General features: G+C 33.0%; 1 protein-coding gene and 1 pseudogene across 1 annotated transcript; one reads left to right on the forward strand and one right to left on the reverse strand.

The window, feature by feature from the left end:
- The first annotated feature begins 21,478 nt into the window (after positions 1-21,478).
- Positions 21,479-27,823, forward strand: LOC139867473 (uncharacterized). Its single transcript, XM_071855838.1, is given in 14 exon segments — positions 21,479-22,035; positions 22,965-23,184; positions 23,309-23,509; positions 23,678-23,748; positions 23,953-24,115; positions 24,537-25,127; positions 25,747-25,992; positions 25,994-26,105; positions 26,108-26,124; positions 26,424-26,499; positions 26,800-26,863; positions 26,977-27,112; positions 27,215-27,328; positions 27,535-27,823. Coding segments are annotated over 14 exon segments (2,322 nt in total). The 5' UTR covers positions 21,479-21,790; the 3' UTR covers positions 27,601-27,823.
- Positions 27,824-29,366: 1,543 nt separating this feature from the next.
- LOC139868926 (L-ascorbate oxidase homolog) lies at positions 29,367-52,389 on the reverse strand (annotated as a pseudogene).
- Between the last annotated feature and the right edge of the window lie 19,700 nt (positions 52,390-72,089).

Genomic DNA, 72,089 nt, shown 5'->3' on the forward strand with positions numbered 1-72,089 from the left:
GTATGGGATGTTTATTGAAATATGAAATCTTGTGGTCTATTGTTACAATTTGATATATATAGGTTAAACCTATAACTCACCAACATTTTTGTTGACGTTTAAAGCATGTTTATTCTCAGGTGAATACTAAGAGCTTCCGCTGTTGCATACTAAAATAAGGACAAGATTTGGAGTCCATGTTTGTATGATATTGTGTAAAAACTGCATTCAAGAAACATATGTCGATGTAATATATTTCTATTGTAAACCATTATGTAATGGTCGTGTGTAAACAGTATATTTTAGATTATCATTATTTGATAATCTACGTAATGCTTTTGAAATCTTTATTGATAAAATAAAGGTTATGGTTGTTTTAAAAATGAATGCAGTCTTTGAAAAACGTCTCATATAGAGGTCAAAACCTCGCAACGAAATCAATTAATATGGAACGTTTATAATCAATATGAACGGGACATTTTAGAACGAGGCTTCCACTTCGGGTGATTATAAGCTTAAAGATAACATTGATGACTTAGATTTCGGGGACGCAATTTCAGAACTTATTTATGGGTCCTCAAGACGGAAGAGAAGGCGGCTTATCGACAATCGGGAGAGGTAATTGATGTTTTAGCAGAGTAGTATATAAAATAGCTTATATTTTTACAGGAAATACTATTAAATACGATACAATTTTACACAAGATATTTATTTATTTAGAGAATGGATATACTTAAACCTTGCTACAACACTTATAGGCAGTGTACCTAATCGTACAGTAGTGTAGTTTTTAGTAAGTCCGGTTCGTTCCACAGGATATCTTTTTAAACAAAGCTTAACGCTATATTAGTTTACTTTTATAAAAATACAAATATATATATAAGTAATATTATTATTATAAAGGGGGGTTTTTACCGTTTAATGACCGGTTTGTCGATTTTAAAACTTTAGTCGCAGTTAAAACCAAATGTAAAATAATAAATATAAATACAAGACTTAAATTAAAGCGTAAAGTAAATAACAATAATGAAATTGCGAATAATAAAAGTGCGATAAAATAAACTTGCGATAATTAAAAAGTACGATAATTAAAAGTGCAATTAAATACAATAACAATAAAAAATGCGATAATTAGAAGTGCAATTAAATATAAAATAAAGGAAATTAAATATGAAATAAAAGAATTATGCTTATTTAAACTTCTGTAATCATGATGTTTGACGTGTTGATTTTAGTTTTATACCCATGGGTTAATTGTCCTTTGTCCTGGATTATTTAATATGTCCATACGGATTTGTCCATAATAGTCCATCAGTCATAAATATAAAGAGCGAAAGCCTTCGTCAAATTATTCTTATTCCCGAAGTCAAATATTCCAACTAATTGGGGATTCGAATTGTAACAAGGTTTTAATACTTTGTTTAATGAATACACTAGGTTATCGACTGCGTGTAAACCAAGGTTTTACTACTTTGTTAACAATTACACCAATTACCCTTGAATGTAATTCACCCCTGTTTCAACAAGTCTATTAACTATTAATCCAGTTCCGTGTCCGGTAAAAAGAATAATTATTGGTATTTATAGATATCCCGCCCACCGTACCCAGTCAAGCGTATGTGGTTATATATAAATACGTCAAATTATAAGTTTGTATATTAAATTAACAAGGTATTGTTTAGTTAATATAAAACCCATTAATAGCCCATAGTCTAATTTCCACAAGTGTCGTTCTTTTATCCAAACCCCAATTATGGTACAAAGCCCAATTACCCAATTTTAGTAATTAGCCCAACATCATGATTACTTCGGATTAAATAAGCATAATAATAACTTAGCTACGAGACATTAAATTAAAAAGGTTGAACATAACTTATAATGATTAAAAATAGCGTAGCGTTACACGGACAGAATTTTGACTTACATCCTTACAACATTTGCTAACATACCCTTATTATTAGGATTTAAAATTAAAATTAAAATTAAAATATAAATTATATATATATTTTTACGTATATATTGAAAGAGAGATAGATTAAGAGTGTGAAAAATGATCAGAATTCGGTTGGCTTTATAGGGACTTTCAGAATTTGGACCTCCGCGACTCGCGGCATTTTTTGCCTTCAAACTCCGCGAGTCGCGGAGTTTGTAAATACAGCTCACCAGCTTTTGGAGTCTTTCTTGCCGACGATTTATTTTATATATATAATATATATATAATTAATATAATTAATTATATATTATATTATATTTATATACATAGTTAACTTGTAATTTTTAGTCCGTTGCGTCGAGCGTTGAGAGTTGACTCTGGTCCCGGTTCCGGATTTTCGAACGTCCTTGCGTACAATTTAATATCTTGTACTTTGCGTTTTGAATCTTGTACTCTTGTAATTTCGAGACGTTTCTTATCAATAATTGGAACCTCTTTGATTGTATTTTGTACTTTTGAGCTTTTTGGTCGTTTGCGTCTTCAATTTGTCGAATCTGTCTTTTGTCTTCACCTTTTATTATTTAAACGAATATCACTTGTAAATAGAACAATTGCAACTAAAAGCTTGTCTTTCTTGAGGAATAATGCTATGAAATATATGTTCGTTTTTAGCATTATCAAATATTCCCACACTTGAGCGTTGCTTGTCCTCAAGCAATATCGTCTTGAAATACTAGAATCACTTCTTTATTCTTCACACTTTGTACATCAGTGATTTCTATACGGCGGTATAAACAATGGTAGTAACGATATGGTTTACAGTCCCACGTGACTATAAAAATTTAGATCCATTAAGGAAATTGGATCTTTATGAAAACATTTGATCTTTTGAAAAATAAATCTAGTTTTTACCCTAGATAAGTTTTTCGGAATAACCCTTTACCGGTGTTTGCAAAATATTTTTGTGGTTTTGGTGGGTTTCAGATTTGAAAATTTTAGCTCAAAACTTATGGTTTTGTGTCACCCACTTGCTAACCTTGTATTTGGAAAGCAACACGTCCAGTTTACTTGTCCCGTATATTACCTTTCGGTAAACTACCGTCCGGTTGTAAAGGAAAGCGTTGAACAAGCAACTGTTAAGGCAATGTCCCCTGACATGCTTTTAATTATAGTCTATAACGTGTCGGACGCAATTACTATCCTTGGTAGGAGCAATAGTAAAGCTCACCCTTATAATTTTTCGGTCTGGCACAAGGTCCTGTCTTTGACCATTATGCAACCACCGTTCTTACGGTTGACACCCGATTTAGTTCAGGTGACCTAATGAATTCCAGGTGAATTCCTAGGATTTTACGTTCAATGGTAATGAACGCATTGAAAATGGGTTTTTAGAAAACAAATCGGTTTGTAATTTTGATCAAAATATTTTCTCGTTCAAGCTCGAGTTTAGATATCATTGAATTCCATGAGTTTGTAATTCTCAATCTTTAAGGTCAATCTCTAGGATTGAGTAATATCAGGCTTAAAAGCTGATTTTTGATCTTTTAAGGAGATTATCCTTTCTGGGGATCTGATTCATTAGTCTTATCCAGCTAATTTGCATGGTGCCCCCCCATTTTACGAGATAAATCCTTCTCATGGTTAGGATAAATCTGACCACTTGGCGACCCTGTTTAATGCTGAGGTCCGTGGATTTCCTGCTGATTTTAGTGATGACTTTTCTAGATTTTTCGTCAACCTACAGCTGGTCTGGACGACAACTTCTTGACCTAAATCAAGAAGCGCGTTTCTTTTTCGGAAGACTTTACTTCCTTTTAATGATGGAATTGATTCATCGTGTAGATCCATCTTTCTTACAGTAAATCAGGTAAAACAGTTAATTTAGTCCAAAGCAAAAGTATTTTCAGTTTATTTGTATAAAAATATGTGACATATGTTTTGAATAACTTGGAGAATTTTCCCACACTTGGCTTTTATTTTCCTTTTTATCGTCCTCTATTCCATTTTAAATGAATTTTAACATTTTGGTTTGTTTCTCAATTTATGTCCTTTCTGAGGTAACAATAATTTCGGTGTTAAAACCTAGTTTTATCGTTCATAAATATGTATAAACATGAATTTGAGTTCATTTAATTGAAAATTTTTAAAATTTTTACTAGAATTGGGTAGTCAGTATATAAGACTAGGGCTGTTCTTTATTATCAGAGAGCACTAGATTCTAATACAACTACTGCTTTACTAGTATTTTTAATGGTAACCAAGTGTATAAAGTAAAAAATTTTAAAATCCGAAAGAATTTAACCCCTTCCCACACTTAAGATCTTGCAATGCCCTCATTTGCAAGAAATCAGTAACAATTTAAATTATTGAGGGTGATTTGTGTGAAATTGATTAAATTTTACCAAAGTTTCCAAACATATTGGCGTTTGTTTGCTGAATGATAAATGGTGCACATCATTTGTTCATTCCGTCTTGTTGTTCTACCTATATGTTGGCAATGAGCTATGATTTGGTTTTGATGAACTTGCCAATCTTCAAATGCTCTCTGTCTAGCATTTTCGTATTCCTGTGAAGCTATAAACCTTTGCATTTCTTGCATTTCATTTCCCCCTCCTACATTACCTTGCTGTTGGTTTCTCTCAACCTGTGGATGTCTACCATGGTATTGTACTGCGGCGTTATTTCGCCTCTTCAAAACTTTCGCACCATGGTATACATTTAAACCTATAGTATCGCGGGGTTCTGGTTCTTCGACTAATAATCCCCCCCGACTTATATCCACACCGAGATATTCAGCAATCAAAGTAATAAAAATACCACCTCCTATTATGCTATGCGGTCTCATCCCCCTAACCATAGCTGATAAATAATAACCCACATAATAAGGTATACTTACAGCGCTTTGTGGGTCTCGAATACACATATGGTAAAACAAATCCTGTTCATTTACCTTTTCCTTGTTCTTACCTCTTTGTGTAATCGAATTAGCTAAAAACCTATGAATCACTCTTAATTCAGCTCTATCTATATCCAAATAAGAGTAATTTCCCCCTTTGAATCGGTGATGGCTTGTCATTTGACTCCATACACCGTGTGTATCAAAATTTTCATCTATCTTTCTACCATTTAGTATCAACCCTCTACAATCGGCAGATGCTAACTCCTCAGGCGTATATATACGTAAAGCCTGAGCCATGTCTAGTAAAGACATGTGGCGCATCGAACCTCCTAACAAAAATCTAATAAAAGATCGATCGGTTAAACTAGCTACCCGATCATTTAATTCTATACTACACAACAATTCTTCACACCATACTTTATATACAGGTCTACGCATGGTGAATAAACGTACCCAGTCATTAAAAGTAGAATTACCATATCTCTGTGCAAGTAATTCCCTAATTGGCCCGGCCAATTCTACAGCTTCTAAGGGTCCCCATTCTATGACCCTAGGTACCTCAACAACTTTAGAATGAAGAGTATGCAAACCCCTTTGGTATTTTGGATAATCTATCCAAAATCTGTCAAATCTCAGGTTCGGGTGCAAATCTTCCAAGTGCATATCAGAAAATGTCATGACTGGATGAGGTATATCTTGCTTGTAGTAGTTATCCACCTCCTGTTGTTCCGCATTCTCAGCAGGAGCATTGCGAGCTTGGGATGAAGATTCACCCCTTTCAGTCTGCAAAACACATCAAACACAATTTTTGTGCATCCAAATATGCATTAGTGTCAGCAAAATCATCAATCAAAATAATTACAATGACATGATCAATTTATATCAAACTTAAGCTTATTTTCACATTTTTATCAAATCTACACTTTTTCAAATAAGCATATACGAAAATGTTCGCCAAGTTCATAAGCATTTAACTCAAATAACATGTCAAAATAATCATTACTAGCAATTAAAAAAGTTTTAAATGGCATTATCTCTCAAAAATCAAGTTCATGAATTTTAGACTTGAAAAAGTCCACTTTAATTCTAAAAATCATGTTTAGGCTCAAAGTTTGGATCATTTAACTACCTAAACATGTTACACTACTTAATTTAGCAACAATTCATGACAAAAATCAGCCATAACCCTTTTATATCAAAAAGCCCCAAATTTGCTCAAGAACACAAACCCTAGATTACTCAAAATTTGAAGTTTAAGGCTTCTAATTATGTTAAATAGCATCAATCTAGGTTATACAAGCATAATACATAAACAATTTAAGCATAATTACACTAAAAAGCATCAAAATCAAATTGGGGAAAAAAATTGCTCAAGAACACTAATTTTCGGATTAAATGGTGTTTAGGTGTAGAAATTTACCATTTTTCTTGAGTAATTCCTTGATAGCATCCTTCTCAATATGATTTTAGTAAAAGATTTGATGATTAACGGTTAAAAATTGTGATTTTAGGGGTGTTTTTGCGTGTTTTTTCGAGGGTTTTCGCAGTGTTTTTTTTTTTTGTTGTGGTGTGTGGTTTGAAACTGATCAGTTCGTCCAGCCTTTATTTTTTTTTCTGGATTTTGCAAGCTCCGCGAGTCGCGGGGTTTTTACTCTTCAAACTCCGCGAGTCGCGGAGTTTGTATTTTTTTTTTTTTTATATATCTGATACTAATTAAAACAATTAAGTAATTAATTTTAAAATTTTGTTTCCCTTGTTATTTAGGACGAGGTCGTTTCGGATCGATGTCCTAGTCCGTCCTTCGACAAAATTTTAAAATTTGTCTTTTTGTAGCGATTGTTTTAAAAGCTAAGATTTTTGAGTTTTTTTTAATGTTTTTGGCATACTTTAATTCAATAAGATTAAAAATAATGATAATAAAAGTTCTCGTCCCTCCCTCGGGTAAAGCAATTTCGGTTCAAAGACCTAGTCTTCAACTTACGATGAATTTTAAAAATCATATTTTTAACTTAATGAGATAAAGTAAATTTTTGTTTTTAAATTCACACAATTTAAATATAAAATTCAAAATTAATATTAAAAATTCACACCAAACTTACAATTTAAAATGCATAAAATTAAAAATTCATATTTTAAAAATTAAAAATTCTCACCAAACTTAATTTAAAAATTCATATTATAAATTCACACCAAACTTACAATTTAAAATGCATAACATTAAAAATTCACACCAAACTTATATTAATTTTTTCAAATATTTACAATTTTAAAAATATTGTTTTTACAAAGTTTACAATATTAATTTAAGATTTAAATATTAATTTTAAAAACATGGTAAAAATAAAATTAAAAATCTTTTTGGCTTTTTATCCCACTTTAATCAATCAAATATTATCAAAAATATGCGCCCCTCTTTTCGGTAAAGTAATTTCGGTTCCAAAACCTAATTTTAACTCATGACGAATTTTTGAAATATTTTGGGTTGATTGATTAAAGATATTTATACCTTAAGAATAAACGTTAAATTTCGCAGTGATGTAATAATTTTTTTTATGATATCAACAATTTCGGTCGCCAAACCTAATTTTATTAAATACCAATTTAATACTTTATAGCGAACAAATTAGCGTTTATTATCAAAAGGTTAAAAATAAAAAAAATAATAAAATAAAAACTGTACAAACTTACCTGTGAGATAGTATTCTTAGTTATATGATCTATCTCATTCATAAGATAGTCGGTTTAATTGGTTTTCCATAGCTACATAGGCGTAATCTCGAGCATTCAGTGTCTTTTCTTCTAAACATATGAACGGTCCGTCTCTGCATAAAGTAACAAATTCGGTATTTGAATAGGTTTGATTATTTGAACATTTACTTCCATGTGACCATTTTCCGCATTTGTGACATCTTTCTAGGTGTCGTGCTCTTCTTTTCGCTGCGGATTTTGATTTTCCTTTACCAAATTGTAACTTATTATCTTCGCATCTGGATTCTTTTCTAACTCCGTCCATTCTTTCTCTGATTACTGATACTATTTCACTCGAAAGTGTGTCATTATTACGTTTAGTGATCAAAGCGTGTAGCATTAGACCATGGTTTAGTTCATAGGCAGTCTTCATTTTGTAAAAACCTAAAAAAATAAAAATTCAGAATGGGGGGAGAAGACTAGTTCTTTAGGGTCTGCTAGGGAAAGACCATTCGGATTCCATTTTCGAGAACTACACGAAAATAGATAATCTAACTCTAACAGAAATACATATTATCCTTTAAAGACTTGATTCTCCCCACACTTAGTTAGCTGTGGTGTCGAAATTATGATTAACTTCGTTGTCGACTTCCATCGGACTATCTATGTAGTGTTTAACTCTGTGACCATTAACTTTAAATTCAATCCCATTTGAATTTATTAATTCTATCGTTCCGTATGGAAAAACTCTTTTAACTATGAATGGTCCAGACCATCTTGATTTCAATTTTCCAGGAAATAGCTTGAATCGTGAATTGAAAAGAAGAACTCTGTCTCCTTCTTTAAATTCTTTTGAACTTCTGATTCTTTTATCATGCCATTTCTTCGTTCTTTCTTTATAGATTAACGAATTTTCGTATGCTTCATGTCTTAATTCTTCTAATTCGTTTAGTTGACTTAATCGTAGACGTCCGGCTTCATGTAAATCAAGATTACATGTCTTCAAAGCCCAAAACACTTTGTGTTCAATTTCTACTGGAAGATGACATGCTTTTCCATAAACAAGTCTAAAAGGTGTGGTTCCAATTGGAGTTTTGTAGGCTGTTCTAAAAGCCCAGAGTGCATCCTCCAATTTAATGGACCATTCCTTCGGATTTGATCCTACGGTTTTCTCTAGAATACGTTTTAAAGCTCGGTTTGTATTTTCAACTTGTCCACTTGTTTGTGGATGATATGCGGTGGAGATTTTATGAGTTACTCCATATCTTTTAAGAACTTTCTCAAGTTGATTATTACAGAAATGAGTACCCCGATCACTTATTAAAGCTTTCGGTGTTCCAAACCTTGCAAAAAGACGTTTTAAAAAGTTGACTACAACTCATGCATCGTTAGTTGGGAGAGCTTGTGCTTCCGCCCATTTAGATACATAATCAATGGCTACGAGGATATATAGATTATTATGAGATTTTGGAAATGGACCCATAAAGTCAATACCCCAAATGTCAAATACTTCACATACTTGGATGACATTTTGTGGCATTTCATCACGTTGACTTATTTTTCCGGCCCTTTGACAAGCATCACAGGATTTGCAAAGAAGGTGTGCGTCTTTGTAAATTGTAGGCCAATAGAATCCAGCATCATAAACTTTTCTTGCTGTTAGTTGAGGCCCATAATGCCCTCCTGTTGGTCCTGTGTGACAATGGTTTAAAATTTTACTAGCTTCATCTCCAAATACACATCGGCGTATTATTCCATCGGGACAACTTTTAAACAGATGTGGATCTTCCCAAAAATAGTGTTTTATATCACTGAAGAATTTCTTTCGTCTTTGGTACGATAATCCTTTTTCAAGGAATCCACAAACTAAGTAGTTTGCATAGTCTGCAAACCATGGAATTTCTTTATAATCTATCTTCAATAGATATTCATCAGGAAAGTTGTCTTGTATGGCCGATTCATTTAGAACTTCTAATTCGGGATTTTCAATACGAGAAAGATGATCAGCGGCGAGATTTTCTGCTCCTCTTTTATCTCGGGTTTCAATATCAAACTCTTGTAAGAGTAAGATCCAACGGATTAATCTTGGTTTAGCATCTTGTTTTGAAAATAGGTATCTAAGAGCAGAATGGTCGGTATAGACCACCGTTTTTGCTAGAACGAGATATGATCGAAATTTGTCAAAAGCAAAGACAATAGCAAGGAGTTCTTTTTCAGTAGTTGTATAGTTCGTTTGTGCTCCTTGTAACGTCTTACTAGCATAATATATAGGTTGAAATCGTTTTTCAATCCTTTGTCCTAAAACGGCTCCCATTGCAAAATCACTTGCATCGCACATTAGTTCAAATGGTAGATTCCAATTTGGTGTTATCATGATCGGCGCATTAGTTAGTTTCTCTTTAAGAATATTAAAAGATTTGATACACTCATCTGAAAAGATGAATGGAGCATCCTTTTCTAGGAGTTTATTCATAGGAGTGGCAATTTTAGAAAAATCTTTTATGAAACGTCGGTAAAAACTGGCATGCCCTAGAAAACTCCTAACTCCTCTAACATTGGTGGGATGTGGAAGTTTAGAAATTACATCTACTTTAGCTCTATCCACTTCAATTCCTTCTTTTGAAATTTTATGTCCAAGAACGATGCCTTCTTTAACCATGAAATGACATTTCTCCCAATTAAGTACTAGATTTGATTGTTCGCATCTAATAAGCATTCGTTCAAGATTAGCTAGACATGATTCAAATGTATCACCGAAGACTGAAAAGTCATCCATGAAAACTTCCATGCATTCTTCTATCATGTCGTGAAAAATCGCCATCATACACCTTTGAAAGGTTGCAGGGGCGTTGCAAAGTCCAAATGGCATGCGTTTGTAAGCAAAAGTACCATAAGGGCACGTGAATGTGGTTTTATCTTGATCTTCGGGTGCTATTGGAATTTGAAAATATCCGGAAAATCCATCTAGAAAACAGTAGTAACTGTTTCCGGCTAATCTTTCCAACATTTGATCTATGAAAGGTAAGGGAAAGTGATCTTTTCTGGTGGCGTCATTTAATTTTCTATAATCAATACACACACGCCATCCTGTTACAGTCCTAGTAGGAATAAGCTCATTTTTCTCATTTGTAATGACAGTCATGCCACCCTTCTTAGGCACGCATTGAACTGGGCTTACCCATGGACTATCAGAAATTGAATAAATTAGACCTGCATCTAGCAGTTTAATAATCTCTTTTTTAACTACATCTTGCATATTAGGATTTAGTCTTCGTTGGCGTTGCACATACGTTTTATGACCTTCTTCCATAAGGATTTTATGTGTGCAATACGAATGACTTATTCCTTTAATATCATGAATCTTCCATGCAATGGCTGGTTTATGAGCTTTCAACACAGAAATGAGTTGTGATTTCTCATTTTCAGTAAGAGAAGACGATATTATTACAGGTAATTCAGATTCACCATGTAAATAAGCGTATTCCAAATGGTTTGGAAGTGGCTTTAACTCTAATTTCGGAGGTTCTTCTATCGATGATTTATATCGATATCTGTCTTCTTCTTTAGCATTTGAATTTCTTCTGTTGTTGGTTCATATCCATTAGCTATAAGTTTAGCTAACATTTCAGCTTCATTAATTGGTTCATTACCTTCTCCTAAAGAACATTCTCCTGTTCCTTGCAATTCTGGAAATTCTTCTAATAATTCTGCATGTGCATCTATAGTTTGAATATAATAACATGTATCATCTGCAGATTGTGGTTGTTGCATTGCTCTATCAACTGAAAAGGTAACACTCTCATCCTCTATACTTAGGGTCAATTTCTTACCGAACACGTCTATCATTGCTTTAGCCGTGTTTAAGAATGGTCTTCCTAATATGAGAGGAACTTGAGAATCTTCTTCCATGTCCAGAACAACAAAATCTACTGGAAATACTAAAGTACCAACTTTAACTAGCATGTTCTCCATTATCCCTCTAGGATATTTTATTGATCTATCGGCTAGTTGTATACTTATTCTGGTTGGTTTCAATTCTCCAAGGTCTAGTTTAGCGTATAGTGAATACGGCATTAAATTTATACTAGCACCTAAGTCTGCCAATGCTTCTATTGAACTAAGACTACCCAGAAAATATGGAATTGTGAAACTTCCTGGATCAGATAGTTTTTCTGGTATCTTATTCAACAGCACTGCTGAACAATTAGCATTCATGGTAACAGCCGAGAGTTCTTCCATTTTCTTTCTATTTAAGATTAGATCTTTCAAGAATTTAGCATATCTAGGCATTCCTGAAATCACATCAATGAAAGGAAGATTTACATTTATCTGTTTAAACATATTCAAGAATTTGGATTGCTCGGCTTCAAGTTTCTCTTTCTTCATTTTACTCGGGTAAGGAAGTGGTGGTTGGTATGGTTTAACATAAGGTTTAGCCTTAACTGTATTATCTTCATTAACCTTTTCAACTACCGGTTCTTTTTCCTTATCTTGATCAGGTTGTGGTTCTTGTGGAGTAGGAATAGCTTCATCAGAAGTTACAGGTATTTCAGGTGGTTTAAGCGTTGTACCACTTCTTGTGGTAATGGCTTTAGCTGTTTCATTTCGGGGATTAGCATTTGTATCACTAGGTAGACTTCCCGGTTTTCTTTCACCTATTAACCTTGCTAGGTTACTTACTTCTTGTTCCAAATTTTGAATAGAAGCTTGTTGATTTCTAAATGCTTGAGCATTTTGTTCATTAGTTTGTTTCTGAGATGTGAAAAACTGCGTTTGAGTTTCAACTAGCTTCGTCATCATATCTTCTAAATTCGGCTTTTTATCATCGGTTTGTTGTGGTGGTTTGTTTTGAAAATTAGGTCTTTGCTGATTGTAAGTATTATTGGATACTTGTTGATTGCTAGGACCTTGTTGGTTGTTGTATGGAATATTTCGGTTATAGTTCTGGTTTTGATTGTAAATCGGTCTTGGCGGTTGATAATTATTCTGATAATTATTTCCAGGCCTTTGGTTTATGTATGAAATATTCTCTCTTTGTTCCATTGTTAATTCAATACTGAGACAATCTTTTGTCAAAATGTGGTCCTCCACACTGCTCACAACTAATTCGTATTGAGTGAATATCTTTAGTCATCTTTTCCATTCGTCTCTCGACAGCATCTATCTTTGCGGAAATGGAATCTAAGTCATGGCTAGAATCGGCTCTAGCTGCTTTAGATGATCTAACGATATCTTTTTCTTGGTGCCACTCATGTGAGTGGGAAGCAGTGTTATCAATAATTTTGTAAGCATCAGTTTCGGTTTTCTTCATAATAGAACCACCAGCTGCTATATCTATGTCTTTCCTTGTAGTGATGTGGCATCCTTGGTAGAATATTTGTACTATTTGACAGGTGTCTAAACCATGTTGCGGACATCCTCTTAACAACTTTCCATATCTAGTCCATGCCTCATATAGAGTTTCATTCGGCTTCTGTGTAAACGTAACAATTTCTGCTTGAAGTCTTACGGCTTTAGATGCAGGAAAGAATTGTTTAAGAAATTTTTCAACTAAAACATCCCATGTCTCAATCGCCCCTTCAGGTAACGATTCCAACCAATCTTTGGCTTCTCCCTTTAAAGTCCAGGGAAATAACTTGAGATATATCTGTTCATCCTCCACTTCTCGGATTTTAAATAGTGTGCAGATCCTATTAAAGGTACGTAGATGTTCATTTGGATCTTCCTTCGGCGCACCACTAAATTGGCATTGATTAGTCACCATGTGTAGAATTTGTCCTTTGATTTCATAATCTGGCGCATTAATGTTTGTATGAGTAATTGCGTGACCTTGGCCAGTGCGTTTAGCTCTCATTCGATCTTCCATACTTAAAGGTTCCAGATTCTCCATAATTGAATTTGTTGAATCGGAATCACTAGAGGATTCTGATTTAATGGTTCGTTCCTCAACAATCTCTGTTTGAATGATTGGTGGTTCCGGAGGAAAGTTTAATGGTTCAGGATCTACGAATCGTTCCTGAATATTCTCCGGATTCTCAATTGTGAGGTCGGGTTCAAAAAATAGATTATCGAAAATTTGAACTGAAGTACTTGGTCGACTGGATGACGATTCTAAAGAAAAATCAACGGCAGTAATATTTGCTAAATGTCTTGATCTAGTTACAGGTGGTGAACGTACAAAAGGTGGTGAACGTCTTGCTCGGTGCATTCACTGAATATCCTATTAGTTTTTAAAAGGAAAGAAAAATTATAATAAGTTATCCAATCAATAGACTTTTCTGATTTTGCCCACGTTTCGAATAGCCAAAAGATGCAGCAGAGGGGCAGGATTCGTTTGGTCTCAATATAATTGAGGACTGTTTGGCTCCAATAACCCGGTCCACGTACAAATCCAACTATTACTACGAACCAGAAAATTTTGATGTCTATCAATTTAACCACTTAAAATAAATTTTCGTAATTTTAAGAAATTTAGATAAGAAGTAGAATAAAAATCTATGTCCTAAAAACTAGAATAGCGAGAAATAAGAAAGAAAAAGAGTTCGTCGAAAAAGGTCGAAAAAGAAAAATGGTTAAAACATAAAAGGTGACGGAAAAATAAAAGAAACTTATAAAACTTAAAAACAATTGACTAACCTAACCTTATTACTACAACTAACTTAAAATTATAATCGCAAATTGAGATTACTAATTGGAATGATAATTGATACATAGGTAAAAGTTGTCTAAAAATATTAAAGCTTACAGGAAAAACTAAATCCCAAATGGAAATAACTTATAAAGGTACTAAAACTTAAAAAGGCGTCGCAAAATTCTAAAGCACCTAAATCTTAGTCTAAAGAAAAAGCACTTAAGGGATTTTACGGCAAAGCCTAAAAATCTAGAAGTAAAAATAACTATGGCAAAAACTAAGTTTTCAAACTAAATATGGGCTAAAAATACAAATATTATGCTAAAACGATTAAAAAGGGACAAAATATAAAAATATACAAAAAGTTGTAAAAAGTACAATTTTTATAAAAATATTATTTTTATATTATTTATTTTATAAAACTATTAATTTTACAATTTAATTAAACTAATTAAACTAAAATATAAATTAAATAAAAAGTAAAACTTTAAAATAAAACTAATTATAATAATAATAATAATTAGGGTTAATAATTATAATAATTAATAATTACCCGTAATAAATGCAGAATTAGGGTTCTGTCGCGTGTCAGAGTATCTCCGCGACTTGCGGTATTTCAAGCAGTAAACCCCGCGAGTCGCGGGGTTTCAAAATTCAACCCTGGAACAGTTTAAAACTGACGCGTTTTTTTTTTTTTTTTTTTTTTTTTTTATATTTTCTGTTTTATATTTTATGTTTATATCAAAATATTTGTATAATAAAAAAAAACTTATATTTAAAAACTTAAATAAAAATAGAACTTCTTTATAAATTTAAAAATATCTTAAAAATAGATTTATATATATAAAAATATTTTTTTTTTCGGTTTTTTATTTATAAAATATATTTATAAAATAAATTAAATAAAACTTATATTTTTACAAAATAAAAATAAAGAAACTTTATAAAACTTAAATATTTAACAAAATCTTAAAAATATATAAATTTTTGTTTTTCTTTTTATATTTTCGAATATTTAAAACGTATTTTTATAAAAACGAATTTTAATAAAAGTAAACTAAAAATCTTTTTTTTTTATATTAGCGTTGCGCTTCCGGCTTTTAAGAGATTCCCCGGCAGCGGCGCCAAAAATACTTGATGTTTTAGCAGAGTAGTATATAAAATAGCTTATATTTTTACAGGAAATACTATTAAATACGATAAAATTTTACACAAGATATTTATTTATTTAGAGAATGGATATACTTAAACCTTGCTACAACACTTATAGGCAGTGTACCTAATCGTACAGTAGTGTAGTTTTTAGTAAGTCCGGTTCGTTCCACAGGGAATCTTTTTAAACAAAGCTTAACGCTATATTAGTTTACTTTTATAAAAATACAAATATATATATATAAGTAATATTATTATTATAAAGGGGGGTTTTTACCGTTTAATGACCGGTTTGTCGATTTTAAAACTTTAGTCGCAGTTAAAACCAAATGTAAAATAATAAATATAAATACAAGACTTAAATTAAAGCGTAAAGTAAATAACAATAATGAAATTGCGAATAATAAAAGTGCGATAAAATAAACTTGCGATAATTAAAAAGTACGATAATTAAAAGTGCAATTAAATACAATAACAATAAAAAATGCGATAATTAGAAGTGCAATTAAATATAAAATAAAGGAAATTAAATATGAAATAAAAGAATTATGCTTATTTAAACTTCTGTAATCATGATGTTTGACGTGTTGATTTTAGTTTTATACCCATGGGTTAATTGTCCTTTGTCCTGGATTATTTAATATGTCCATACGGATTTGTCCATAATAGTCCATCAGTCATAAATATAAAGAGCGAAAGCCTTCGTCAAATTATTCTTATTCCCGAAGTCAAATATTCCAACTAATTGGGGATTCGAATTGTAACAAGGTTTTAATACTTTGTTTAATGAATACACCAGGTTATCGACTGCGTGTAAACCAAGGTTTTACTACTTTGTTAACAATTACACCAATTACCCTTGAATGTAATTCACCCCTGTTTCAACAAGTCTATTAACTATTAATCCAGTTCCGTGTCCGGTAAAAAGAATAATTATTGGTATTTATAGATATCCCGCCCACCGTACCCAGTCAAGCGTATGTGGTTATATATAAATACGTCAAATTATAAGTTTGTATATTAAATTAACAAGGTATTGTTTAGTTAATATAAAACCCATTAATAGCCCATAGTCTAATTTCCACAAGTGTCGTTCTTTTATCCAAACCCCAATTATGGTACAAAGCCCAATTACCCAATTTTAGTAATTAGCCCAACATCATGATTACTTCGGATTAAATAAGCATAATAATAACTTAGCTACGAGACATTAAATTAAAAAAGGTTGAACATAACTTACAATGATTAAAAATAGCGTAGCGTTACACGGACAGAATTTCGACTTACATCCTTACAACATTTGCTAACATACCCTTATTATTAGGATTTAAAATTAAAATTAAAATTAAAATATAAATTATATATATATTTTTACGTATATATTGAAAGAGAGATAGATTAAGAGTGTGAAAAATGATCAGAATTCGGTTGGCTTTATAGGGACTTTCAGAATTTGGGCCTCCGCGACTCGCGGCATTTTTTGCCTTCAAACTCCGCGAGTCGCGGAGTTTGTAAATACAGCTCACCAGCTTTTGGAGTCTTTCTTGCCGACGATTTATTTTATATATATAATATATATATATAATTAATATAATTAATTATATATTATATTTATATACATAGTTAACTTGTAATTTTTAGTCCATTGCGTCGAGCGTTGAGAGTTGACTCTGGTCCCGGTTCCGGATTTTCGAACGTCCTTGCGTACAATTTAATATCTTGTACTTTGCGTTTTGAATCTTGTACTCTTGTAATTTCGAGACGTTTCTTATCAATAATTGGAACCTCTTTGATTGTATTTTGTACTTTTGAGCTTTTTGGTCGTTTGCGTCTTCAATTCGTCGAATCTGTCTTTTGTCTTCACCTTTTATTATTTAAACGAATATCACTTGTAAATAGAACAATTGCAACTAAAAGCTTGTCTTTCTTGAGGAATAATGCTATGAAATATATGTTCGTTTTTAGCATTATCAGTAATATGTCCTTGAAGGCTTTCGCGACATTCGATGAGATGATGACACGTTTGGCCGGGGAGAGTGCGCCAGGTGATAGATCCGCTAATGTGTTATCTTACAAGATCGAGAATCGGTCCGGGAAGAATGCTTTGAAAGAGACGGTTAACGGAAAATTGAAAAGGGCGGGTTCTCGAGGTTGATTGTTGTGGTCCGTCTTATGTTCTTCGCTTGGTTTCATTCTGTGTATATTCATGGTATTCTCGGGTTTTGTTTGATTAGTTTGTTTGTAGTTTTTTCGGGATATTAGAGAGGCTCGTTTATAGATAGTTATTATTTAGATGGTTACATTCTAGGTGCGAGTTTCCCCTTTTTCCCCGTGTCCTTTTGTATTTTCTGTTGAGGGCGTTTTCATTTGAAAACGACCTCGTTTCTATATGAGTATTCGTTATTTTCGCCAAAAAAAAAAAAAAAATACTTAAAACCTGTACTAAAAACTTCTGGATTGTCTCGGTTGATGTTGGGATCGCAAACCAGTTGAGGCCTAATGTTATAGTTCTAGTTGGTACTCAAAATAAGCTTAAATGATATTATGAGTGGAGCTCAAGCTTGCAAGGGTTCTAACTTGAATTCTTATCAAGCTTTTCAAACATGAAACACCTAATGTGAAATCTACGGGCTAACTTTATTTGAACAGACGATTATATCTGCAAATTTGTCAAATGTTAGTCGGTTTATTTTCTTCATATGTGATGTGTGTACATCATAATTGAAGTTTTTTAGCTTACTTATTCACGCATTCGTTCATACTAAAAATCTTCAGCCTATTTGATCCTTTTAATCAGGTTTCTGAATGTTAGAACCCCATTACGAGTGTGTACCGAATCAAAATTTTAATAGTCAAACTTTTTCTGCTTGTAGCTTCTGTAAACCATATAATGGTAACTTCTGTGGATTAGAGGATTAGGTATGCAATGTCATAACAACAATACCAATTAATTATAATTCATTACGAGCCCAAAAGATGGATTCAATAAGTTATTGTCTATTTGATAGCTACTTGTTTTATCATACAGTCTAATCTCCTGATTTTTTTTCTTTTTAATGAAAAAAGTCTGAATATGAGAGTTACGATGCAGATAGCGATACACTTATACCTCTATCTGAAGTTATGACTATCTAATTTGTTCAGTTTTTTTATGATGTCAATTTGACTATACAGAGTACTAGTTCCATATTTATATTGCACAAATAGTTGTCAAATCAAAAATAGAAGGCCAAGTATGAAACACAACTCATAAGCTCTTGTAACCATTTTGTTTATTACAATACAAAATACAATACATTATGTATAATCAGATGGGGAGGTGATTCCCATACACCACTTTTTAATCCATCTACACTTTTGTCTCATAAATTCACAGTTATACTCCTAAATTAATCTAAGAAGTTGAACTTATATTATTATTCTAAGTATAATTAAGGGTATTATAGTAAATTAGGTATAGATGGATCAAAAAGTAGTGTGTGAGTATCACCTCCCAGTTGAAAAAAGTACACTCATATACAAATATTATATTATTATATTAAATATAATTTTTTTTTTGAAAGGCACAACCTCCAATGTGTACCAGGTGCGGATTTAAATATAAATATATAAATAATAAAGAAAGAATTGTGACCTTGAGATGAGGTCATAATTAAGTTCTAGCGATACTAGTTATTCAAGCAGTACTTATATAACACCACAAGAATCAATAACATAAACCAAAATGAATGTAATTATACCAAGTGGAAACAAGTGTCTAAACTCAACCTTCAAGTCTCCATTTTGGAGACTCTAACCTTCTTGACTGAAAAAGGTCGTGTGTGGCGGCCCGCTGCCTTACCACATAACCGTGCATTCTTTGGGATCGGGAACTCATCTCTGATTGACCCGGAGTTTGTGTAAACTCGTAGGTAAAATTGTTCACCGAGGTATTGGCGGGCCCAGTATCCCGTCCTCACGTTCCACATCCCAACGTTGTCAAGTGCAACGTATATTGCAGACCATGATTTTGGGTAAACCTATTGTTGAGTCCCCAAAATAATTAAGGATTTAATTATGACAAAACAGCTATTATGTACACTAAAATGTTATGTGCAACCAGCATAGGTTTATTTATGTATAGACAGCATTTGTTGTTGTGTCAAGTGTTTTGGTATGCTGCCTAGTCTACCAGTACAAGGTAGACAGTATTCTTCATTAAGCACAAGATGAGTGCCCAGCAAATCATGAAGATCAAGTGAACCATTATAGAAGAGCCAGCATAGCTGGTAGCAGCATAGAACACGAAGACAGCTATGCTCAATTACAAGCATAGTAGTTTCCCGAGTGGTTTACATCAATGGTACTATTCAACAGAAGTCGAAGACAAAGTTGAACAGAAAAGGACACGTGTCGGCGGCTGACAAGTGACCTTACAAGACCACCTGGGAATGCAGAAGTTTAACGCATGTGCAAACATGTGCAATTCTTTGTCAACACCTAGGGAACCAACATGCTATTTGTTTATTCAAATAGTGGTGCCAAACCGAATTGGAGTGTTCTTGCAAATAGCTACCAAAGAGGAAAGAAGAGAGCACGCTCTCTGATGCTGTTGTCCCCACAAGTACAGACATCCTATGTACCAATGGACAATAGATCAATTACACGGATCAAAGGACTACTATAAATAGAAGTTTTTACTATTGTACGGAGTAATATTTAGTGGTGTGAGTTTATTTAAATAGAGTCCAAACGTGTAATAGCTTTAAGATATTCTCTATAGCTATATCTAGGTATAATCTGTAATTAACCAACTGTTATTCCGCCAAAACATTTGTGATTCTTTGTGATTCATATCAATAAAGAATAATCGTTGAAACTTACCCATATAAACAAGATTTGTTTGTCTAAACACAAACAGGAAAAACAGGTTGGCTAACAGGTCTAAATGGATATTTTTGTACCTGTTAGATTGACCCAAAACATTTTTTTAACCAGCCTACCAAATTATGTTCACAAAACACATTATTTCACCCATTAGAGTGATGATGTAAATGAACATGATTATTTTGCGCCGGTGGTCCCTCGTTTATAAAAAAATTTGACATGCCACGTCCCGGTCATTTTTAGCTTCGGTGGTCCCTTAATTTGTAAAATTAACGAAAAATAGACGGAGGAACTGCCAAGGCAACATTTGTAAAATTAAGAGACCACTAGAACTAAAAAAGTGACAGGAACGCGGCATGCAATTTGATGTATAAAACAGGAACCACCGGCGCAAAAAAGTCAACCGAAGTCAAAACTATCACAAAATAAAATTGTATAAAAAACGTTCATTTTGTTTCAAGGTACCTGGATTGTACTACGTGCAAGACCATCTCGAAAATTGTAAGGCCACTTGCTATGGTCCGCCACCCATGCTCGCCACCTGCAGCCACCGGGTCACGGCCATCGTCAGCAACTCGTTAACCAGGTCGCTAGTGAAGCCTGCAACGGCCATCGTGAGAGGTAAGTGGTCCCCACATGATTTTTTCTCATTTTCTTCTTCATTCTTTATTTATTTTTTCTTAATTTCTTCAACCCTTTTTCAAGAAGCTCAACTGCTTCCGCTACTCTCCGTGTCACTTCAGAGCTTGCGGCTCTCTCTGCATCTGTAATCGAATCGAAAATGGATGCCGAAACAGTTAAACTCCAACAACAATTCGTTGCTAAAGAAATTGGAATAGAAAGCAACAATAATTGCCTTCTTTGTATTGTTAAATGTGGTTTTTTTGATGACGATGAAGAGGAGACTATGATGATTAATGGCTTTTTATTGTTAACAGGAATTAGGGTTTTGTTGGAGTTGGGGAGAAGATGTGAAATTCGTGGGCGACAACCACCCATTTAATAATATAATGTTTTTTATTTTATTGAAAAAAGTGTTTTTATTTATTTATTTATTGTATTTAAATAATAATATAAAATGAGTTAAAGTTTGAAATAGAGTGTATAATTGTGAGTGTTTAGTGAAATAAATAAATGTAAAAAGAATTGTGCTAATGTGGCGCTGATGTAACAGTGATAATGTTAGTGCTGAACGATAACAAGTTACATAACCGTTCTTGCTTCCTTGATTCCATTGTCCTCCATCCATTCTTCCATTCTTTATATCATAAAAAAAATCCCAATAAGAAACAAATATTTGGCATAACCAAAAATATGTGCGTATTCACAACAATAAACACTTATGTGCTTACCAGACAACAAAGAACTGGTAGCCATTCATGTGATAACTTAGTACAATGTCTGACGGGTTTTCAAAGACAAACTCAACGAAACTTCTGAAATCCGCACCCATAACCGACGTATCTTGATACAGCCGCCTCCATGTGGTCTATCGGATATGCTTCCGACACGAAAAACTCCTCCATTGGTTAGTCAGCAAGTTTTAGGGGGGGTATTAGCTGGGTTAGTTGGAGTGAATGAGACACTGTTGATTCCATATCGTTGCTTGCCATTAACTTGACCCGAAGAACTTTGTAGAACGATGGTTCTGCTGGGTGTAATCATGCCATATCGTTGCTTGCCATTAACACATACGACTTCTTATTTTTGGCATAACGTCGAACACCTTACCCGCATCACTACTCCTCTTACTCTCCGTCTAAATTGTTCTTCATCAATGGGATCCATATCTCTCTCCGACGAGCCTCTTCACTATCCTTCATTCCGTCGTGATGAATCCGTTGTTGATCTCTACCATGGCGTCCCTGTTCCTGATCCTTATCGATGGTATAATTTTATGTTTGTCGTTATTATTTTTCATATTTTGTTATTGATTAGATTATTTGTAGTTATGCTTTTGTTATTGATTGATTTTAGTGGCGCGAGTGTATTATGTTTATGATTATGAAATCTTGTGATCTGTTAACATATTGAAATGATTGTTATGATAAACCTATGAACTCACCAACCTTTTGGTTGACACTTTAAAGCATGTTTATTCTCAGGTACGAATTAAGTAATATAAGGACATTACTTGGAGCCGATCATCGCAATGGGACCAAATGTTGATGACTTCGTCCAGGTGGATTAGGACGGGTCCTTTCAGTTGGTATCACAGCGGAAAAAAAAAATTAAAACCATAGCAATTTTTTGGGACAAAATATGAAGGTTTTGAGGCAAAAAATTGAAGTTTTTAGGCAAATTATGAAGGTTTTTGGGTAAAAGTTGAAGATTTTTGGGCAAAAGTTGAAAGTTTTGGGGCAAAAGTCGAAGAATTTTGGGCAAAATTTGAGAGTTTTGGGGCAAAAAAAAAAATACACCGGGGTCAAAGTCGAAAAATCCAAAATTTTTACATTGAAAAAAAATCCACTGTTTCGCCACTGATTGATTTGTACTATTAGTCTATTATCATATTAATAGTTGTCGCTTAGATTTATACTATTAGTCTATTATCATATTATACTTAACTCATAGACATTGATATCGTTATATATGTATATTTATTGATATATCATTAGATTGATGTTACTATTGACCAAATCCCAAAGGGTGGGAGACACTTGAAAGTTACATTTTATTTTTATCGTATCTACCCTTAAAAAATTGCGCACGGAGTGCAATTGCAAGTCTATGTGTGTAAAGTTGTGTATGGATTGCACTTGTATATGTCTGTGTCTGCGCGCTCGTGTTATGTTTGACAATGATTTGTTTTTCAGGCTTGAAGACCCTGAGGCGGAAGAGATAAAAGAATTTGTTAAAAAACAAGTGGATTTGACCGAATCTGTTCTTAAACAGTGCGAGAATAGGGAAAAGCTTCATGACAAGCTTACTAAGTTCTATGACTACCCCAAGTATGGGGCTCCATTTAGGGAAGCTGATAAATACTTTTACTTTCATAACTCGGGTCTTCAACCTCAGAGTGTCCTCTACATGCAGGTACGAACAAATATGGTCATACAAGGAATCCAGGCAACATGGCTTCTTTATTTTTGAATGATTATTTTGGTTGTGATTTTTTTTTGTCATGGTAACTTGGGTTGTCATTTTGTTGGTTTTGTAGGATAGTTTGGATGGAAAGGCAGAAGTTTTGCTTGATCCAAATGGATTAAGTAAAGATGGAACAGTATCATTGAGCACATATGTTGTTAGTGAGGACGCTAAGTACTTGGCTTATGCTCTTAGTTCAAGTGGAAGTGATTGGGTGACTGTCAAAGTAATGCGTATAGAAGACAAGCAAGTTGAGCCTGATACAATTTCATGGGTGAGAAATTGATTTAGTTATTTCCATTATGGAGCTCAAGTTGCAATATGTAGATGCGAATCTTCTTATGAGATGATTGCTGAGAAAAAGTGCTTAGTTTGAGATTCATTTGTAATATTTTGTACGCACAACACAGATATTTGTGCTGATGCATCTACTTTGTTACAGGTCAAGTTTTCGGGAATTAGTTGGACAAATGATAGCAAGGGTTTCTTCTACAGCCGTTATCCTGCTCCAAAGTTAGTGAAGACAACTGAAAAGTTTTTAACTTTGGCAATTAGACCAATGACATTTGCAGCAACTATGCAAATGTCATTTTAGGGTTGAGGGTTTGCTTCTCACTTTTCAAATTTTCTTGAAAGCTATAACTACAGCTGCAGCATTTGGTATAAGCTTGATGACTGATATAGTTACAATATAACATTTATATTGGTGATTTTTAGGGAAGGAGAAAATTTGGACGCGCGTACAGAAACAAATGTGAATCTTGATCATCAGCTTTATTACCATTACTTGGGAACCGCTCAATCTGAAGATATTTTATGCTGGGAAGACCCTGATAACCCACAGTACACAGTTGGAGCCTCTGTAACAGAAGATGGGAAGGTAAAAATATATATCTATAATATATAAAATAGTAGCCAGCTATCACCTAATTCTCATTATGTATAAGATTGTATTTTTTTACTAAATTCAAGAAAGCTTCTGTTTTTAAACTAAGGAGCTTAAATAATATCTGTTTTGGTAACCAGCTTTGAATTGCTTTTAAATTTAAAACAAGGTGGTTTAAGTGCCTGGCGGTAAAATATGTTGAAATGGTCATATCTGCTGCTGCTTTCAGTTTTCTACTTAGCTGTGTTGTGTTAACTATCTAGTTGAATGGATTTATCTTTCCAAAGTTTGTACCTTTTAATTATTGAGAACATATTTGAGTGAAATTTGTTACCTTTTATGGAATTCCCTTTTTATATAAGTACAGAGTATCACAGTATATCCTTTGATTAATTTATCTTAATTTCTTGTGCAGTTTGTTCTTCTTTATATTCCCGAGGGATGTGATCCCGTGAACAAATTTTATTACTGTGATGTCTCTACTCTACCAGGTGGGATTAAAGGATGTAAAAAAAAGAAAAGCCTTCCTTTTGTTAAGCTTATTGACAATTTTGAAGCAATGTACCAAGCCATTGCAAACGATGATACCGTTTTCACCTTTCTAACAAATAAAGACGCTCCAAAGTACAAACTGGTTAGAGTCGATCTAAACGACCCAAACGTGTGGACTGAAGTCATTCCACAATCTGATAATGATGTTCTTGATACAGCTGTTGCTGTCAATGGAAATCAAATTGTAGTTAGTTATATGAGTGATTGCAAACACATTTTGCAGTTAAGAGATTTACAAAGTGGGTCCCTTTTACATAATCTGCCCATCAGTATTGGTAGTGTGGATGATGTCAGCGCACGCCGTAAAGATAGCTTATTTTTTATTGCCTTTACTAGCTTTCTTACTCCAGGGACCATATACCCATGCAACTTAGAAAATGGGGTTCCAGATCTGAAAGTATTTCGTGAAATTGTGGTTCCTGGTTTCGATCAGACAGAGTTTCATGTCAGCCAGGTATGCATGATTATTCCTCAAAGATTTTATAGTTTGATATGAAATTGTGGTTCCTGGTTTGTACAGAATAAAGTGTTTCTAGATATTCTCTGCAGTAAAAATACACTTTTGATGACATCCGAAACATTTAGCCAGTTTTATCTTAGTTATTTTGCCCTTCATTTTCCATTTTATTACATTGGATATTAAACATAACCGAAGGAAATGAGTCGAAATTGCTCGGCCTTGCAATTTTAAATGTGCATAAGATATTGGAGTGTCAATATAAATTTACTTAAAGTAGGTGTTGGTATTTAGGTGTTGTTTGTTTTTCATCTCCGGATTTTGGTACGTCTTATGTCTGCTCGCCCGCATACATTCTTACTACACACTCTTCATCTGAAGACAAAAGATAAAATAATGTCTTGTTCTGTCTGCAAACTTGTAGACTTTGAAATATGCTTCTTAGTGCTGCAAATATAAAAACAAACAGTCTTCACTATTCGACATTTCAACAAACAACATACACACGTTTAGACCACATCTTCTTTAATAGACATAGTCCGCACATCTTTAGAGAAAAACATCTTAAAAAACAAACAACACCTTAGTGATCTATCCTAATGTTTTTATGTTTCAGGTGTTTGTGCCTAGTAAAGATGGTACCAAGATACCAATGTTTGTTGTGGCCAAAAAGGATATAATTCTAGATGGATCACATCCATGTTTGTTATATGGATATTATGGATTTAATATCAGTCTGACACCATATTTTAGTGTGAGGCGTGTTGTAATGATGAGGCATTTAGGTTTAGTCTTTTGTATCGCTAACATTCGTGGTGGTGGAGAATATGGTGAAGAATGGCATAAAGATGGTTCTCTTGCAAAAAAAACAAAATTGTTTTGATGACTTTATTTATAGTGCTGAATACCTTGTATCCTCGGGTTACACACAACCTAAAAAGTTAGCAATCGAAGGTGGAAGCAATGGTGGGCTCCTTGGGCTTGCATTAATCAGGTACTAATATGTCTTCCCAAAACTAACCAAATATTTGGAACTAGAAATAGGCCCAGCCCACTTCGTTGGGTCAAATAATGGGCTGGAAAAAAAATTAAAAAAAAGGTTAAAAAATATATGCAAGAGGACAAAATAGCTGACGTTATGCTGACATCAGCATGACGTCAGCACAATTACTGTGGACATTGGTCATTCTTGTCATTACACATTCATGGCTAATATTATTATTATGTATAATTATATGATCATACTACAAATTTATGATTATACAAATGAATTCAATATTATTGTAATTACAGAGGCCTGATCTGTTCGGTTGTGCGCTTGCTCATGTTGGTGTTATGGACATGCTTAGGTTTCACAAGTTCACAATCGGTAAGCCTGCTCGGTAATGGCATTTGTATCTGCTTTCTGAACTTATTTTGTATTAATAAATAGATTATGATAATTGGATAATAAGTTTGGATACTCAGTTTCATACTTACTGCAACAAAACTGATTATAAATGATATCATATATTTTTCTTTCAATACTCATCCATACGGAACTGATCAGTCTATGTAACAATTAATACATCTGACTATCACACCGTTAAAAATTAAATCATAACGCTAACACCTTGTAAACTATAGTTGCACATTCGTTAATTTTTTTTGTTATTTTGGGGATTGGTAGGTCATGCATGGACATCCGACTATGGCTGTTCAGATAAGGAAGAAGAGTTCCAATGGTTAATCAAGTTAGTATTTTTCGTCTCAATCATCAATATATACATGTAACCAAATTTTCATCATTAATCTAAAATTAAAATTAAATATCAGTACAAATTAAAAGTAAATAACTTTATGTCAGGTACTCGCCACTGCATAATGTCAGGAGACCGTGGGAGCAATCTAACGATAATACCGGTCAATATCCCCCAATGTTGTTGTTGACAGCTGATCAAGATGACAGGGTTGTGCCCTTGCACACCTTAAAGTTATTAGCGGTATATAATTCAGTAACTAACTCAACTTGTAATTTAATTTTTACTTTATTTTTTTTTATGTGGGCTTATGTTTGATAGTTGGTTCTTTATTTTTTCTGTTAGACGATGCAATATGTACTGTACACAAGCTTGGAGAATAGCCCACAGACGAACCCGATTCTTGGCAGAATAGATGTTAAGGCTGGCCATGGATCTGGACGCCCTACAAAAAAAGTGGTATGAATTTAAATTTTCGAATTTAAATTTTCATTATTAATCTTGTCTTGATCCAAATTATACTTCCTAAAATAACCCTTATGTTCATACTTTTTAGTGTTAAACCAGTTACTTTTTACTTTAAAAAGTATCCTTTTAGATGTTTGATAAATATCAGTTATATCTTTGAGTTGAATTTGTTTGACCTTAGTATATTCATTTTGCAGATTGATGAATGGGCAGATTCATACAGTTTCATGGCTAAAATGGTTGGTGCAACCAGGATTGATTAAATCACTTCAATCCTTAAATAAAGCTGGGTGAATTTAGACTCACCCTTTCTAAACACAATCAAAATTAGCATGTGGCATTAGACCAATAATGAGGCCAATGATTAGGCCCAAATATCATTTCTCTTGATTTTTATTATTTTTAATTTGAAATTGGTAAGAGAAGACATATATGCTAGTGTAATTGTTTGCCCAGAATTCCCTTATATTTGATATATCATTTATAAATGGCAAGTTCTTTTTGCTTTTGGTGTTAAAATCATGAAGTAATTCAAGCTAAGTTTTACACTTTAAAATATCCAAAGACACCAGGTCACTACTTAAAACCGGTACTAATAGTCTTCAAGACTTGTGCATTTTGTCGGTTATTGTTGGGTTTGCCAACCAGTTAACACGTAATGTTATAGTTCTAGTTGGTACACAAAATAAGCTTAAATGATACTATGAGTTGAGCTTAAGCTTGCAAGGGTTCTGACTTAAATTCTTATCAAACTTTTTTTTTTTTTTTTTATTACCATTCGCATGGCGTGTCAATTTTATTTATTTATTTATTATCATTTTTTTTATGTTCAATTTTTATTTTACTATTTATAAAAAAAAAAAGAAATTTCCTACTTTTTGGCCGGAGGTCTACTCGAAAGCAATTTGCCTTATCTGTCGAATAGAGAGAGAGAGATGACTTTCTCTACTTTTGTGAATGTTTTCACTCTGGGTGGTGAAATGACTTGTTTTTATTCTCGGATAGGGGAATGATTGTCTACATCTCACCTCCCTCATACACTACTCATGTGGTATTGAGTTTGTTGTTGTTGTTGTTGTTGTTGTTGTTGTTGTAATTATAGGTGCAAATTTGTCAAAAGTTAGTCGGTTTATTATCTTCATATGTGATGTGTGTACATCGAAATTGAAGTATTTTTAGCTTACTTAATCACGCATTTGTTCATACTGAAAATCTTCAACCTAAATGATCATTTTAATCATGTTTCTGAATGTTAGAACCGCATTACGAGTGTACTGAATCAAAATTTCAATAGTCGAACTTTTTCTGCTTGTAGCTTCTGTAAACCTTAATGGTAACTTCTGTAGATTATAGAATTATGTATGCAATGTCATAACAACAATACCCATTCATTATAACTCATTATGAGCCCGATGGATTCAATAAGTTATTGTCAATTTGGTAGCTACTTAGTTTTATCATACAGTAACTCCAATCTCCTATTTTTTTGTTTCTTTTTTAGAGAAAAAAGTCTAAATACGAGGAGAGTTAAAATGAAGATAGTCATACACTTACACCTCTATCCGAAGTTATGACTATCTAATTTGCTCTGTTTTTTTTATGATGTCAATTTGGCTATAGAGGGTATTAGTTCCATATTTATATTGCTCAAATAGTTTTCAAATCAAAAATAGAAGGCTAAGTATGAAACACAACTCATAAGCTCTTGCAACCATTTTGTTTATTACAATACAATACAGTAATGTATAATTGGAGAGGGTACACTCACATATAAATATTATATTATATTATATATTATTATATTAAATATAAAATATATGGAGCAGATAATAAAGAAAGACTTGTGACCTTGAGATGATGTCATAATCAAGTTCTAGCGATACTAGTCTTTCAGGCAGTGCTTATATAACACCACAAGAATACATAACACAAAACCAAAATGAATGTAATTATATTAAGTGGAAACAAGTGTTTAAACTCAACCTTAAGTCTCCATTTTGGAGACTCTAACCTTCTTGACTCAAAAAGGTCATGTGTGGCGGCCTGCTGCCTTTCCACATAACCGTGCATTCTTTGGGATCAGGAACTCGTCTCTGATTGACCCGGAGTTTGTGTAAACACGTAGTTAAAATTGTTCACCGAGGTATTGGCGGGCCCAGTATTCCGTCCTCACGTTCCACATCGCAACGTTGTCAAGTGCAACGTAAATTGCAGACCATGATTTTGGGTAAACCTATATAGCCGTATAAACAAGATTTTAGATTGCTGACCTTCATTAACAAAGTTAGATTTGTTTGTCTAAAAAAAGAACAGGTTGGCTAACAGGTCTAAATGGGTATTTTGGCACCTGTTAGGCTGACCCAAAACACTTTTTGACCAGCGTACCAAAATACGTTCGCAAAAGACATTATTTCAACCCGTTAGAGTAGGGCTGTCGTTAACATGCATAAAAAAACTGTACGTGGTTAATGTTGACTTTTTAATGACGGTTATCAAACTGTACAAGCATTTTCTGCACGTTAACGACAACCCTTAAGGCTGTCATTAGCGAAATCCATAAAAGTTAAATAAAAAACAAACATTTTGTTTCGCGGTATCTGGATTGTACTACGTGCAACACCATCTCGAAGATTATAACCATTCCTGCTACCTTGATTCCATTGTCCTCCATCCATTCTATATATATATATATATATATATATATATATATATATATATATATATATATATATATATATATATATATATATATATATATATATATATATATATATAAAATTCCCAATAAGAAAAAAATATTTGGCATAACCAAAAATACGTGCGTATTCACGACAACAAGCAATAATGTGCTTACCCGACAACAAAGAACTGGTAACCATTCATGTGATAACTTAGTACAATGTCGGACGGGTTTTCAAAGACAATTTCAACGAAACTCCTGAAATCGGCACCCATAACCGACGTATCTTGATATAGCCCGCCTCCACATGGTCTATCGGATATGCTTCCGACCCGGAAAACTCCCCCAATGTTGAAATAATCAGCAAGTTTTAGGGGGGGTATTAGTTGGGTCGGTTGGAGTGAATGAGACACTGTTGATTCCATATCGTTGCTTGACGTTAACTGAAGGAAATCATGTGGACTTTTAAATTTTATAAACGCAGCGGAACAATAAAAATAAAAATATTTTCATTTATTAATAAACATCTTTTATTAACATTAAAACAAACATTCAATTAAACATTCACACGATTAACAGTTCCCAGCAAGATCCAATTACACCACTAATAATTGCCAAATTAATAAATTCACAAAGAGGAGTTTAGATATACCTTTAACGAGCGATGCAAGAACGGTAGAAGCAACTATTCACGTCTAAGTTGAAACATATATTCAAAGTGTATGAATATCTCTATGGTTGATCCACACAGCACCTCAAACAACACCAGTTAGATGCTAATCCGTATATAACCAAAAATAATAATTAATCAAACCCTTTGATTAATTAATTAGATGCTCAAAAGAAAACAACTTATTTTCTTTACTTTGGTTCGGTACAATACAATAGCCAACAACTATTGTATTTAGTTTCTTTCTTGCGTCACACCACAACCAATTATGTATTTCGTATTATCATCGGAAAAAGATAAACAAAACAACAAGCCTTGTTTGTTGTTTTATATTATAAGCAAAGAACACCCCCTTTATTATTTTCTTCTTGCGTAGATGTGTTTCACCACAAAACGGCGGCCCCCTTTTCTTTATTATTGATGTGTCAGACCATAAAAAACAATTTTATGATATATCGTAATTCGTATATATCAACCTTATGGTTGTCAACCATTGATTTATTTAAATATAACTTGGACTCTTCTTTGTTTTGCTATACCGTACCCACCAAGAAACTAGGCCTAATTTCATTTATTTAATTTTGTCCAAATAATATAAGCCCATTAATATTTGATGGTTCAACAGTCCATTGAGCATTTTATATTTAATTAAATCATATATAATTAAATAATACTTTCGAACTATAGGTTATAATTATATATCAACAATATATAATGTAATGTTGTCTAAATGCTAAAGTGTGTGACCCCATAGGCCTTTATATAAGCGGTAGTATAGATTTGTGTTATGATGTGCACACTAAACCAACAAACTCCCACTTGTTCATGCCATAACATCTAGAAAACTATACAGACATATATTGGCGTCTAGCAACACTTCAATGCCCCCGAAAATATACAAGTTGATGTTTCAACGAAACGAGCTATCATTATTATTAAAAATAATTTAATGATTGATTGTCCATTGTCCCTTTATTGCCTATAGCGAGTTAACATGAGACATGGATCTAGTCATTCTCATTTGTCAACTGATTTTATTTCTCGATCTAGAAAGTTTCAATGCCAAGTTAAAATTGATCAGCAATCATAATAGCTTGGACATGGTCATGTAAATATCCATTCACTTTCATCGAGGGGCCCAGTGGTATCATACTCTCACATAGAGGAATAAATCCGATTATGGAAATTTAGAATAATCAACAATTATTCAAGGATTAAACATGCTAATATAGAACATAGTATTATAAATGAAAACGACCATACCTAGTATCTCAATTCATTTAGATAAAACTTCTTAATGTTCCAGAATATCCAAATACTAAATTACAAATGAAAAAGATGTAGCGTAACGAAGTCCAAAACTGATAGCATGATCGTCATACGGGTCGTGCATCATGGGCTTCGTGAACAGGTCAGCCACATTATCATCTGTAAGAACATTAAGAATACTAATATTATTCCTCTCAATGACTTCAAGAATGTAGTCAAATTTTTGAAGAATGTGTCGGATACATTTATGTACATGTAATTCTTTGGAAAGTTTAATAACCCTCGAACTATCACAATACATTTTCATAGAAGATTTAATGTTGATAACTACTCTGAATTCAATAGAACCTTCTTAATCCAGACAGCTTCCTGAGCAACTTCTCATATAGCAATGTATTCTGCTTTTGTTATGTGCAACAGTGCTCTACTTTGAGCTTTTCCAATTAACGGTCTCGTCTATCATGACAAAAACACACCCTGACTGGGACCGAGAATCATCTCGATCAGTTTGGAAACTAGCATATGTATTATGGGTAATACTTAACTCCTTTTCCAAACCACCGTAAACCATGAACATATCGTTAGTACTCTATAAATACTTAAGAATGTTCTTAACAACAATCCAATATTTTTCACATGGATTCCGTTAATAACGACTCGTCAAACTCGAAATCAATGAGACACCAGGTCTAGTACATAACATGGCATACACAATGGATCCTATAGCCGAAGCGTACGGGATAAATTTTATTCGTCTTATCTCATCAAGTGTGATATAACTTTGAGACTTACTCAAGGTTATGCCTTTTTGCACTTGCAATGCAATATTTATGCATGTACTCTGACTCAAACTAATAAACCATTTTGATATAATTCTATAGACCATGATTCTAAGTACATAAGTAGCTTCTTCAAAATTCTTTATGGAAAAACATTCTTCAAGCCAAGACTTGAAATCTTGCAAATTGGAATGTAATTTCCATTAAGTATTATGTCATTAACATACTTGATCAAGAAGACTACTTTGCTCCCACTAGATTTAATGTAAACACATAGCTCATCTTGGTTTTGAGAAAAACCAAACTCTTTGATATTCTCATCAAACCTAAGATTCTAGCTCCTAAATGCTTGCTTTAATCCATAAATGGATTTTAGAAGCTTTCATACTTTATTAGGATGCTTAGGATATATAAACCCTTTCGGTTGAACCATATATACGTCCTCGCTTAGGTCGACATTTATGAAAGCGGTTTTGATATCCATTTACCATACTTCATAATCATGGAAAATAGCTATGGCAATAAGTATCCTAACTTATAAAGCTAGCGATCAGTGAAAAAGTTTCATCATAACCTTTTGCTACGAATCGAGCTTTAAAAGTGCTTACATTACCGTCCATGTCAGTCTTCTCTTTGAAGACTCATTTACACCTATTGTCTTACAATTGGGTGGAAGATCAATCAAGTCACATACTTGATTATTTTTAATGGACTGCATCCTTATATTCACAGCATCTCGTCATTTGGCAGATAAATATGATATGACCTCACGGTAGCTAGAGGGTTCATCATAACCCCCTAGGTGAGGTTCATCTGAATTAATCAGATAATTAAACCTCCTATGCTGATGAGGAGTTCTAATAGATCTATGAAGTGCAAGTACAACACGTTCTGGCTCATCAACAATGCACTTAGATTCAACGTGTGGATTGCTAGTGCTTATAGAAGGTATGTTATTTTGTGGTTCTTGAATTTCTTCAAGATCTACTTTACTCCCACTAAATTCTTGTAAGAGAAGATCCCTTTCTAAGAAGTTAGTAGACCGAGGTTGTTTTTAGCATGGTAGTAAAAGTAGTAACACATTATTTTCTTTAGGTATCACAAAATTGACAATGATACGTCTGGGTTTTGTTTAGAGTGTCATGTTTCACATACACTTCACAACCCAGACTTTTAAATAAGACAACTTGGGATTCTTCTCATGACAAAGCTCATATGGTGTCTTTTCTACCTTCTTGGTTGGAATCATAGTGAGTATGCCTGCAATAGACTCAAATTCATATCCAAAAAGACTGTGATAGAGTAGTCAGAATCATCATTAATCAAAACCATATCAAGTAAAGTTCGTGAAATGTCTCGTTCTTATTGATTAAAAACGTTCCATATTAATTGATTTCGTTGCGAGGTTTTGACCTCTATATGAGACGTTTTTCAAAGACTGCATTCATTTTAAAACAAACCATAACCTTTATTTCATCAATAAAGGTTTAAAAAGCTTTACGTAGATTATCAAATAATGATAATCTAAAATATCCTGTTTACACACGACCATTACATAATGGTTTACAATACAAATATGTTACAACAAAATAAGTTTCTTGAATGCAGTTTTTACACAATATCATACAAGCATGGACTCCAAATCTCGTCCTTATTTAAGTATGCGACAGCGGAAGCTCTTAATAATCACCTGAGAATAAACATGCTTAAAACGTCAACAAAAATGTTGGTGAGTTATAGGTTTAACCTATATATATCAAATCATAATAATAGACCACAAGATTTCATATTTCAATACACATCCCATACATAGAGATAAAAATCATTCATATAGTGAACACCTGGTAACCGACATTAACAAGATGCATATATAAGAATATCCCCATCATTCTGGGACACCCTTCGGATATGATATAAATTTCAAAGTACTAAAGCATCCGGTACTTTGGATAGGGTTTGTTAGGCCCAATAGATCTATCTTTAGGATTCGCGTCAATTAGGGTGTCTGTTCCCTAATTCTTAGATTACCAGACTTAATAAAAAAGGGCATATTCGATTTCGATAATTCAACCATAGAATGTAGTTTCACGTACTTGTGTCTATTTTGTAAATCATTTATAAAACCTGCATGTATTCTCATCCCAAAAATATTAGATTTTAAAAGTGGGACTATAACTCACTTTCACAGATTTTTACTTCGTCGGGAAGTAAGACTTGGTCACTGGTTGATTCACGAACCTATAACAATATATACATATATATCAAAGTATGTTCAAAATATATTTACAACACTTTTAATATATTTTGATGTTTTAAGTTTATTAAGTCAGCTGTCCTCGTTAGTAACCTACAACTAGTTGTCCACAGTTAGATGTACAGAAATAAATCGATAAATATTATCTTGAATCCATCCACGACCCAGTGTATACGTATCTCAGTATTGATCACAACTCAAACTATATATATTTTGGAATCAACCTCAACCCTGTATAGCTAACTCCAACATTCACATATAGAGTGTCTATGGTTGTTCCGAAATATATATAGATGTGTCGACATGATAGGTCGAAACATTGTATACGTGTCTATGGTATCTCAAGATTACATAATATACAATACAAGTTGATTAAGTTATGGTTGGAATAGATTTGTTACCAATTTTCACGTAGCTAAAATGAGAAAAATTATCCAATCTTGTTTTACCCATAACTTCTTCATTTTAAATCCATTTTGAGTGAATCAAATTGCTATGGTTTCATATTGAACTCTATTTTATGAATCTAAACAGAAAAATTATAGGTTTATAGTCGGAAAAATAAGTTACAAGTCGTTTTTTTAAAGGTAGTCATTTCAGTCGAAAGAACGACGTCTAGATGACCATTTTAGAAAACATACTTCCACTTTGAGTTTAACCATAATTTTTGGATATAGTTTCATGTTCATAATAAAAATCATTTTCTCATAATAACAACTTTTAAATCAAAGTTTATCATAGTTTTTAATTAACTAACCCAAAACAGCCCGCGGTGTTACTACGACGGCGTAAATCCGGTTTTACGGTGTTTTTCGTGTTTCTAGGTTTTAAATCATTAAGTTAGCATATCATATAGATATAGAACATGTGTTTAGTTGATTTTAAAAGTCAAGTTAGAAGGATTAACTTTTGTTTGCGAACAAGTTTAGAATTAACTAAACTATGTTCTAGTAATTACAAGTTTAAACCTTCGAATAAGATAGCTTTATATTTATGAATCGAATGATGTTATGAACATCATTACTACCTTAAGTTCCTTGGATAAACCTACTGGAAAAGAGAAAAATGGATCTAGCTTCAACGGATCCTTGGATGGCTCGAAGTTCTTGAAGCAGAATCATGACACGAAAACAAGTTCAAGTAAGATCATCACTTGAAATAAGATTGTTATAGTTATAGAAATTGAATCAAAGTTTGAATATAATTATTACCTTGTATTAGAATGATAACCTACTGTAAGAAACAAAGATTTCTTGAGGTTGGATGATCACCTTACAAGATTGGAAGTGAGCTAGCAAACTTGAAAGTATTCTTGATTTTATGTAACTAGAACTTGTAGAATATATGAAGAACACCTAGAACTTGAAGATAGAACTTGAGAGAGATCAATTAGATGAAGAAAATTGAAGAATGAAAGTGTTTGTAGGTGTTTTTGGTCGTTGGTGTATGGATTAGATATAAAGGATATGTAATTTTGTTTTCATGTAAATAAGTCATGAATGATTACTCACATTTTTGTAATTTTATGAGATATTTCATGCTAGTTGCCAAATGATGGTTCCCACATGTGTTAGGTGACTCACATGGGCTGCTAAGAGCTGATCATTGGAGTGTATATACCAATAGTACATACATCTAAAAGCTGTGTATTGTACGAGTACGAATACGGGTGCATACGAGTAGAATTGTTGATGAAACTGAACGAGGATGTAATTGTAAGCATTTTTGTTAAGTAGAAGTATTTTGATAAGTGTATTGAAGTCTTTCAAAAGTGTATAAATACATATTAAAACACTACATGTATATACATTTTAACTGAGTCGTTAAGTCATCGTTAGTCGTTACATGTAAGTGTTGTTTTTAAACCTTTAGGTTAACGATCTTGTTAAATGTTGTTAACCCAATGTTTATAATATCAAATGAGATTTTAAATTATTATATTATCATGATATTATCATGTATGAATATCTCTTAATATGATATATATACATTAAATGTCTTTACAACGATAATCGTTACATATATGTCTCGTTTAAAAATCATTAAGTTAGTAGTCTTGTTTTTACATATGTAGTTTATTGTTAATATACTTAATGATATGTTTACTTATCATAGTATCATGTTAACTATATATATATATCCATATATATGTCATCATATAGTTTTTACAAGTTTTAACGTTCGTGAATCACCGGTCAACTTGGGTGGTCAATTGTCTATATGAAACATATTTCAATTAATCAAGTCTTAACAAGTTTGATTGCTTAACATGTTGGAAACATTTAATCATGTAAATATCAATCTCAATTAATATATATAAACATGAAAAAGTTCGGGTCACTACAGTACCTACCCGTTAAATAAATTTCGTCCCGAAATTTTAAGCTGTTGAAGGTGTTGACGAATCTTCTGGAAATAGATGCGGGTATTTCTTCTTCATCTGATCTTCACGCTCCCAGGTGAACTCGGGTCCTCTACGAGCATTCCATCGAACCTTAACAATTGGTATCTTGTTTTGCTTAAGTCTTTTAACCTCACGATCCATTATTTCGACGGGTTCTTCGATGAATTGAAGTTTTTCGTTGATTTAGATTTCATCTAACGGAATAGTGAGATCTTCTTTAGCAAAACATTTCTTCAAATTCGAGATGTGGAAAGTGTTATGTACAGCTGCGAGTTGTTGAGGTAACTCAAGTCGGTAAGCTACTGGTCCGACACGATCAATAATCTTGAATGGTCCAATATACCTTGGATTTAATTTCCCTCATTTACCAAATCGAACAACGCCTTTCCAAGGTGTAACTTTAAGCATGACCATCTCTCCAATTTCAAATTCTATATCTTTTCTTTTAATGTCAGCGTAGCTCTTTTGTCGACTTTGGGCGGTTTTCAACCGTTGTTGAATTTGGATGATCTTCTCGGTAGTTTCTTGTATAATCTCCGGACCCGTAATCTGTCTATCCCCCACTTCACTCCAATAAATCGGAGACCTGCACTTTCTACCATAAAGTGCTTCAAACGGCGCCATCTCAATGCTTGAATGGTAGCTGTTGTTGTAGGAAAATTCTGCTAACGGTAGATGTCGATCCCAACTGTTTCCGAAATCAATAACACATGCTCGTAGCATGTCTTCAAGCATTTGTATCGTCCTTTCACTCTGCCCATCAGTTTGTGGATGATAGGCAGTACTCATGTCTAGACGAGTTCCTAATGCTTGCTGTAATGTCTGCCAGAATCTTGAAATAAATCTGCCATCCCTATCAGAGATAATAGAGATTGGTATTCCATGTCTGGAGACGACTTCCTTCAAATACAGTCGTGCTAACTTCTCCATCTTGTCATCTTCTCTTATTGGCAGGAAGTGTGCTGATTTGGTGAGACGATCAACTATTACCCAAATAGTATCAAAACCACTTGCAGTCCTTGGCAATTTAGTGATGAAATCCATGGTAATATTTTCCCATTTCCATTCCGGGATTTCGGGTTGTTGAAGTAGACCTGATGGTTTCTGATGCTCAGCTTTGACCTTAGAACACGTCAAACATTCTCCTACGTGTTTAGCAACATCGGCTTTCATACCCGGCCACCAAAAATGTTTCTTGAGATCCTTGTACATCTTCCCCGTTCCAGGATGTATTGAGTATCTGGTTTTATGAGCTTCTCTAAGTACCATTTCTCTCATATCTCCAAATTTTGGTACCCAAATCCTTTCAGCCCTATACCGGGTTCCGTCTTCCCGAATATTAAGATGCTTCTCCGATCCTTTGGGTATTTCATCCTTTAAATTTCCCTCTTTTAAAACTCCTTGTTGCGCCTCCTTTATTTGAGTAGTAAGGTTATTATGAATCATTATATTCATAGATTTTACTCGAATGGGTTCTCTGTCCTTCCTGCTCAAGGCATCGGCTACCACATTTGCCTTCCCGGGTGGTAACGAATCTCAAAGTCGTAATCATTCAATAATTCAATCCACCTACGCTGCCTCATATTCAGTTGTTTCTGATTAAATATGTGTTGAAGACTTTTGTGGTCGGTATATATAATACTTTTGACCCCATATAAGTAGTACCTCCAAGTCTTTAATGCAAAAACAACCGCGCCTAATTCCAAATCATGCGTCGTATAATTTTGTTCGTGAATCTTCAATTGTCTAGACGCATAAGCAATCACCTTCGTTCGTTGCATTAATACACAACCGAGACCTTGCTTTGATGCGTCACAATAAATCATAAAATCATCATTCCCTTCAGGCAATGACAATATAGGTGCCGTAGTTAGCTTTTTCTTCAATAACTGAAACGCTTTCTCTTGTTCATCATTCCATTCAAATTTCTTCCCTTTATGCGTTAATGCAGTCAAGGGTTTTGCTATTCTAGAAAAGTCTTGGATGAACCTTCTGTAGTAACCAGCTAGTCCTAAAAACTGGCGTATGTGTTTTGGAGTTTTCGAGGTTTCCCACTTTTCAACAGTTTCTATCTTTGCCGGATCCACCTTAATACCTTCTTTGTTCACTATGTGACCGAGGAATTGAACTTCTTCCAACCAAAATGCACACTTTGAAAACTTAGCGTACAATTCTTCCTTCCTCAATACTTCTAACACCTTTCTCAAATGTTCACCGTGTTCTTGGTCATTCTTTGAGTAAATAAGTATATCATCAATGAAAACAATGACAAACTTGTCAAGGTATGGTCCACACACTCGGTTCATAAGGTCCATGAACACAGCTGGTGCATTAGTTAAACCAAACGGCATGACCATAAACTCGTAATGACCATAACGTGTTCTGAAAGCAGTCTTTGGAATATCATCTTCTTTCACCCGCATTTGATGATACCCGGAACGTAAGTCAATCTTTGAATAAACAGACGAGCCTTGTAGTTGATCAAATAAGTCGTCGATTCTCGGTAGTGGGTAGCGGTTCTTGATGGTAAGTTTGTTCAACTCTCGGTAGTCGATACACAACCTGAATGTACCATCTTTCTTCTTGACAAACAAAATAGGAGCTCCCCACGGTGATGTGCTTGGTCAAATGAAACCACGCTCTAAAAGTTCTTGTAATTAGCTTTGCAGTTCTTTCATCTCGCTGGGTGCGAGTCTGTAAGGAGCACGAGCTATTGGTGCAGCTCCTGGTACAAGATCTATTTGAAATTCAATGGATCGATGTGGGGGTAATCCCGGTAATTCTTTCGGAAATACATCGGGAAATTCTTTTGCAATAGGAACATCATTGATGCTCTTTTCTTCAGTTTGTACTTTCTCGACGTGTGCTAGAACAGCATAGCAACCTTTTCTTATTAGTTTTTGTGCCTTCAAATTACTAATAAGATGTAGCTTCGTGTTGCCCTTTTCTCCGTACACCATTAAGGGTTTTCCTTTTTCTCGTATAATGCGAATTGCATTTTTGTAACAAACGATCTCTGCTTTCACTTCTTTCAACCAGTCCATACCGATTATCACATCGAAACTCCCTAACTCTACTGGTATCAAATCAATCTTAAATGTTTCGCTAACCATTTTAATTTCACGATTCCGACATATATTATCTGCTGAAATTAATTTACCATTTGCTAATTCGAGTAAAAATTTACTATCCAAAGGCGTCAATGGACAACTTAATTTAGCACAAAAATCTCTACTCATATAGCTTCTATCCGCACCCGAATCAAATAAAACGTAAGCAGATTTATTGTCAATAAGAAACGTACCCATAACAAGCTCCGGGTCTTCCTGTGCTTCTGCCGCATTAATATTGAAAACTCTTCCGCGGCCTTGTCCATTCGTGTTCTCCTGGTTCGGGCAATTTCTAATAATGTGGCCCGATTTTCCACATTTATAACAAACTACATTGGCATAACTTGCTCCGACACTACTTGCTCCGCCATTACTCGTTCCGACACCATTTGTTCCTTTCGTTCTATTAACCCCTGGTCCGTAGACCTCACACTTCCCCGCGCTATGACCATTTCTTTTACACTTGTTGTAAAATTTTGTGCAGAACCCCGAGTGATACTTTTCACACCTTTGGCATAGCTGCTTCTGATTATTGTTGTTGTTGCAGTTATTATTGTTATTGGGATGATTGTTGTAGTTGTTGTTGTTATTGTTGTTGTTGTTGTTGTTGTTGTTGTTGTTGTTGTTGTTGTTGGGCCGTTTGTTGTAGTTGCGATTGATGTTGCAATTGTTGGGATAATTGTTGCGATTATTGTTGTAATTGCTGTTGTTGTTGTATTGGTGATTCTTATCACCGTTTTCCTCCCACTTTCTTTTGACTTGCTTCACATTGGCCTCTTCAGCAGTCTGTTCTTTAATTCTTTCTTCAATCTGGTTCACTAGTTTGTGAGCCATTCTACATGCCTGTTGTATGGAGGCGGGCTCGTGTGAACTTATATCTTCTTGGATTCTTTCCGGTAATCCTTTCACAAACGCGTCGATCTTCTCTTCCTCATCTTCGAATGCTCCCGGACACAATAGGCACAATTCTGTGAATCGTCTTTCATACGTGGTAATATCAAATCCTTGGGTTCGTAACCCTCTAAGTTCTGTCTTGAGCTTATTGACCTCGGTTCTGGGACGGTACTTCTCGTTCATCAAGTGCTTGAATGCTGACCACGGTAGTGCGTACGCATCGTCTTGTCCCACTTACTCTAGATAGGTATTCCACCATGTTAACGCAGAACCTGTGAAGGTATGCGTAGCGTACTTCACTTTGTCCTCTTCAGTACACTTACTTATGGAAAACACCGATTCGACCTTCTCGGTCCACCGTTTCAATCCGATCGGTCCTTCGGTTCCATCAAATTCCAAAGGTTTGTAGGCAGTGAATTCTTTGTAGGTGCATCCTACACGATTTCCTGTACTGCTAGATCCAAGGTTATTGTTGGTATGTAGCGCAGCCTGTACAGCGGCTATGTTTGAAGCTAGAAAAGTACGGAATTCCTCTTCATTCATATTCACGGTGTGTCGAGTAGTCGGTGCCATTTCCTTCAAAATAGTCAAATGGAACAAGTTAATCATACAGAATATTAAGAGTATTTAATAGTATTTCGTAGCATAATATGAACTCATTTATAAAAGCTTTTTCTTCATATTAGCGTTTTATAAGTTTAAATTCGGGTAGTACCTACCCGTTAAGTTCATACTTAGTAGCTAATATACAATTCAACTACTACAATTCTATATGAAAAACTGATTATAATAATATTTCGCGTTCAAACTTTTACACAATATTTTACAAACTTACAATACCGCTTATTTTACATATAGCATGAAATATAGCACACAATAAATTTGATACAAGATGGTTGTGAAGATAATTCTAGCTAGTACACAAGTCGTTCAGCAAAGGCAATAAAGACACGTAATTCATATGTCCAGAAACAAGTCATGCATTCTGGTTTTACTAGGATTACTTCCCATCCTTGGTCTTGTGGAACATAACCGTTATGGCCGTTGATAAGACATCGTGTTGTAACGTCGTCAAAGGGACGAGGGTTACGTAATGTCCAACAGTCCCGTAACAATCTAAAAACCTCATTTCTTACCTCAATTACCGACTCCGTCACTTGTGGGAACGTTTTGTTTAATAGTTGTAGCCCGATGTTCTTGTTCTCACTTTGGTGAGAAGCGAACATTACTAATCCGTAAGCATAACATGCTTCTTTATGTTGCATGTTAGCCGCTTTTTCTAAATCACGAAGTCCAATATTCGGATATATTGAGTCAAAATAATTTCTTAACCCATTGCGTAAAATAGCATTTGGGTTCCCCGCAATATATGCGTCAAAGTAAACACATCGTAACTTATGGATTTCCCAATGTGATATCCCCTATCTTTCGAACGAAAGCCTTTTATAAACCAAGGCATTCTTGGAACGTTCTTCGAATGTCTTACAAACTGATCTCGCCTTAAATAGTTGTGCCGAAGAATTCAGACCGACTCTAGACAAGATTTCATCAATCATGTCTCCGGGTAGGTCTCTTAAAATATTAGGTTGTCTATCCATTTTGTGTTTTTATACTGTAAAATAGACAAGAGTTAGATTCATAAAAAAATACTTATTAATACAAGCAATTTTTACATATATCATAAAGCATAAGTACACTATATTACATATATTACACCACACGAATACAACTATCTTATTCCGACTGGCTTGTTTCTTCTTCTTCGGTTTTGGTTCGTTTTGCCAAGTTTCTAGGGATATATGTTGATCCCCTAATACGAGCCGTCGTTTTCCACATTGGTTTAGAAAAACCTGGTGGTTTAGAGGTTCCCGGGTCATTGTTACAACTTAAGGACTTCGGGGGTTGACGATACATATAAAGTTCATCGGGGTTGGAATTAGATTTCTCTATTTTTATGCCCTTTCCCTTATTATTTTCTTTTGCCTTTTTAAATTCAGTTGGGGTAATTTCTATAACATCATCGGAATTCTCGTCGGAATCCGATTCATCGGAGAATTGGTAATCCTCCCAATATTTTGCTTCCTTGGCGGAAACACCATTAACCGTAATTAACCTTGGTCGGTTGGTTGAGGAGTTTCTTTTACTTAACCGTTTTATTATTTCCCCCACCGGTTCTATTTCTTCATCCGGTTCCGATTCTTCTTCCGGTTCCGATTCTTCTTCCGGTTCCGACTCTTCTTCCGGTTCCTCTTCGGTAACTTGTGAATCAGTCCACGAATCATTCTAATTTACATTTGACTCTTCATTATTATTAGGTGAGTTAATGGGATTTGTTCTAGAGGTAGACATCTATCACATAATATCAAACGCGTTAAGAGATTAATATATCACATAATATTTACATGTTAAAAATATATAGTTTCCAACAAAATTTGTTAAGCAATCATTTTTCAAGTAAACACGGTCGAAGTCCAGACTCATTAATGCATCCTAACAAACTCGATAAGACACACTAATGCAAAATTCTGGTTCTCTAAGACCAACGCTCGGATACCAACTGAAATGTCCCGTTCTTATTGATTAAAAACGTTCCATATTAATTGATTTCGTTGCGAGGTTTTGACCTCTATATGCGACGTTTTTCAAAGACTGCATTCATTTTAAAACAAACCATAATCTTTATTTCATCAATAAAGGTTTAAAAAGCTTTACGTAGATTATCAAATAATGATAATCTAAAATATCCTGTTTACACACGACCATTACATAATGGTTTACAATACAAATATGTTACAACAAAATAAGTTTCTTGAATGCAGTTTTTACACAATATCATACAAGCATGGACTCCAAATCTCGTCCTTATTTAAGTATGCGACAGCGGAAGCTCTTAATAGTCACCTGAGAATAAACATGCTTAAAACGTCAACAAAAATGTTGGTGAGTTATAGGTTTAACCTATATATATCAAATCATAATAATAGACCACAAGATTTCATATTTCAATACACATCCCATACATAGAGATAAAAATCATTCATATGGTGAACACCTGGTAACCGACATTAACAAGATGCATATATAAGAATATCCCCATCATTCCGGGACACCCTTCGGATATGATATAAATTTCGAAGTACTAAAGCATCTGGTACTTTGGATAGGGTTTGTTAGGCCCAATAGATCTATCTTTAGGATTCGCGTCAATTAGGGTGTCTGTTCCCTAATTCTTAGATTACCAGACTTAATAAAAAAGGGCATATTCGATTTCGATAATTCAACCATAGAATGTAGTTTCACGTACTTGTGTCTATTTTGTAAATCATTTATAAAACCTGCATGTATTCTCATCCCAAAAATATTAGATTTTAAAAGTGGGACTATAACTCACTTTCACAGATTTTTACTTCGTCGGGAAGTAAGACTTGGCCACTGGTTGATTCACGAACCTATAACAATATATACATATATATCAAAGTATGTTCAAAATATATTTACAACACTTTTAATATATTTTGATGTTTTAAGTTTATTAAGTCAGCTGTCCTTGTTAGTTACCTACAACTAGTTGTCCACAGTTAGATGTACAGAAATAAATTGATAAATATTATCTTGAATCAATCCACGACCCAGTGTATACGTATCTCAGTATTGATCACAACTCAAACTATATATATTTTGGAATCAACCTCAACCCTGTATAGCTAACTCCAACATTCACATATAGAGTGTCTATGGTTGTTCCGAAATATATATAGATGTGTCGACATGATAGGTCGAAACATTGTATACGTGTCTATGGTATCTCAAGATTACATAATATACAATACAAGTTGATTAAGTTATGGCTGGAATAGATTTGTTACCAATTTTCACGTAGCTAAAATGAGAAAAATTATCCAATCTTGTTTTACCCATAACTTCTTCATTTTAAATCCGTTTTGAGTGAATCAAATTGCTATGGTTTCATATTGAACTCTATTTTATGAATCTAAACAGAAAAATTATAGGTTTATAGTCGGAAAAATAAGTTACAAGTCATTTTTGTAAAGGTAGTCATTTCAGTCGAAAGAACGACGTCTAGATGACCATTTTAGAAAACATACTTCCACTTTGAGTTTAACCATAATTTTTGGATATAGTTTCATGTTCATAATAAAAATCATTTTCTCAGAATAACAACTTTTAAATCAAAGTTTATCATAGTTTTTAATTAACTAACCCAAAACAGCCCGCGGTGTTACTACGACGGCGTAAATCCGGTTTTACGGTGTTTTTCGTGTTTCCAGGTTTTAAATCATTAAGTTAGCATATCATATAGATATAGAATATGTGTTTATTTGATTTTAAAAGTCAAGTTAGAAGGATTAACTTTTGTTTGCGAACAAGTTTAGAATTAACTAAACTATGTTCTAGTGATTACAAGTTTAAACCTTCGAATAAGATAGCTTTATATATATGAATCGAATGATGTTATGAACATCATTACTACCTTAAGTTCCTTGGATAAACCTACTGGAAAAGAGAAAAATGGATCTAGCTTCAACGGATCCTTGGATGGCTCGAAGTTCTTGAAGCAGAATCATGACACGAAAACAAGTTCAAGTAAGACCATCACTTGAAATAAGATTGTTATAGTTATAGAAATTGAACCAAAGTTTGAATATGATTATTACCTTGTATTAGAATGATAACCTACTGTAAGAAACAAAGATTTCTTGAGGTTGGATGATCACCTTACAAGATTGGAAGTGAGCTAGCAAACTTGAAAGTATTCTTGATTTTATGTAACTAGAACTTGTAGAATATATGAAGAACACTTAGAACTTGAAGATAGAACTTGAGAGAGATCAATTATATGAAGAAAATTGAAGAATGAAAGTGTTTTTAGGTGTTTTTGGTCGTTGGTGTATGGATTAGATATAAAGGATATGTAATTTTGTTTTCATGTAAATAAGTCATGAATGATTACTCATATTTTTGTAATTTTATGAGATATTTCATGCTAGTTGCCAAATGATGGTTCCCACATGTGTTAGGTGACTCACATGGGCTGCTAAGAGCTGATCATTGGAGTGTATATACCAATAGTACATACATCTAAAAGCTGTGTATTGTACGAGTACGAATACGGGTGCATACGAGTAGAATTGTTGATGAAACTGAACGAGGATGTAATTGTAAGCATTTTTGTTAAGTAGAAGTATTTTGATAAGTGTATTGAAGTCTTTCAAAAGTGTATAAATATATATTAAAACACTACATGTATATACATTTTAACTGAGTCGTTAAGTCATCGTTAGTCGTTACATGTAAGTGTTGTTTTTAAACCTTTATGTTAACGATCTTGTTAAATGTTGTTAACCCAATGTTTATAATATCAAATGAGGTTTTAAATTATTATATTATCATGATATTATCATGTATGAATATCTCTTAATATGATATATATACATTAAATGTCTTTACAACGATAATCGTTACATATATGTCTCGTTTAAAAATCATTAAGTTAGTAGTCTTGTTTTTACATATGTAGTTCATTGTTAATATACTTAATGATATGTTTACTTATCATAGTATCATGTTAACTATATATATATATATATATATATATATATATATATATATATATATATATATATATCCATATATATGTCATCATATAGTTTTTACAAGTTTTAACGTTCGTGAATCACCGGTCAACTTGGGTGGTCAATTGTCTATATGAAACATATTTTAATTAATCAAGTCTTAACAAGTTTGATTGCTTAACATGTTGGAAACATTTAATCATATAAATATCAATCTCAATTAATATATATAAACATGAAAAAGTTCGGGTCACTACAGTTCGATCCCTCCACTCAAACACACCATTATGTTGTGGTGTCTAAGGTGGAGTGAATTGTGAGACAATCTCACAATTCTTCAGGTGGTCCAAAAACTCTTAACTCATAAATTCACCTCCTCTATCAGAGTGAAGTGATTTAATGGTCTTTTCAAGCTGACTCTTTACTTCATTTTGAAAGACTTTTGAACATTTCAAAAAACTTCATGTTTATGTTTCAGCAAGTAAAACATAAAAATTTATACTATAGCCATCAGTTATTGTAACGAAGTAAGACTTACAATTTCTAGATATTGTTCTAAAAGGGTCACATACATCAGTATGTATTATTTCTAAAAAAAATTTAGCTCTTTCATCTAAATCGAAGAAATGAGTTTTTGTCATCCTTTCACATAAGCATTACTCACATACATCAAATGAATCAAAGCCATGTGATTCTAAAAGTCCATAAGAATGGAGTTTTGAAATGCGTTTTTTATATGACCAAGACGACAATGTCATAGATAGGTCTTATTCAAGCGTTGCTTGAATCGCTTGACGGTACAAGTATACATAGAATTCTCATTTGAAATCGCACCATGCATATCAATTTCAAAAATACCATCACTTGGATGGGCATTAAGATAAAAAAAATATTATCCTTAGAAATTGAAATATCAAAGTGCGTAAATGCAAGTTCAAAACCAGCATCTTTCAAACTATATTTCTCCTAATACTAGGAGCATAATCAAATTGTTCCAGCAAAACAATAAAACCACTTGGAAGAGTAAGCTCATAATGACCAATGACTTCAACCGAAGCTTGATTTCCATTGCTCACTCACAAATCAAGTGTGCCTTTCTTAAGTTTATTACTTCTCATTCCCTTTATATTGTTACAGGTGTGAAGGCCACAATCGGTTAACAAAGATCCCGAAATCACTAGAAGAAGTATATAACTGTATATGAAATATACCCGAGTTTGCTAGTCTTACCAGCATTGCCTTTTCTCAGATCAGATTGGTAGATAGGACAACTTCCTTCTCCAATTGCCAACCTTTCCACAATGGAGATATTCGGTGTCTTTAGTTGGAATTTTCTTCTTGGAAGGTGGAATATTTTTCCTGGAAAATGATTTGCCATATCCCTTCCACAAAGTATTCAGCTTATTCTTTTTCACCCTTCCATCCTATTTCTTCCTGATCATCGAACAACATCCGATAAGCATTTTGCTGAGTAGCAGCAACTGCCACAGTAGGAAGAACGGATAAGGGTTCTAAATTTTATTTAACTTCCATTTATGCTTGAGAACAGTTCTCAAGTTACAGTGCCAGGAAGGTTGAACATTGAGTTTATCCTTCTCTAGCAAAGAAGGAAGCGTATTTTGGTTTAAATTTTGATTATTTGACATCTACAACATATATAAGATTCAATTTAGTATTTTCGATATTGCGCTTCAACAAATTAACTACCCAAGTTTTATAATTTTTTTTAAAAAACAATTAATTTACGAAAGCCTAAGATCACATAGATGTTTCATAACCACATCTGTTGATCAGCTAGCAGTTATGGAGTCTATTGGTAGGTAGCGGGTACCAATTGCATTAAAAGTACAACTCTTATATCTTTATGGGACCTAGAGATATATGTAGTCCAACAAACCACTATTATCTACTGGCATGTTTGTCACATCCTTGCCTCGAACTCAGGTCTCACCGTAAATACGATTAAATCATCCAATTTGGAAACAGTGGAAATTCACGTCTCACTAAATCAAAAAATCTACCACGTGGCTATAATTCAGCCTAGTCTCACTAGATCAGAAAAATAACGAGGAGTGTTTACAAGCTCATTGGATGGCATGACTTAAATTTGACGGGTATATTGAAAAAGTTTGCGTAAACGAATAATGCATGCACATAAGATTCGTTACACTATTAGTTAAAAATCATTTTAACTAATTATATATGTTGATTATGTTTGTGTGGCCTTTTGTTATTTAATTAATAACATATAAAAATAACAAATACACAAACGTGTATCGTTTTAAAATAATTTTAAAAGATGTCATCTATATATATTATTTGAGTTTTAAAATCATCAATTTTAAACTCATTAGAGTTTAACTTTTAAAATCGACAATTTTAATCTTTAAACTCATTACGTATTTTATTTAATGTTTCCATCAAAAACGTTTAGCATATATTATAATCAACAATTATAAGAAAATCATTTAAATAAAACACGACCACGCATCAGATACATAATTAGCCTAGCCCAAAATTCTATGTTTGATCCCATGAGGCGACATGAGATCAAGAGGTCAAACTAAGGTCAATATTATAGCTCCCACTTGATTCAAGAACCAAGTGAAAACTTACTAAATGCCATTGTTGTTAACTTGATATGTGCACCATCTTCTAAGCCAAACTCCATGTCGCATCTTTATCTTCAATCTTCATCTTTTTAAATTTATATAAAATAGAAAAGTACAACTAATCTAATATTTTTATAATTTTAAATAATCCTAATTACAGAACTATGAAATTGAAAATAAATACAATACAACTTAGGCTTCATGGCCTTTGAATAAATCAATAACCAACATGGCTTAAAATTGCCATGACCAACAATCACAACATTCACACAAAACCAAATACATAGGTCGGGGCATTATGGGCTATGTATGCAATCACAACTTTAATAACTACATTATTAAAACATACATATGGCTTGTCCATGATTACAATGCATGTGTATAACCATGAAATAAAACAATCAACAATTATAATAATTATTCAAACCATAACAAGTAAATCTACAATTTAATATAGTGATATTCTTTCAATTATATTTGTGCGTCATGAAGTTAAGTCTATATCAACCGAGTTGACTTTTAAAACCAAAAAGGTTTTGACTTTCACCAATACACCACAAAGCTAGATTTAAAGAAACGGTGTAAAAGCGGCTCTGATACTACTGAAGAAAAATCGTGTGGACTTTTAAATTTTATAAATGCATCGAAACAAAAAAAATAAATATATTTTCATTTATTAATAAACATCTTTTATTAACATTAAAACAAACATTCAATTAAATATTCACACGATTAACAGTTCAAGGCAAGATCCAATTACACCACTAATAATTGTCAAATTAATAAATTTACAAAAAAGAGTTTAGATATACCTTTAATGAGCGATGTAAGAACGGTAGAAGTAACTATCCAAGTCTAAGTTGAAACATATATTCAAAGTGTATGAATATCTCTATGGTTGATCCACACAGCACCTCAAACAACACCAGTCGGATGCTAGTCCGTATATAACTAAAAATAATAATTAATCAAACCCTTTGATTAATTAATTAAATGCTCCAAAGAAAACAACTTATATTCTTTACTTTGGTTCGGTACAATACAATAGCCAACAACTAATGCATTTAGTTTCTTTCTTACATCACACCACAACCAATTATGTAATTTGTATTACCATCGGCAAAAGATAAACAAAACAACAATCCTTGTTTGTTGTTTTATATTATAAGCAAAGAACACACCCTTTATTATTTTCTTCTTGCGTAGATGTGTTTCACCACAAAACGGCCGCACCCTTTTCTTTATTATTGATGTGCCGTATAATTTTCATAGATCATAAAAAGAATTTTATGATATATCGTAATTCATATATATCAACCTTAGGGTTGTCCACCCTTGGTTTATTTAAATATAACTTGGACTCTTCTTTGTTTTACTATACCGTACCCACCAAGAAACTAGGCCTATTTTCATTTATTTAATATTGTCCAAATAATATAAGCCCATTAATATTTGATGGTTCAAAAGTCCATTGAGCGTTTTATATTTAATTAAATCATATATAATTAAATAATAATTTTTAACTATAAAAAAAAGTAAATAGTAATAATAATAAATGAGTAAATAAATAAATAAATAAAAAGAAAAGAAGACGCCATGGGGAGGATTGTCTACGTCTCACATCCCGCAAACCCTACACATGTGGGATTGAGTTATGTTGTTGTTGTTGTTGTTGTTGTGTAATATATTCGAACTATAGATTATAATTATATATCAACAATATATAATGTAATGGTGTCTAAATGTTAAAGTGTGTGACCCCATACGCCTATATATAAGCGGTAGTATAGATTTGTGTCATGATGTGCACACTAAACCAACATTAACTTGACCCGAAGAACTTTGTAGAACGATGGTTTGGCTGGGTGTAATCATGCCATATCGTTTCCTGCCATTAACACAGACGATTTCTTATTTTTGGCATAAGACTGCTCGTATCGGTTGGTCGTTGAGCCCGCCCTTGAGGCCGCCGTTCTAGGGCGCCGATACTAGCAACTTAGTCGTTGGCCGCCCTTCAACCACCGCCCTTCTTTATTTCTCTGATTCCAATTGATGAGGATCAAGGATCGTTGGACGACAAACGCTCTTCACAACAAACAATTAAAAACATCAACGTGCTTTTAATTGATAAAACACGTATTTACTAATACGTAAATATGAGATACAAAAGCAAACTCAAGGCTGACTTTTAATTAATTCCAAAAGTTAGATCGATAGCTTCATATATACATGGACTATATATATATAATAAGAGACATCTAGCTAGGATTCCTAACCGAATTGCACTCCTAACCTTATCACAATTCTAATTTAATGGAAACAAATAACTTAAATAAGTAAATAAACTTAATAAAATAAATAAACTAGATAACCATAACTAATTGCTTTGCCTCCAAGCATCCACGAGATCGGTTTCACATAAAAAACAAGTGGATTTGACCATCACTGCCATCACGTTGTTTTCCATCTCTGCCTTCATCTTCTTTTTCTTCTTCTTTTTCTTCTGTCTCTTCATCTCCTTTCTTTAATTCTTCTTTCTTCTTACGAGATTCATTTTTCTCAATTGTTTTCTGCTTCTTCCAAGAAGATTTTGTCTCATCTTTACTGCTTCCCCATCCACCACTCTTACTCACAGATGATGATGTGTGACCTCTCTTTTTGTTACTTGCTGAATTCTTCCAGTTTGATTTCTCAGCCTTTTTAATTCTTGTTGGACCCTGTGCACTGTCCCAGTTAACAGATTGTTCATCATCGTCTTGATCTTCTTGTGGGTATCGGATGGACATTTTGATATTTAATATTAATTACAACTAATCTAATACTTTTATAATTTTAAATAATCCTAATTACAAAACTATAAAATTGAAAATAAATACAATACAACTTTGGCTTCATGGCATTTGAATAAATCAATAACCAACATGGCTTAAAATTGCCATGACCAACAATCACAACATTCATACAAAACTAAATACATAGGTCGGGGCATTGTGGGCTATGTATGCAATTACAACTTTAATAACTACATTATTAAAACATACATATGGCTTGTCCATGATTACAATGCATGTGTATAACCATGGAATAAAACAATCAACAATTATAATAATTATTCAAACCATAACAAGTAAATCTACAATTTAATATAGTGATATTCTTTCAATTATATTTGTGCGTCAGGAAGTTAAGTCTATATCAACCGAGTTGACTTTTAAAACCAAAAAGGTTTTGACTGTCACCAATACACCATAAATCTAGAACTAAAGAATAATCATATGACAATTAAAACAGTGTAAAAGCGGCTCTGATACCACTGAAGGAAAATCGTGTGGACTTTTAAATTTTATAAACGCATCGGAACAATAAAAATAAATATATTTCCATTTATTAATAAACATCTTTTATTAATATTAAAACAAACATTCAATTAAACATCACACGATTAACAGTTCCCAGCAAGATCCAATTACACCACTAATAATTGCTAAATTAATAAATTTACAAAGAGGAGTTTAGATATACCTTTAACGAGCGATGTAAGAACGGTAGAAGCAACTATCCACGTCTAAGTTGAAACATATATTCAAAGTGTATGAATATCTCTATGGTTGATCCACACGGTACCTCAAACAACACCAGTCGGATGCTAGTCCGTATATAACCAAAAATAATAATTAATCAAACCCTTTGATTAATTAATTAAATGCTCAAAAGAAAAAACCTTATTTTCTTTACTTTGGTTCGGTACAATACAATACCAACAACTACTGTATTTAGTTTCTTTCTTGTGTCACACTACAACCAATTATGTAATTCGTATTATCATCGGCAAAAGATAAACAAAACAACAAGCCTTGTTTGTTGTTCTGTATTATAAGCAAAGAACACCCCCTTTATTATTTTCTTCTAGCGTAGATGTGTTTCACCACAAAACGGCCGCACCCTTTTCGTTATTATTGATGTGCCGTATATTTTTCAAAGACCATAAAAAACAATTTTATGATATATCGTAATTCATATATATCAACATTAGGGTTGTCAACCCTTGATTTATTTAAATATAACTCGGACTATTCTTTGTTTTGCTATACCGTACCCACCAAGAAACTAGACCTAATTTCATTTATTAAATTTTGTCCAAATAATATAAGCCCATTAATATTTGATGGTTCAACAGTCCATTGAGCATTTTATATTTAATTAAATCATATATAATTAAATAATACTTTCAAACTATAAAAAAAGTAAATAATAATAATAATAAATAAGTAAATAAATAAATAAAAAGAAAAGAAGACGCCATGGGGAGGATTGTCTATGTCTCACATCCCTCATACCCTACACATGTGGGATTGAGTTATGTTGTTGTTGTTGTGTAATATATTCGAACTATAGGTTATAATTACACATCAACAATATACAATGTAATGGTGTCTAAATGTTAAAATGTGTGACCTTATAGGCCTGTATATAAGCAGTAGTATAGATTTGTGTCATGATGTGCACACTAAACTAACATTAACTTGACCCGAAGAACATTGTAGAACGATGGTTCAGCTGGGTGTTATCATGCCATATCGTTGCTTGCCATTAACACAGATGACTTCTTATTTTTGGCATAAGACTGTTCGTATCGGTTGGTCGTTGAGCCCGCACTTGAGGCCACCGTTCTAGGGCGCCGATACTAGCAACTTAGTCGTTGGCCACCCTTCAACCACCGCCCTTCATTATTGCTCTGATACAAATTGATGAGGATCAAGGATTGTTGGAAGACAAACGCTCTTCACAACAAACAATTAAAAACATCAACGTGCTTTTAATTGATAAAACACGTATTTACTAATACGTAAATATGAGATGCAAAAGCAAACTCAAGGCTGACTTTTAATTAATTCCAAAAGTTAGATCGATAGCTTCATACGTATATGGACTATATATAATAAGATACATCTAGCTAGGATTCCTAACCGAATTGCACTCCTAACCTTATCACAATTCTAATTTAATGGAAACAAATAATTTAAATAAGTAAATAAACTTAATAAAATAAATAAACTAGATAACCATAACTAATTGCTTTGCCTCTAAGCATCTACGAGATCGGTTCCACATCAAAAACAAGTGGATTTGACCATCACTGCCATCACTTTGTTTTCCATCTCCGCCTTCATCTTCTTTTTCTTCTTCTTTTTCTTCTGTCTCTTCATCTCCTTTCTTTGATTTTTATTTCTTCTTACGGGATTCATTTTTCTCAATTGTTTTCTGCTTCTTCCAAGAAGATTTTGTCTCATCTTTACTGCTTCCCCATCCACCCTCTTACTCACAGATGATGATGTGTGACCTCTCTTTTTGTTACTTGCTGAATTCTTCCAGTTTGATTTCTCAGCCTTTTTAATTCTTGTTGGACCCTGTGCACTGTCCCAGTTAACAAATTGTTCATCATCGTCTTGATCTTCTTGTAGGTACCGGATGGACATTTTGATATTTAATATTAATTACAACTAATCTAATACTTTTATAATTTTAAATAATCCTAATTACAAAACTATAAAATTGAAAATAAATACAATACAACTTAGGCTTCATGGCCTTTGAATAAATCAATAACCAACATGGCTTAAAATTGCCATGACCAACAATCACAACATTCACACAAAACCAAATACATAGGTCGGGGCATTATGTGCTATGTATGCAATCACAACTTTAATAACTACATTATTAAAACATACATATGGCTTGTCCATGATTACAATGCATGTGTATAATCATGGAATAAAACAATCAACAATTATAATAATTATTCAAACCATAACAAGTAAATCTACAATTTAATATAGTGATATTCTTTCAATTATATTTGTGCGTCAGGAAGTTAAGTCTATATCAACCGAGTTGACTTTTAAAACTAAAAAGGTTTTGACTTTCACCAATACACCACAAAGCTAGATCTAAAGAATAATCACATGACAATTAAAACGGTATAAAAGCGGCTCTGATACCACTGAAGGAAAATCGTGTGGACTTTTAAATTTCATAAACGCATCGGAACAATAAAAATAAATATATTTTCATTTATTAATAAACATCTTTTATTAACATTAAAGCAAACATTCAATTAAACATTCACACGATTAACAGTTCCTAGCAAGATCCAATTACACCACTAATAATTGCCAAATTAATAAATTTACAAAGAGGAGTTTAGATATACCTTTAACGAGCGATGTAAGAACGGTAGAAGCAACTATCCACATCTAAGTTGAAACATATATTCAAAGTGTATGAATATCTCTATGGTTGATCCACACAGCATCTCAAACAACACCAGTCGGATGCTAGTCCGTATATAACCAAAAATAATAATTAATCAAACCTTTTGATTAATTAATTAAACGCTGGAAAGAAAACAACTTACTTTCTTTACTTTGGTTCGGTACAATACAATAGCCAACAACTACTGTATTTAGTTTCTTTCTTGCATCACACCACAACCAATTATGTATTTCATATTATAATCGGTAAAAGATAAACAAAACAACATTTATATTATAAGCAAAGAACACCCCCTTTATTATTTTCTTCTTGCGTAGATGTGTTTCACCACAAAACGTCCGCACCTTTTTCTTTATTATTGATGTGCCGTATATTTTTCAAAGACCATAAAAAACAATTTTATGATATATCGTAATTCATATATATCAACCTTAGGGTTGTCAACCCTTGATTTATTTAAATATAACTTGGACTCTTCTTTGTTTTGCTATACCGTACCCACCAAGAGAACTAGGCCTAATTTCAATTATTTAATTTTGTCCAAATAATATAAGCCCATTAATATTTGATGGTTCAACAGTCCATTGAGCATTTTATATTTAATTAAATCATATATAATTACATAATACTTTCGAACTATAAAAAAAGTAAATAATAATAATAATAATAAATAAGTAAATAAATAAATAAATAAAAAGAAAAGAAGACGCAATGGGGAGGATTGTCTACGTCTCACATCCCTCATACTTTACACATGTGGGATTGAATTATGTTGTTGTTGTTGTTGTTGTTGTTGTTGTTGTTGTGTAATATATTCGAACTATAGGTTATAATTAAATATCAATAATATATAATGTAATGGTGTGTAAATGTTAAAATGTGTGACCCTATAGTCCTGTATATAAGCGGCAGTATAGATTTGTGTCATGATGTGCACACTAAACCAACATTAACTTGGCCCGAAGAACTTTGTAGAACGATGGTTCGGCTGGGTGTAATCATGCCATATCGTTGCTTGCCATTAACACAGACGTCTTCTTATTTTTGGCATAAGACAGCTCGTATCGGTTGGTCGTTGAGCCCGCCCTTGAGACCGACGTTCTAGGGCGCCGATACTAGCAACTTAGTCGTTGGCCGTCCTTCAACCACCGCCCTTGATTATTGCTCTGATACCAATTGATGAGGATCAAGGATCGTTGAAAGACAAACGCTCTTCACAACAAACAATTAAAAACATCAACATGCTTTTAATTGATAAAACACGTATTTACTAATACCTAAATATGAGATGCAAAAGCAAACTCAAGGCTGACTTTAAATTAATTTCAAAAGTTAGATCGATAGTGTAAAGACCCGTCCTAATCCTCCTGGACGAAGTCATCAACATTTGGTCCCATTGCGATGATCGACTCCAAGTAATGTCCTTAACATGAGCAAATGCACAGCGGAAGACTTAATTCGTACCTGAGAATAACATGCTTAAAAACGTCAACATAAAGTTGGTGAGATATATAGGTTTGATGCTAGCAGCGTTATAACTATGGACCACAAGATTTCATGTTTATACATAATACACTCCTCGTGTATGAAAAGTCGTTGAGCACTTGGTAACCATACTTAACATTTAAATCACAGCAGCATATTCTTAAATAAACCCTACACCGTACCAAGTGTAATAACGAAACGAAGTACTGTGCAACCGTTTAAAACTGGTCGTCCAGCCCGGTTGGGGTTGTCAGGCCCGATAGATCTATCAACAGGATTCGCGTTTACGCTCCTCACGTAAATATTAGCTACCAAGTATAAAGAGATATGCCATGGTACAACTCAACGTAGAATTTATATTTTTGATCACTTGTGTCCATAACGTAAATCATTTATAAAAACAGCGCATGTATTCTCAGCTCAAAATATTTAGAGTTAAAAGGGAACTATATACTCACCATACTGTATTTTGTAGTAAAAATACATATAACATCATTGATCAAGTATAGAGTTGGCCTCGGATTCACGAACCTATATCATTTGTATATATATATTAACACATTGTAATCGAATAGATTTATTTATTATAATTGTTATCTTAGTACATTATATGTTTCATAATAATTTAAATATATCTATTTTACGTATCCTAAATAAATAATTTATAGATTATTGTTTTTATTAAATATATGTTTGTATAACTAGTTTTATTGTAATAATAATGATAATAATTTTGATAATAATAATAATAATATAGTTTTAATAATAGTAATAATGATTCTAGTAGTAAAAATGTTAAAAATAATAATTTTACTGTTAAAACTAATAATAAAAATAATGTTAATGCTAATAATAATACTAATGATACTTTTAATAATAATAATAATAATAATAATAATAATAATAAATAATATTACTTAATGATATCATTTGGTAATAATAATAATGATAATAAAATTTCTAATACTTATAATTATAAATTTACTATTAGGATTAAAGTAATTAAAATGCTAACAATAATAATAATCATTATGGAAATTTTTGGTATTAAAACTACCTTAATAAAATCGGCCCAAAAAGAATATAGTCCCTCCCGGGACTCGAACCCATGACCACTCGCTTCCCGCTAACACTCACAACCGTTGGGCTGTCGCCCCTTTATCCGAAATTAAACTGAACCGATTTATATTTAACCCGTATTATTCCATATTCCTATATCTTCTTCTTCGTCTGAAATAGGCCGACCAGGGATAGTTTTTATCCACCACAATAACGAATTACTTGCTAAATTTTAGGATTTATAAACGACCTATAACTTCTGGTATCCATTTATTTTAATTAATAGATACCATAGAATCAGAAAAAAAAAATTAAAGAACCAGTCGTTGTAAAAATAAAAAAAAATAAAAATACTAACTCAAATCGTGATGTTGAATTTAAGACTATTTTGACTTACGATTATAACATAAAAAAGGTTATAAATCGTTCGTGGAAGCTTTATGAATCTCTAATTTAAGTAGAAACATAACAGATAAACTGAATTCGATCATAGAACAATGTTTGACCTTTTTATTTCAAAACTTTGATTTGAAAAATTCGCAGTCGATACTTAAAACTGATATTTGAAACTTGGCAGAGAGTTTAAATGAAAGTTTTCCAATAACTTCACATTTATAGATTTTTAAAATCGACTTGTATTTGGGATTTCGCAGAACCTGTTACACGTACAGGGACTCTCGGTTTCCTTTCTTTATCTAACTTGATTTAATTTAAAACAGGTAAGTAGATAATGATGAAGATTAGTATTGATGCTGTGAAATCTCCAGTACGTATTATATGTGGTTCGATTTATATAAATGAAAAGGAGTCGACTGTATTATCACGGGTCATACAGTTTGACAGATAAAATAATAGATCTGATAAAGGAACAAAATTACACGTGTTATCTATCTTTTATTTTAATTTCATTAACTAATAGTTATACCTATAATTATTAATAATAATAAAATAAATATTAATAAAATTAACAATAATAATAAATATTACTAATAAATATGAATGTAGTAATATAATAACTATAATTAAACTGGTAATTACATTTAATGTATTAACGTTATAATTTATTAATTATGTATTATTTAATAATTTTTAACATGTTACATGATATTATTTTAATTACAATATAATAATTTATTGTTAGTAACCTTATATAGACCCGTAATAACATTTATATATTTCTATACATATTTATATATATGTATATATATATATATATATATATTTTTAACAGTAACTTAATTATCCTAATTATTACCTTCCGGTTAATTAAGATATACATTATTAGATCATAATATTATATATTCTTAAATTTATGTTTATATAATATACACATATTTATTTACAAATAATTGTTCGTGAATCGTCGGGAATGGTAAAAGGGCAATTAATTTCATGAATATAGTTTCAAGCTTTTTAAGACTCAACCTTACAAATTTTGCTTATCGTGTCGGAGACATATAAAGATTAAGGTTTAAATTTGGTCGTAAATTTCCGGGTCGTTACAGTACCCACCCGTTAAAGAAATTTCGTCCCCGAAATTTGGTAGAGGTTGTCATAAATAACAATAGGAATGTTTTCATGACGAATATGAGGTAATAATAGAGTTTTATCATTATCGGAAGATATGGATAAAACGATTCGATCATGTGATGCGCACGAGTGAAGCGATCATAAAAGAATGAAATGAGTGAATATGGAATTGTTTTAACCGATGATGTGACTAGAATTGATTTCCAGAATTTAAGGGATTTAAAGAAAATCTTATGTAATAAGATTTGGTTCTTCGACAATTTAGGAAACAGGATCTCCTTTGATTTAATGTGGCAAATCTGTTTTGATTTCTTTGTCGGATATTTCACTATAAATCTACCCCCCCTTCGTTTCCTTATTTCCATATCCTACATCTTTTACTTTTTCTCCTTAATTTCTACTTTATGGCAATTTCCAACATGCTCCATCCCATTTTAATCCTTGATATACTTTTAATTTTCACATCTGTCATTCTTCTTTTTCATCTACCACCAGAAGAATCTATTTACTTCTATTATACTCTTGTGTTTATAGTGTTTCTAGTTCTCCCGTGTCTCTATATTTTTATCTGCATCGATATACACGGTTTGTAAATTCTGGGTGGTTGTTGGGTTTTATACCCTTCATTATTTTTCAAAGCCTCATACTTTCGTTTTCTCTTCCCGACTTCAAGTCAAGCGAATAATGGTCAAGCGAATAATGGTCCGGAGTTCGTAGGTATGAAATTTGGAATGAACATAACTAATGCTCTTAGAAAGAAATGGTAATGGAATGGTTTCGAATTGTCAAATCACCAGAATATTCTGGAAAGATAGAACTATCAAAGTGATATGTTCTTAATGTGTTTGAAGATTGGATAGAATGTAAGAGCCGTGTAACATGGAACATGATGACGGTACTGTGAATCATCACATTCCATTAGAAACTTAACATGAGTTACTGTAATATAATGAAGTTGATCAAGTTTCATTATATTATACTAATTCATGTATCAGTTCCCAACACTGCATCAAAACATTCCTATTTTAAACTCGAAGGTTTCAGAATTTAGAAACTAACACAGTTTCTTTTATATTGTAACGCAGATGTTACGGAGAGATAAATGATCCCAGATAAGAATAGTTGTGAAAATATCTCCAGAAATATGGAGAATATGTATAACGGAAGATATGAAGATATCTTATAATATCTAAGATAAGATGATGATGAAGAATATCAGCTGGAAAGGTTTAGAATAAGGAGTAGCGTTCTTACTAACGGTTTCAGCAGGCACTGAATCATTTGAATTCTTTGAAAGCAGGTTCAGTCCTTGTATTTGTTCTTTGTTTCCTTCACGGTTAACTCAATCCATTTTTCAGTACCAAATTTTCTATCGAGCGTTCCTAACACTCCCTTCTTTATCATCAAACTTTTGGCCATTTAGGCCATCTACAATTTTACTGTTTCCTCTACATTTAATGCAGCCATATCTGAATCGTCGGTTATCAATCCAAGGTGTTTTCGGGCGAATTGTGTTTTTAGATGATTAAACGCTTATGATAGTATGGTGGAATATAAAAGGTTTTCCGATAACGACGGCTCAAGGACAAGGTGTATATATCGAGGTTATAATAAGACTGGTCTTTACTGAGAAGTCGAAGTTAATTTGCTGGAGCTGTGACAAAATTGGCTAATTTGGAAAGGGATTGTAAAGTTATTTTGGGTAATAATAACACTAAAGGAATTAACACTGCTACGTTGACTCAGTTTCCGAGAGTTTTTAGGTGCATAACTATATGCAAAAATCTTTTCTTCCGTAGATGAAGTGCGATTAGTTTAATTTCTCGATTGAGGGATTTTCAAAAAATCATGAAAGATTTAAACGCAAATTGTAACTGTCGAGGTATAAATGAGATTTAAGATGAAATCAAGTGGCAAACTTGAAGAATTGTTTAGTTTTATTTGTTATAATCAACATTTTAACTCATTTAATTGTCCAAAGTTAGCAGTCCAATAGTCCGATTGTCCAATAGTCCAATAAATTTATATATATAAATTAAACATATAATATTCGAATTAATTAATACGTATCGTGACCCGTGTACCGGTCTCAGTGTCGATCACAACTCAAACCATATATATATTTTGGAATCAACTCCAACCCTGTATAGCCAACTCCAACATTCACATATAGAGTGTCTATGGTTGTTCCAAAATATATATATAGATGGATCGATATGATAGATCGAAACCTTGTATACGTGTCCCGTTATTTATAGTGCGTAAAATAAATAACAGAAATTAAATGACGATAATTAAAATTGCGAGAATGTAAATTGCGATAATATAAATTGCGATAAATTAAATGTTAATCAGTTAGCTGGGAACAGTTAGCTAGGAACAGTTAGCGTGGAATCTTAACAATATTTTAATTAGTTAATACGTTTGTTTCTAACAAATTTTATTTTGTCCAATGTTTTCTTCGTTATGCCACTTGTTGGATTCTGATAGGTCAAAATCCAAATATGAAATTTGAATAAAAATGGTTATTCGGTGGTGAACAGATACGAATATCAGTGGCTGTAAGTAGAATAGCAAATGACCGTTGAATCAGATTCGAAGAATATACACTGTAACTTATTAATGTGAGATCTAAATATTCCTCGGGTACTACCTACCCGTTAAAATATTTTCATCATTAACAGTTTGTACGAAAGAATTTTTTTTTTAATTACAATCTTTATGAAAATATACTTGTATATATATTTTCTTCAGATGTAATCATGGATCTAATGAGTCAATAAGATATTAAATTTTTTTTTTTTTTTTTTTTTTTGATTTATCGTTAATACTTGATTACATGATCTCTAAAACATTAAAGATTACATAATTACCATGTTGAACGAAGATAAATGAGATAGAACGATAAGTAAAGCGAAGATAATCGATATAGAATGATATGTAAAACGAAGATCATACTCGAAGTACAGATAGTGATATTGAGGTGTGTGATGTTGATATCCGAGGTACAAATTGTGATGTTGAGGTTTACGACGCGGTTGTGGTTGAGGGTGATATGGGTACTGTCGGTGTTGATGATGGTGGTACGGATTATGCTGCTGGTGCTGCTGCTGGTGTTTGTAACCTTCGCACCATATTCTCCAAAGCCGTCACGCGAGCGCGAAGTTCGTTAACTTCTGCTAGTACACCGGGATGATTGGTGGTTGGAGTGAGCGAATGAACAAGATCTGAAATATGGGATAGTATATAATCGTGACGAGATACTCTAGAAATGAGAGAGAAAATGGTTTCTCGAACAGGTTCGCCGGTAAGTGCTTCAGGTTCATCGCCAAGAGGGCAATTTGGTGGATGGAAGGGATCACCCTCTTCATGTCTTCAGTGACTTAGTATATTACGAACCCACCCCCAATTCATCCAGAATAGATGATGGGAGATTGGTTGATCCATTCCGGTGACGCTGCCTTCGGAGCTTGAATGAAAATCCATATCGGTATAGTTGTCATAATCTGAGGAATTCGAACTAGATGCGGAATCCATCTTGTATAATCGGAAAAATGAATTTTTGGTATGAAATAGATTATAGAAGTCAGATTTGGTACTCTTCAATACATACTTTACATATGTATATATATAATACCAAAATCCCGTAAATTACGGAGAATCTTTGAAAAGATGTCAACTAAAGTCCAAAGTAACAGATATGCTAAAATATGAATTTTGTCTATACACTATCGATGCACTAAATGCAGTAAGACGTGTCTAGACTTATGAATGATAAGCAGGCAATTCCCTAAGGATGATAAGCAAATAATTTACGACTAGAAATGATAAGCAAAACTTTTGACATGCAGGCACGGTCGAAGTCCAGACTCATTAATGTATCCTAACAACTACTAGTTAGACGCACTAATGCAAGACCTGGTTCACTAAGACCACCGCTCTGATACCAACTGTAAAGACCCGTCCTAATCCTCCTGGACGAAGTCATCAACATTTGGTCCCATTGCGATGATCGACTCCAAGTAATGTCCTTAACATGAGCAAATGCACAGCGGAAGACTTAATTCGTACCTGAGAATAACATGCTTAAAAACGTCAACATAAAGTTGGTGAGATATATAGGTTTGATGCTAGCAGCGTTATAACTATGGAACACAAGATTTCATGTTTATACATAATACACTCCTCGTGTATGAAAAGTCGTTGAGCACTTGGTAACCATACTTAACATTTAAATCACAGCAGCATATTCTTAAATAAACCCTACACCGTACCAAGTGTAATAACAAAACGAAGTACTGTGCAACCGTTTAAAACTGGTCGTCCAGCCCGGTTGGGGTTGTCAGGCCCGATAGATCTATCAACAGGATTCGCGTTTACGCTCCTCACGTAAATATTAGCTACCAAGTATAAAGAGATATGCCATGGTACAACTCAACGTAGAATTTATATTTTTGATCACTTGTGTCCATAACGTAAATCATTTATAAAAACAGCGCATGTATTCTCAGCCCAAAATATTTAGAGTTAAAAGGGAACTATATACTCACCATACTGTATTTTGTAGTAAAAATACATATAACATCATTGATCAAGTATAGAGTTGGCCTCGGATTCACGAACCTATATCATTTGTATATATATATTAACACATTGTAATCGAATAGATTTATTTATTATAATTGTTATCTTAGTACATTATATGTTTCATAATAATTTAAATATATCTATTTTACGTATCCTAAATAAATAATTTATAGATTATTGTTTTTATTAAATATATGTTTGTATAACTAGTTTTATTGTAATAATAATGATAATAATTTTGATAATAATAATAATAATATAGTTTTAATAATAGTAATAATGATTCTAGTAGTAAAAATGTTAAAAATAATAATTTTACTGTTAAAACTAATAATAAAAATAATGTTAATGCTAATAATAATACTAATGATACTTTTAATAATAATAATAAAAATAATAACAATAATAATAATAATAATAATAAATAATATTACTTAATGATATCATTTGGTAATAATAATAATGATAATAAAATTTCTAATACTTATAATTATAAATTTACTATTAGGATTAAAGTAATTAAAATGCTAACAATAATAATAATCATTATGGAAATTTTTGGTATTAAAACTACCTTAATAAAATCGGCCCAAAAAGAATATAGTCCCTCCCGGGACTCGAACCCATGACCACTCGCTTCCCGCTAACACTCACAACCGTTGGGCTGTCGCCCCTTTATCCGAAATTAAACTGAACCGATTTATATTTAACCCGTATTATTCCATATTCCTATATCTTCTTCTTCGTCTGAAATAGGCCGACCAGGGATAGTTTTTATCCACCACAATAACGAATTACTTGCTAAATTTTAGGATTTATAAATGACCTATAACTTCTGGTATCCATTTATTTTAATTAATAGATACCATAGAATCAGAAGAAAAAAAATTAAAGAACCAGTCGTTGTAAAAATTAAAAAAAAATAAAAATACTAACTCAAATCGTGATGTTGAATTTAAGACTATTTTGACTTACGATTATAACATAAAAGAGGTTATAAATCGTTCGCGGAAGCTTTATGAATCTCTAATTTAAGTAGAAACATAACAGATAAACTGAATTCGATCATAGAATAATGTTTGACCTTTTTATTTCAAAACTTTGATTTGAAAAATTCGCAGTCGATACTTAAAACTGATATTTGAAACTTGGCAGAGAGTTTAAATGAAAGTTTTCCAATAACTTCACATTTATAGATTTTTAAAATCGACTTGTATTTGGGATTTCGCAGAACCTGTTACACGTACAGGGACTCTCGGTTTCCTTTCTTTATCTAACTTGATTTAATTTAAAACAGGTAAGTAGATAATGATGAAGATTAGTATTGATGCTGTGAAATCTCCAGTACGTATTATATGTGGTTCGATTTATATAAATGAAAAGGAGTCGACTGTATTATCACGGGTCATACAGTTTGACAGATAAAATAATAGATCTGATAAAGGAACAAAATTACACGTGTTATCTATCTTTTATTTTAATTTCATTAACTAATAGTTATACCTATAATTATTAATAATAATAAAATAAATATTAATAAAATTAACAATAATAATAAATATTACTAATAAATATGAATGTAGTAATATAATAACTATAATTAAACTGGTAATTACATTTAATGTATTAACGTTATAATTTATTAATTATGTATTATTTAATAATTTTTAACATGTTACATGATATTATTTTAATTACAATATAATAATTTATTGTTAGTAACCTTATATAGACCCGTAATAACATTTATATATTTCTATACATATTTATATATATATATATATATATATATATATATATATATATATATATATATATATATATATATATATATATATATATATATATATATATATATATATATATATCCTAATTATTACCTTCCGGTTAATTAAGATATACATTATTAGATCATAATATTATATATTCTTAAATTTATGTTTATATAATATACACATATTTATTTACAAATAATTGTTCGTGAATCGTCGGGAATGGTAAAAGGGCAATTAATTTCATGAATATAGTTTCAAGCTTTTTAAGACTCAACCTTACAAATTTTGCTTATCGTGTCGGAGACATATAAAGATTAAGGTTTAAATTTGGTCGTAAATTTCCGGGTCGTTACAGATAGCTTCATACGTACATGGACTATATATAATAAGAGACATCTAGCTAGGATTCTTAACCGAATTGCACTCCTAACCTTATCACTATTCTAATTTAATGGAAATAAATAATTTAAATAAGTAAATAAACTTAATAAAATAAATAAACTAGATAACCATAACTAATTGCTTTGCCTCCAAGCATCTACAAGATCGGTTCCACATCAAAAACAATTGGATTTGACCATCATTGCCATCACTTTGTTTTCCATCTTCTTTTTCTTCTGTCTCTTCATCTCCTTTCTTTGATTTTTCTTTCTTCTTACGGGATTCTGTGATGACCCGAAAAATTTCGACTAATTTAAACCAATTCTCTTTATGATTTAATATTATGTAAATATACATATATGTATGTATATATATATATTATAAGATGTACAAGTAAAAACGACTTTTCTACAGTAAAACATTAATTGCTACAGTAAAAATGACTTTGCTACAGTAAAACACTATTTGCTACAGTGAAACCGTATTTTGCTACAGTGCTACAGTAAAACACTATTTGCACACAAAACGAGGTACTCAATTCACCCAGGAAACGGAAAAATGTACCACGATCTCAAGAAGTTTTATTGGTGGCCTAATATGAAAACAGAAATTGCTACTTATGTAAGCAAATGTTTAACGTGTGCAAAGGTCAAAGCTGAGCACCAAAAGCCGTCAGGATTATTGCAACAACCAGAAATTCCGCAGTGGAAATGGGAAAGAATAACCATGGATTTCATTACGAAATTGCCAAGGACTGCAAGTAGTCATGATACTATTTGGGTGATAGTTGATCGTCTAACTAAATCAGCTCACTTTTTACCAATAAAGGAGACAGACAGTATGGAGAAATTAGCACGCCTATATTTGAAGGAAGTAGTTTCCAGGCATGGTGTACCCATCTCTATCATATCTGATCGCGACACCCGATTCACATCACGTTTCTGGCAGTCATTACAAAAAGCATTGGGAACTCGATTAGATATGAGCACCGCTTATCACCCACAGACAGATGGTCAAAGTGAAAGAACAATACAAACATTGGAAGACATGTTACGGGCATGCGTGATTGACTTTGGAACCAGTTGGGATCGACACTTACCGTTGGCAGAATTTTCATACAATAACAGCTATCATACGAGCATCAACGCAGCGCCATTTGAAGTACTTTACGGTAGAAAGTGCAGATCTCCTATCTGTTGGAGTGAAGTAGGAGAAAGACAACTTACTGGACCAGAAATTATTCATGAAACCGCCGAAAAGATCATTCAAATACAACAGCGATTGAAAACGGCCATGAGTCGCCAAAAGAGTTATGCTGATGTAAGAAGAAAACCGCTAGAATTTCAAGTGGGCGACAAAGTCATGTTGAAAGTGTCACCCTGGAAAGGCGTTGTACGATTCGGTAAACGAGGAAAGCTAAGTCCTAGGTACGTAGGACCCTTTGAAATCACGGAAAGAATTGGAACAGTTGCTTATCGATTAAAGCTACCGCAAGAACTTAGTAGTGTTCACAACACATTTCACGTGTCAAATTTGAAGAAATGTTTAGCTGAAGAGGATGTCGTAATTCCTCTTGACGAAATACGAATCAATGATAAACTCCATTTTATCGAAGAACCTATTGAAATCATGGACCGTGAGGTCAAACAATTAAAACAAAGCAAAATACCGATAGTTAGAGTTCGTTGGAACGCAAGACGAGGACCCGAGTTTACTTGGGAACGTGAAGATCAAATGAAGCAAAAGTATTCACATTTGTTCACTGATATCGCTCATGAAACAGGTACTACTCAAAATTTCGGGACGAAATTTTCTTTAACGGGGAGGTACTGTGATGACCCGAAAAATTTCGACTAATTTAAACCAATTCTCTTTATGATTTAATATTATGTAAATATACATATATGTATGTATATATATATATATATTATAAGATGTACAAGTAAAAACGACTTTCCTACAGTAAAACATTAATTGCTACAGTAAAAATGACTTTGCTACAGTAAAACACTATTTGCTACAGTGAAACCGTATTTTGCTACAGTGCTACAGTGAAAACGACTTTGCTACAGTGATTTGCTACAGTAAACACTATTTGCTACAGTAAAACACTATTTGCTACATTAAAACACTATTTGCTACAGTAAATACTATTTGATGTCGCCGAACTAGCAAACAAAAACAGAAAAGGCGGCCATGCGATCGCATGGCAAAAACACTGAAAACTCATGCGATCGCATGAGCTACAGTAAATCGAAAAGTAATATAAATACGCAGTTTGTTCGACGAAGTTTTTCACATTTCTCTTAATATTTATATTTATATTATAATTATAATTTTAAATTTAAGTTTAATAATAATAAGGTATATACGAGGGTGTTTTTAATTCGGGTTTCAAACCGCTTTAAGCTAAGGAAATATTAGGTATTATTCGGGGTATTGTTCTTGAATCCAAGGCCAACCATACAGTCATCTACCATCATTACGTCTACGCAATTTGCCTACAATATTGAATCGCAATATTGAACTGTGAGTTATAGTCTCCCTTTTTAAATGCTTTAAATATTTTTGGGCTGAGAATACATGCAATTTATTTTAAACGCAATAAGACACAAGTACATACAAAATTCTACACTAAGTTAAACCGAAAATCCCTTAGCTTTGGTAACTAGTAGCTGCCAGTACATAGGATATGGACTGGTGGGCGCGAATAATTGTATATGGATCCATAGGGCTTGACATCCCCGTCCGAGCTAGAGCGCTAGCCTTTTAACGGACGTATCTTATTTGAGTTTAAGACACGTTGGTTTGCGCGTATTAAAACGAATGGGGTAATTATCACTATAGCGTTAAGTTTAGTTACCAGGGTGCTCTGTTACGTAGAATCTATTGATGAAATCTTGTGGTCTATCTTTATATATGTTTATGACTCGAGCAATTAAACCTATAACTCACCAACATCCGTGTTGACTTTTTAGCATGTTTTATTCTCAGGTCCTTAGAATGCTTCCGCTGTGATGTGCTTGTTGCCTGCATGGAGTCTCTCATGCTTTGTACAAAGTTTATTGCATTCAAAATAAAACTGCGTTGTGTAATAAATAATTGGACTGTGATGTCAACCTGTAAATTAAAGACTTATGTATTTTGGGGTTTTGCTTATACCTAAGCACTCGCCCACATGTTTATAACTTTCTATGTTTAGAAAGTCACTTATTTTAATGAATGCAATATTTTATCAAAACGTATCATATAGAGGTCAAAACCTCACTGTGGAATCAATGATTAACGTGCCGCGTCAATAGCGATTTTGACGGGTCGTTACAGTTGGTATCCGAGCTTGAGGTCATAGGGAACCAGAAATTACATTAGTGTGTTTAACTGGTAATTGTTAGGATGCATTAGTGAGTCTGGACTATGACCATATTTGTTTTTACTGATTTTTGCTTATCATTTGGTCAAAAACATTATATGTAATATATTTATATGCTAACGTAATTGTTGTTTCAATTATGTGATAGATGACTTCTTCTAATCCTATCATTTTGTACGACTCGGAATCGGACACTGAATCTATTCTATCCACAACTGAAAAGGGCGTTCCAATACCTATTAAAGAAGAAATTGTGTTAGCCGGGGAATCTCAACTCCCGGTAAACCCAGAGGAGGTTCCAGCTCCACCCAACTCTAGTTTTCCGGAGCCACAGTATCGTTGGCATGGACCCATAATCCCTGGAGTAAACGAGGATCGTCCATTTCTAAACAAATATGGACATTGGTCCAGATATACCGCCGACGGGCGGGTTGTGCCGATTACGCCTGGCAGATTTCGGTTCATGACCACCGGTACATATTCTTGCAGTTCGTCATCATATTCTCCTACACATGACTCAGACAGTTCGTCATCAGACGAGATCAGTAAGGAGGAGGATTTCGCTAATGAAATAAAAGAGATCACTAAGGAGAAATTCCAACTTGCTATAGATAATAAAAACAACCACAATAATAAAATGTCCTTAATTATTAAAAAAGAACAGGACCATTCGATCCGTAACCACCCTTATTGTATTAAACCCACTGAGGCAACGGGTACCTCAAAACCCCAACTAAAAATAAAATACACTGCCAGAATGTCTGTCGGACCATGTGCACACAAACAATTGGCAGAGAGAACCAAATGGGAAGAAGTTTCTGATAGTTCTGAATGAACGACCTCGCAACCATAAATCTTCCATGCGCTATTTTATTGCTTATGTGTGCTACTCTATCTTGTTATGTAAAATAAGCATATATAAAATATCAGTATTGTATGGTATTGTATTATTTTGGTTTATTAATAATAAATGCATGGAATGATTATTTGTATTATTACTACTTCTTATTATTATTATTACATAATAATGTAGTAACTCGCTATAATTTTCATAGTGGAATATTATTAGGATTTTAGTAGTTGATTCCTTGTACTAGCTATTATGTATGAACTTAACGGGTAGGTAATACCCTAGAAATAATTATAAAATGCTAATAAGAAGAAAAGGCTTTTATAATAATCGGTTCATATTATTAATATGCTACGATTAACTATTGACAACTCATTTTACCTATAATATTCTATATGATTAAATTATATCTGTTGTGTTTATTGAAGAAACATGTCTCAAATGTCGGATGCTGAGTTTGAGCAACTAGTTGAGAAACGTGTGAATGAAAGAATTGCTGCAGCCGAGGCAGCAAAAGCAACAGCCGAAGCAGCAGCCAAAGCAGCAGCCGTAAACACAAACTCACGAAACGAATGCTCATACAAAACTTTTCAAGGATGCAAACCACAGACGTTTAGTGGAACCGAGGGACCAGTCGGTCTAACCCGATGGTTTGAAAAGATGGAGTCCGTTTTCAAAATCAGTAATTGTGCGAACGGAGACAAGTCAAAGTATGCTTCGTGCACGTTGCAAGATGGTGCACTTACTTGGTGGAACAATTATGCTAATGCAGAAGGAATAGATACGGCATATGATATCTCTTGGGAAGAACTGAAAAAGATGCTAATCGAGGAGTACTGTCCTCGAAACGAAATCAGAAAAATGGAATCTGAGTTACGTAATCTGAAGGTTATCGGCGCGAATCTCAATAACTATGAAAAGCGTTTCATGAAACTAGCCTTGTTGTGTCCCGAATTGGTGTCAAACGAGAAACGAAAGATAGAAATGTATATTGACGGTTTATCGATCAATATCAAAGGAAATGTTACATCGTCCAAACCGAATACGATGCAGGAAGCCATGACAATGGCACACCAACTCATGGACCAGATCACAGAGAGTTCGATTAAGGCACCAATTACCGAAGTCAAGACAACTGAAGGAAAGAGGAAATGGGAAGACTATAAGGGCAAA

The sequence above is a fragment of the Rutidosis leptorrhynchoides genome, chromosome 9 (assembly GCF_046630445.1).
Source record: "Rutidosis leptorrhynchoides isolate AG116_Rl617_1_P2 chromosome 9, CSIRO_AGI_Rlap_v1, whole genome shotgun sequence".
NCBI lineage: Eukaryota > Viridiplantae > Streptophyta > Magnoliopsida > Asterales > Asteraceae > Rutidosis > Rutidosis leptorrhynchoides.